This window comes from Liolophura sinensis, chromosome 8 (assembly GCF_032854445.1).
Source record: "Liolophura sinensis isolate JHLJ2023 chromosome 8, CUHK_Ljap_v2, whole genome shotgun sequence".
In the NCBI taxonomy this organism is placed as follows: Eukaryota; Metazoa; Mollusca; class Polyplacophora; order Chitonida; family Chitonidae; genus Liolophura; species Liolophura sinensis.
Window position 1 is genome coordinate 9,218,287 of NC_088302.1, and position 66,335 is coordinate 9,284,621.

The following is a 66,335-nucleotide window of genomic DNA, read 5'->3' on the forward strand; positions in this document are numbered from 1 at the left end:
GCGATAATTGTTGAAAAACATAAATACTTCATGCCCAGTGAGGTAACCAGACTGATTTACATTGAAAGCCCATGCCTTGGAGGGGAAGGAGCTAGAAGGTTGTCAATAAGATGAACAAGGTCTTGGCTTGGCCACCAAGCGAGAAAATCACCCCTTATTGTTTTGTTTTTATCCTTTTCGGACATTTAACATAATTGTCTCATTTAACATAATTCCCAAATTGGAGGTTTCTGATTTTGTTCTGTTTCTGTTTGAGCGGCATTGTTGTGTAATTAAAATTGAAGTGACAAAAATATTACCGACGAAAAGATAAAATTTAGGCATTTATCATGTGACAAAAAATTTAAGTTTTGGGGCCGAAAAAGTCAAAGGTGTAAACTGTATGATTAGTCATAACTGGATCGTTTCTGTATTAGCTCAGTCATTAATTATTTTTCTCACATATTACACACAAAGGGAATTTTGAAAATTTTATACATGCTCTTAGCACTCAAACATATCAGTCAGCTGTTATAACCCATTGAAGCATCACTGTAAATCTTTCGACATGAGAGAAACTGTCGTGATATCACCGACAGAATGTTGATAATGTCTATAAACCCCATGCAATCTACAAGCAAACGAATTCGTCAATTTGACACCCAAGAGTTTTTAAGCAGAGTGAAATCAGTGAGCACCGGTATGCAATAAAACTAGATTCAGGTTATCCTGGATCACACTTCATATTGATGGAAGACGAAAATTCTAGCAATTCAAACACACAGAAAATCCTAGCCATTCAAATAGAGAAAATCCTAGCCATTCAAATAGAGAAAATCCTAGCCATTCAAACACAGAAAATCCTAGCAATTCCAACATAGAAAAATGTAGCTATTCAAACACGGAAAATCCTAGCATATCAAATAAAATAAAATTCTAGCAATTCAAACACAGAAAACCTTAGCAATTCAAATAGAGAAAATCCTTGCGATTCAAATACAGAAAACCCTAGCAATTCAAATAGAGAAAATCCTGGCAATTCAAACAGAGAAAACCCTAGCGATTCAAATAGAGAAAATCCTAGCCATTCAAACACAGAAAACCCTAGCAATTCAAATAGAGAAAATCCTAGCCATTCAAATACTGAATATCCTAGCCATTCAAAGACAGAAAACCCTAGCAATTCAAATAGAGAAAATCCTAGCAATTCAAACAGAAAAAGTCCTAGCCATTCAAACACAGAAAACCCTAGCAATTCAAATAGAGAAAATCCTAGCCATTCAAACACAGAAAACCCTAACAATTCAAGTAGAGAAAATCCTAGCCATTCAAATAGAGAAAATCCTAGCCATTCAAACACAGAAAACCTTAGCAATTCAAACACAGAAAACCTTAGCAATTCAAACACAAAAATTCCTAGCAATTCATATAGAGAAAATCCTAGCCACTCAAACACAGAAAACCCTAGCAATTCAAACACAGAAAATCCTAGCCATTCAAACACAGAAAATCCTAGCAATTCAAACAGAGAAAATTCTAGCCATTCAAATACTGAAAATCCTAGCCATTCAAACACAGAAAACCCTAGCAATTCAAATAGAGAAAATCCTGGCAATTCAAACAGAGAAAACCCTAGCGATTCAAATAGAGAAAATCCTAGCCATTCAAACACAGAAAACCCTAGCAATTCAAATAGAGAAAATCCTAGCAATTCAAATACTGAATATCCTAGCCATTCAAAGACAGAAAACCCTAGCAATTCAAGTAGAGAAAATCCTAGCAATTCAAACAGAAAAAGTCCTAGCCATTCAAACACAGAAAACCCTAGCAATTCAAATAAAATAAAATTCTAGCCATTCAAACACAGAAAACCCTAGCAATTCAAATAGACAAAATCCTAGCCATTCAAACACAGAAAACTCTAGCAATTCAAATAGTAATCTTAGCCATTCAAACACAGAAAACCTTAGCAATTCAAATAGAGAAAATCCTAGCCATTCAAACACAGAAAATCCTAGCAATTCAAATAGAGAAAATCCTAGCCATTCAAACACAGAAAACCCTAGCAATTCAAATAGAGAAAATCCTAGCCATTCTAGCGTTTGGAACACAGAACAGATATGAGGATCATTCTTCCGAGTTCCTTCACGACTAATCGTCACATTGCTTGATGCTGGATCATCAAAACGACCACTTACTAGAATTGTCACATGTTGTCACCAAAGCATTGAGAATCAGAAATTAGGAAAATTCACGTCATGAGGGAGGGGGGGGGGAGAGGAGAAGTAACACCTCCTGTTTCCATGCAATGTCGATTCGGGTCCAAGTTGAATTAGCCATTCTCTCAACAAAAAAAAAAGATAATCTGTTAAATTTAACAGGATGTTGCAGAAGATTATTCTGTTAAATATAACACACATATCTGTTAAATCGACATAAAGATACTATTAGGCTAACAGAATATTCAGTTCAGTATAACACACTATTATGATATAATAACAGAATACATTCTAGCATCACTCAGACAACAGACCTTCTGTTAAAATTAAGAGATTCATTTTTGGTGTTGTTCTCTTGCATTGCATAAGTAATAAGTTACCAGTTCAAAAAACGTAATCATGAAGGCCGCAGTAAACAACACAATATATACGCAGATTGGGAGGTGGGAGTGGAGAAGCAACACCTCCTGTGTCCAAGTAACAGTGTACCTTACCGTGCAAAAGCGACTCAGGCCCAAGCTGGATTGATTTTATTTATTTGATTGGTGTTTTACGCCAACCTGAATTGACCACAGTTCTCTTTCAATACATAAGTAATACGCCACCAGTTTGCTCACAGAACGTCATCATGAAGGCAGAAATTACCAAATTTCTTTAGGCTGATAAAATTTCACCTTAAGAAACAAGCAAAATAACAGCCGGGTAATGCCTGTAAAGAATACTTAACGACAGAGATTTTGATGTTATTGGCATAATCATAATGAAGACGAATCGATGCCGGTTTGATACATCATACCGTTAGCGTTTAAATGTGAATCGAAAACACGTCACCGGTTGTCAACAAACAATAGTCTTGTACAAAGGTCTTGTGCACTGACGTAAAGTGGCCAGACATTTCCTTCAAACTAAATACATCCAAGGGAAGTAATTTCGTCAACCCGGGATAAATGCGCGAAGGCCAGAGAGTTGTTTGCCTTGTGAGGTTTAGATCAGTTTTCTCCAGTCATTGAAAAATCACCTGATGCTTGAACAGCCTAACGACCATGGTACATAGAAGGAGTTACTACAATACTGCTATTCATAAAGCTTTCCTGTGTCTCACCTGGATCTCGCAATATGGCATACGCGTCACGCTCAGTTTGAGTAGCGGGTAGAATGTAAAATGTATTGACATTTGGAATCAATTAATAATTGATTCTAATTAATTAATTAATTTTAACCTGCAAATGATAGTAGCAACGTGTCGAAAATTTACTGAACACGTTAATGTTCATTAAGTGTGATAATTAACAACACAACCTTTTGAGAAAATGGCAAAAAATTGTGCTAGGGGATGTATAACTTGCTACCGTATAAGCATTTGCATTAACAGTTAGAAAGTCGACAAGAGACTCCAGAATCCAAGAGACTCAGAATCTGTGGCGATTTGCTTCATGATTGTGTCTTAAGCAGATACTGGTTGGATATATGAACAGTTGTAATCAAAGCGCAAATGAGATACATATTTTGTATCGTCAACTGATGTTCTAGCATCGTGAGCTATTTGAATGCTGAATACTGAACACTAGTAAGTGATGTTCTAGCATTGTACATGATTTGAACAACTATAAAGTATCCAGGCGTTAAAGCACACATTCGTATTCCTGTCGTCAACCCAAATGAACGTTGCAGATATGTGATGCCATGCGTCATCCTCATCGACTTCACTTTCTCAGCGTCAGCAAGCGTTACTTCTTGAGCACGGCGTAAAACGCAAATCAGACAAATCAATAAATATAAAGCAATAACAGTGTCCAAGTTAGCTTCCACTGCAATTATTCGTATAAGCACAGCGGTGATATTAAAACCGCACCACGGTCCTATAGCCTCGGATTAAGCGATATCAGATACATATAAAATTAAAGCATAGCGCCATATATCTCCCATTCTATGACCCTAATTTCTAATTGTAAAATTTTTCCACTCTAAAACGTGATACTGTTAGATAAAAACCAAATTAGGGTAGACTTGACACGTTTGGTAACAACAACAACAACTTGGCGAGTAGCCTTTTTCTGGCTGTTAATATTACGGTACTAGGCTCTAAATTGTAATCGAGGATATGTTGAAGTTGGCTTTTTGGTGTTGTGAATTTCTCATATCTGTCGATACATAGTGGCAGTAAAGTTACATGTAGTAGCTGGATAAATATTCGGAACTGATCATTATGGCTTTCAGTTTACAATAAGGCATGATAGGAAAATATGTAATACATCATGTGCCGGTAGTCTTTCGCGCAGGCCCATGCCCACGGGCAATGACGCCAAACTGGAGGCACGAGTAAACTTTTGAAAATGGCATTGACATGCAGCGTAATCGGTTGTTCCAAAGAGACATATTGGTTGAACAAAAGGAAACAAACAGCTGTTGAGAAATGCGGATGCCTCCACCAGAATCAGTTTGCCAGTGTCAACCACCATGTAGGTAATTATACAATTTATAATTTATGAAAATGCTTGAAACTAATGAAAGACACCGCTCTAAAAGAACAACAACAACGTCTCCAGAATTAAGTTGCAAATATCGATTTAAAAGTTAATATCTCATTCAAGGCAATACATGTTAAACCATTTCTAAAAACTTTGACTGTTACAAGCCTTGCAGTATTTTAAATAAAACCAATCTGAAATGTTAAAAATTATTTTATGGATTATTTTTATATTGAAAACATGGAATAATCCTGCTTTAACCTCTTCAAAAAGTTTGCGATTGGATAAACTTTTTAAGATTTTGAATTAATAATCCGTTATTTTTCAAAACGGGCCCATCATCACCACTTTTTCCTTGGTTAAGGCAGTTTATTTTCATTCATTCATTTCTCATTTAAACTGGTTTTAAAGGAATCTGTCATGAATTCATACTTGTAACATACATGTATACGTGTCCACAGTTTTCAGGACTGCTTACCAAAAACATTTTAATCTGATCAGAGATTTTTTTATTTTGAAAATGAAGCCCTAACATAATTTTGGCTATTGTTAAGCTGTTATGATAATGAAATACTACACATGCTTCAGAGAGAGAGCTTGGATGAATGATTTAAACTGTCAAAGTGTTTAATTGAAGTAATTCTGTTGACATTCTGTAGTCATTAACTTTAGTTTGCCGTCTTAGTTTAAACTATTATTATACATATAGATGTTTTATGGCTATCATTAATGATATCTTAATTCTTAGGCGTATGCCTTGCCCAAAAGCAAGGGTTTATGATCAGTTCTAACTCATTTATTATTATTTTCACAGGTTATATACATTCCCTATAAGGAAAAAGGTTGAAAAAAGATTGTATAAGGATGCAGAAAATCGAGTGAGACGGATTTTGTCTTTCAATTGTAATGCTGAGACTTGCATGGAATCTGAAGATAAAATTTAGATGAAATTTCCAGAACCAACAACCGACAACCCTGCAGTTTAAGAGCTTTCAGCTACTACCAGCTCAGTGCCATACTTTTTCTGTTGGTTGCTGAGTTGCATTTGTGTGATCCTTGTGTTGCTAAAGAGTCTGATGACTGAAAGGAAGATGGTTGCCCAGTTGAGAAACAGAGAGGCTAAGTTAGCAAAGCAGGTGGGGAAATTAAAGTTGTAGATTGCAGAGCTGAAAAAGAGGAGATATGTTGACAATATTTTGGACAGCGACCAAGGTGTCAATTTTTTTACTGGCCTATGCTCAAGATCAGTGTTTGAAAAACTGCACACTTACATCTCCCCATTTGTAAACAGAGAATGGACAGGTGTTCTCTCAATGGCTAAACACATCAGACAGTTTGTGGGTAAAGCTCGTTATGGTCCACAGAGAAAGATGACGTCCAGAAGTGAACTTTTGCTTACACTCATGAAACTACGTTTAGGATTGTTGAATCATAATTTGGCTAACCGTTTCAATATTTCACCTGCCCTGACTTCAAGGATTTTCTTTGCTTGGTTGAGGACTTACAGCTTGATTCTTAAAAGTCTGGTTTTTATCCCAGATCGTGAAACTGTTCTTGTCGCAAAACCTGACAGATTCAAACACCTCCCAGATTTATACTTTATTATTGACTGTACTGAAGTTTTTATTGAAACACCAAAGAATTTATATTTGCAGAGTGCTACATGGAATGATTATAAACATCACAATACCGTTAAACTACTGGTTGTATGTGCCCCAAACAGTGCAATAACATATGTTCTCCAGCTAACATGGGTCGCATTTCCCACAAAGCTCTAACCTTACACAGTGGATTCCTTGATCTAGTACCACCATATTCAATGATCTTGGCAGACATTTAACTTTGCTGAAGAATGTGCAGAGCGCAGTATTTCTCTTCATGTACCACCAGACAGGAGAGGACACTCACAGATGATAGCAGCAGCCGTGACGAAAACCAAGCGTATTGCAAATGCTCGCATAATTATTGAACAGGTCATTGGACGCCTAAAAGACTTTAGAATATTGAAGTGAGAACTTCCCATATCACTTGTTGACCTTATTGATGACATTGTGGAAGTCTGTTGTGCTCTGAGCAGTTTAAAGTGTCATTTTAACAAGTAAAGCAAAACAGTTTTGTTTGTCCTGCTTTACTATTATAAGAGTGGGGGAAAAGCTAAATCTTTTGTGATATTCAACAAATTGTACATGATATTCCAAGGACTTCCAAAGTTATTATATACATGTCAGTGTTTTGTAACATACATACACAGATAAAGAAAAAGTGCATGTATAAAGAAAGGCTTTTGTAAGATGCATTATTTTCAAAAAGCACAGCGCACAAGAAAGCCTCGACGTAGATGTATTTTATTTTATTTAAATATATGTATACACAAGGGCAAAACTTTATGGCCAACCTGTCACAATAAAATTAAAAAAATATTTTCATGATCCATCTGTCCTGTATTTTTAGTTTTTCATACTGACTGAAGGGAGCGAAAAAACTTATGAACCCTAGGGGCGTGTATGGGAAGGTCTGCCAGCAACCTGCGGATGGTCGTAGATTTCCTCCACGCTCTGCCGTATTTCCTCCCACCATAATGCTAGCTTTCGTCGTATAAGTGAAATACATAGAATGCTATAATTCTGGACCCTTCTTGCTAAACTATGGTTCATCACTTGTGGGCTGCTTGCCTAGGGAAATGCCCCCACAAACAAAATGTACCCATACATTACAACTGTCACACTGTGCAGATTCCTCATTAAAAACGTGAAGGGGGGGGGGGGGGGGGGTCGTTGATGTCCTTGTCACATTCGCCACACATGTAAATTGGAGTTCGTTTTATTCCACATCTCCGTCTCTGTGGAAGCAGTGGTGTTGAAGTATGTGAACATGTGCTTACAGGGACAGATGCAGATGGTAGTACTACAGCACTTGTACAGCTGGTTGACTCAACAGCCGGTGTGTTGGGAATAGGTTGTTTAAGAAGCTCTCGGAAAACGTAATTGTTTCAAAACCAAACTAGTTCTGTTAGAATGTACTCACAAAACTCCTGATCAAACTTTACTCTCACAGTAAGATTACCATGAAATTTAAAAATAAACAGATCACCATATGTCATTCGATTCATCACACCCATCTGCCCTTGAATTCGAAAATAAGATGTCATTTCTTCACAGATAAGCAACCCTCAGAATTTGTTTCAATGTAAGGCACATTTTATTTCACACAACCCACCTCCACAACGCTTAAACTTAACAATCAAATCAGCACTTGCTGAGAAAAATGGATATGTTCAGAGATCATTTCAGAGATCTTAATGTCGATGATTAGGTCTCACTGCCTTCCGATACATTTTTTGCATGAATCTCCATGAAAATACCATGCTTCATGGCCTCTGTTTGGGTACTTCAGTATTACCCATTACTGTGTTAATGAGTGATAATGCATCAGCAGTCTGGTCTGATTTCAATGTCTTAACACGACTGCAAATTCGGTGGAACATACTTGCTGTTCACCTGCCTTTCCGCTGCTCTTTCCATTCTTGGAATTTTTCAAATTCTCCAACCTTTCTCCATACTGCATTGGCTTAACGAATGTCTTGTCTGATCGAACATTCCAGGTGCATGATCTGCTTGTGTTTTTTTTGTTTTTTTTTTTTGTTTTTTTTGTGATTGGTGTTTTACGAAGTACTCATGAATATTTCACTTATACGACGGCGGCCAGCATTATGGTGGGTGGAAACCGGGCACAGCTCGGGGGAAACCCACGACCATCCGCAGGTTGCTGGAGACCTTCCCATTTGATCTGCTTGTAGATGTTAGGTTTGTTAATCCGCTTTTCACTGCATGCCCCACTCTGAACAAGACACCTGCAGTGTGATTGCAGCACCCTAACATATCTGCCGTGCGACTGCAGTAACCTGTCAAGATCTCACCCTGTGGCTCATTGTCTGTGCCTTTCCTCATAATAACCCAAACATCATAGGGTTTGCTGTTAACAGCTTGTGATGGAGTGACTTTGGTTTTCAGAATACAAAATGGGCTTGTTTTCCTGATTCTATGATAAAAAATCTCCTTTACCCAATCACCACAAAAGTATCGATATGCTTTTCCCTCCTTGTATTCATTCATCAATCTGTGCACTATGTCTTTCGTGGTTCTGTTGTTCAGGCATGTTGAAATATCAGTTATATACACTGAAGGCCACTCTGACAATGCAGTTTCGTCATTTCTCCATCCGTTTGGTTGTGAAAATGGATCCGGAGTTGCATGTCCTGACAGAAGCAGTTTCGGCTTATACTCCTGGAGCAGTTACTGTTCAGGTCATCCCGCTTGGTAGTCTACAGGAATATCCTCCTCCCGTGCACAAAATGCTCTGTGAGTGTAGGGAAATAACCAAAAAACATTTAGTTCCATCAACTCAGAAGGAAATGCTTGAAACATAATTTAATTAACAAAAGACACTTTATCTCATAGTGAATCGGTGTTTTTTTTTTCGTTCAAAAATTGTCGGATGATATGCATTTTTTTATACTGACACTTTAAATCTGTTGCCAACAGTGTAATGTAGAATTTTCATATAACTTACTTTGTTTGTCCGAAGTTTTCACAATACCATCAACTGATGGATATAAACTTTAATGAAATCACTTTACTGTTAAAAAATACCTATTTTTATAATACCACAGTGTGTAAAATGCCAGAAAACTAACTTTCACAGTTTTAATGTTCATGTTCTTAATCATAGTAATGTACTTATCTCGCCGAAAGTTCATCCTAGTCCCCGCTTACTGATTTATTTCGAAGAGATCAAAACTTTTAAGGCATGAATAGACCACAACCTGAACTTGTCTAAGGTCATGTCACTTAAAGAGTCCATAACTGTTAGTTTATACGGGCAAAAGGTATGCAGAAGCGCTCAGGAAAATCGGCATCCAAACATGGTATCTAAGGACGCTCACAACTTTTTACTCGTATATCAGGGCACTTGGCCCTTTCTGTTGTGGCAACACGCACATTTAGGAGGCATGGAGTGATCTACATATATATGGTAGTCTATATTAAATTCCCTTATTCCAATTATTAATAAAATTATTCCTTTTATTGGTGCATTAATCCACATTAGTGCCACATTTAACTTTCAAAGTTTTGTTGAACTTGAAATCTTAGGTAGGCCTAACAGCTGGTGCACCTTATATTTTGGTTTAGTGTAGTCTGTGTTAATAAAATCGAACAGGCAATGTTGTGTATTTCTTTGATACATCTGTTAACAATAACCTGCAATATGTCAAAGTTTCCATGCAACAGCTGTAGTTTTAGTACTCAGCATTTTGCTCTTTTGCTTCGGCATTATCGTATTACACATTTCAACATGGTTTTCGTTTGTCTTGTGGAGTTGATCAATGCCAGAAAATGTTCTCAATAATTGATTCCTATACAAAACATATTAAAAACCAACACTCTCATTTTTATGAACTGCACATGTCTACTCGATATGCAGTATATAGACACAGCACAAGGGAGAACAAATCAATAGCTGAGGAAAATGATTTTAACTTGGCTTCGGGCACACCAGAGGTAAACACCGACCATATGAATGAAGAATTAGGGTTTGAATCATTTCAAAGCCATGATTATAAAACAAAAATTGTCCTTCTTTTTCAGTCCTGTAGAAATGAAATTTTCGTAAGACTTCATTCTGTCCTGAATAGAAATCAGATTGATGTAGAACAAACTGATGGTCTCAGTGACATTTTAAATGGATTTGCGTCGGTGGAGCCCAGCTGTGAGGCATTGTCATCTGTTTCAAGCAAAATATTTCAAGCAATATGTCCATGCAACAGCTGTAATTTTTAGTACTCGGCATTTTTTTCTCTTTTGCTTCTTTTTCAAAACATATTAAAAACCAACACTCTCATTTTTATGAACTGCACATGTCTACTCGATATGCAGTATGTAGGCGCAGCACAAAGGTGAACAAATCAGTAGCTGAGGACAATGATTTAACTTGGCTTTGAGCACACCAGAGGTAAACACCGACTATATGAATGAAGAATTAGGGTTTGAATCATTTCAAAGCCATGATTACAAGAGAGAAATTGCCCGTTTTATTCTTATTCTCAGAGAAATCAGGAAACTACCTGTTAGTACATGTCTAGACATTGTAAAGGAAATTCAAGAACTATTTCAGTTCTGTAGAAATGAAACTTTCGTAAGACTTCATTCTGTCCTGAATAAAAATCAGATTGATGTAGAACAAATTGATGGTCTCAGTGACATTTTCAATGGATTTGCTTCGGTGGAGTCCTGTTCAGAAGCATTGCCATCTATTTCCAAGAAAAATAGTTACTTTGCTCAGGATTTGATTTCACTGAGACAGTTGAAATTATCCTAAGCAGACATAACCCGTAAAAAACCTGAAACCTTTATGTATGTACCCATTATATAGCTACACTGATTGCCTTACTTAAGTATGAAGATGTTTTAGCTTAAGTTTTGAATGGACATTCATATGCAGATGGTTTACTGGGAGACTTCTCTGATGACAGAATTTTCAAAAGTCATCCATTGTTCAAAGAGGATTCTAAACATTTACAGATTCAGTTATACGCTGATGAATTTCAAGTGGTTATCCCTTTAGGTACAAAGATTAAGAAATATCAGATTATGGCAGTGTGTTTTACACTGGGGAATCTAAAACCCAAACAGAAGTTTGCAGTTCAGCTTGCTCTACTTTGCCCAGCGCATCTTATAAATAAATGGGTGGAATGTTGTCTTACAACCTCTTATCGCAAATGTTCTGGCTTTGGAAATTTCAATGGTTCTTTCAGATAACCTAACTGCTCACTCATTGTCTGGTCTAACTGAGGGCTTTTCGGCTCTGCGAAACTGTCGTTTCTGTAATGTCACTTGAGAAACATGAAGAGTTTGTAGCTTTAAAGTTAACACTCAGAACACCACTGACATATAATATACAGATAGATCTTGTGGAACAAAATCCAGAGCTGGCATCGGTATATGGTATCAAGGAAAGGTCTCCCCTTAACATTCTAAAATAGTTTTATGCAATAGGAAGCATGCCCTCAGATATATCGCATGATATCTTTGAAGGGTTTGAATCAGATGTAATGCAGATAGTGATAGTGAAATCAGGAAGGATTGTTCACCTGGCAAGATTTGAATGAACAAATCTGAATGTTCCCTAATCAAGAAAGTGATGAGGTTAACAAACCCTCGGTCATGGCAGAAGAGATGTCAAAGTTTAAAACAGCTTCTCAGACATGGTGTCTTCTACAGCTTCTCCCTTTCAGTGAGTGAGTCAGTGCTTAACAATTGTTCAGTCTTATGACGACGAAGGAATCCTTAGAGTGCATGGGATGTGCCTCATTGTTGCAGGACGGATTTCCACCGCTCTTTTATCTAGTGCTGCTTTACCGAAGCCAAGTAAGGCGCCCCGCCCGAGTCATTAAACTTATACGAGTCAACCAGTCGTTACACTATCCCATTCATGCTGAACGCCAAGCGAGAAAGTTACAACTTCCTCTTTTAAGGTCTTAGGTGTGACTCGACCCAGGATTGATCCTGGATCCTGGATCGCTCCCGAAGCGGACGTTCTACCAACTGTGCTATCGGGGCCGGTCTCCCTTTGATGATAGGCCAATATGTTCCTGAAGAGAATGTATATTTTTCATTTCTTACTATTAGATTTTGGACATCGATGACTTGATTTATGGTCTCGCTTTAGCAGTCGGGGACACAGCTTATCTAGGGGATCTTGTAGAACAGTTTTTGTCCCAGTTTTTTTAGAGTGTTGACGATATATATATAACTGTTAAACCAAAAGCTCACTATTTACTGCATTATGCATATTTGACAAATTGTGGCTGTTTTATAGTTTATAAGCAATTTGATACTTATTTATTATAGGTGGAAACTAAAAAGTGCCCTAACATGGAAAGCGAAAAGCCATGCTCAGCCATTACACAGTGGTGAACTGATCATTATAAATGGTGTAAATAGATTTTAACTTGAGACAACAAAGGCGAACGGGCCATATTATCTGTACATTACTGCATATACATGTATGTTGATTTAAGCAGACATAAGCCATTCACCTGACATTTAGGCTTTGGCAATTTAAATACTTTAACCAGCGAATAAACAAAAAACTGTCACTTTATTATAACTGGGTGATAATTGATGCAAGTTAATGTACACTAGTATTTAAAGTATGACTTCACAGTACAAATACAGTATATTTCAAAACAACCATTCTGTCAACCCGAGCTCCAAGGATATTGGTCAAATAAATGCCTTGGCTGACAGTACCTCCTGATCACTTTCTTCCAAACATAGGCGTGGACATAAACACTAAACTTCTGTGTGTTTAGACGTCTCAGCATGTATACCTCAGCAGTCACACACAGTTCAACAAATTTTGTGTGATTTACGTGAATTTTTCAGACATTTCTACATGTACATGGGTATAGTTTCAAGTCGAAAACGTAGAAAAGTACAGTGCAGATGAAAAACTAGAGCTGCCAAATGCTGCAGTGCAACCGAAGTCCTCAGTGTTGAAGCATAGGCATACAGTCCATGTGCTTTTATTTATGACGGATATGACATGTTTTATGCATATGTACGATGCTGCAGCTTTAGCCCATAATGTTATCTTTAGGCTACTGTTAATTATACGTTAGTTTCGCTTGACTCTTTCTGTCATATGATGTATTTCAGGAAAAATTTAAAATATATGTGGGATTGGTGTTTTAAAACAAATTTTTGCTCAAAATCTCATTGTGAATTAACCATAAAGAATTACCACGATATGAAGAAAATGTATTATTTTTCATTAATATAGGTTTGTTGCATCTTAAATTTCTGGCACTGATATAGCGATCTCAAGACCAGTGAAAATAGTGGCTCGAGTGAGACTCTAACTCACGACGGCGGGACTAGACACCACTCGAGCCACTATTTTCACTGATCTCAAGATAGTTATTTCAGTGTCGCAAATTCAACATTGGTTTGTTGTCTTTAGCAGAAATGAATAAAATTTACTAGTAAATGGCGGAATATGACACACTATACACTGTGCCACATAAGTCTGTCTGGATCATGGGTGTAACTTCCTTACCCGTAACAAGAGGGAAACTGTTTGGGTGCCTCTTATTTATTTGTCTCATATTGTTTATTATTTTCGAAAAGATCGAGCTGTTCCAGAGGTGGCTCTCAAGAAAAGGGGTCCAGAAGTACGTGCAAACAGTGACGAGCCTACATGTAGATCTTCAAAGCCAAAACACTGAGGTGTATAAAAAACTTCCTCCCTGACCGACCTCTGACTGAAGAGAACAAGTCAATCACTAGAGCCAAACAATGGTTACAATGTGAAGCTATGAAGAGACGAAAGAATTTGTCAGGTATTCATTTCCGTATGGAACTGACATTTCCATGCCGAAAGAAAATGATCATTACAGATCAGATCTCAATCCATGAAATCGAAGAAAGCCATTCCTGTCTGTTTACAGAAGATGAAGTGAGGTGTTATTCCATGGATAATCGAAAATAGTGTTTTCATGTACTGAAACATGTATGTTCCCGCACTGTTTCTGTTTTATCATTTGTATCTACATAAATTCACCAGTTCATAACTTTACCACATCACTTGGTTATTTGTATTGTTCTTGTAAGTGATTGTCATATTAAAAAGGAAAGGACATAAGAACAATAAGTGAAACTGAAAAAATGTTTTCTTTTTACAGAAAATTTAAAGGACAATGAATAAAACTTAATTAATATTTCTTGCAGTTATTAAAAGAATTCGAGAGGCTAACAGAAATTGACCTGGATAAACAGTTCATGGCCGGATAGAATACTTACGGCAAAAGGATATTGGATGTGACCCAGTCAACAAATTCTGGGAAAGAAAAGATCCTAAATGCTATGGAAACATCTAAAATAGAAGCTGATAAAAACCGTGAGTTGTGCAATTTATTTTAAAGCAATTGAAAGACACATAGTAGCTAGATAATGCATGAGAGATATGTCGTGCTTGTAGGAAAAATTTTATTGCTTGTCTGCAATCCTGTCGGTGCTGGCCCAACCAGCCTAGTAAAAAGAGACGAAAACATGAAAATATTAACATAGTCATTTTTTAAAAAAAAATGCTTTGTTGGACATAACCCAGAGCTGTCAAAAAAAGTGGGTAGGTCCTTATGAAAATCTTTTTTCCTTATTCTGGTTAATAATAAAAAGATCTTAAAGAATTTGACATTGAAAGAAAAGTAAGAAACTCCACCAAAAGCCCAATAAAACTTTTAATGCCAGGTACCTGGCAAAGGTTTACACTAGTTTTCATAAGTGAAAAACACCTCAAGCAGGGCATTAAACACCAATCAATGAATCATACAAGACAAGGTCAGTGGAGACCTTTATCTGTTTTGTATATAGTATCTTGACTTCAGCGCTTTTCATTTTCTGTTTTCTCGATTTTATAACATGGCTGGTTGGTTACGGCTGTCTGCTTGTCTTGCCAAGTGTCTTGAAGGAGTGTCTGCAAGATATACTGTGTGAGGAAAGATATGTAAGTTTACATTTTACAACTATTTTTATGAGTACGTTGGTGAGAATGCCTCTATACTATAGAGCCATGAAAAAAGGTGGAGAAATTTCCGAATGTAGTTTACCCAAGTACTCAGTGTCAGTGTGCTTAACGAAATAGACCATGTGTTTATGGTCGAATATTAGCTTCCTTTCGTGATGTGTTATTCAATGTTTCACTGTTGACGTTACCACAGCAGGCTACATGTACATAATTTGAACTGACTGCTGAAGCCTAACGAAAACTGTAGGTTTTAGCAATTGTTATGCCTCAAGAAGAAAGCTGAGAAACTTTTTTGTATTTTTATATATTAGGCCACATCATATACTAGGTATTAAGAAATAAAAATGGCTTGTGTTCAAGGAGCGCAATACACCCATTAGAGCAATAATCTATATTTAAGATGTCACTCTAAACTTAACATATTTTCTCCATATAAATGGATATATATGCATCTATTGATTCTTCATTGTGAACTACTTTTCTATTATTCTTAGTCATGTAGTCTTTGTCACAATACTTTGTTAGCTGCATTGATTAGATGATGTGTCTGTTATACGTTTCAGGAGCCAGAACATGTGAGATCACCATTGCTGGTATACAGTGGTGACCATCTCGGAAATTATGGTGCAGCAGAGTATACCTTATTTGTGGACAAAGAAGCAATTGCTCATTCCTTGGATCTGATCCAGGGATTTGAGTGCTTGTTGGCAGTTTATTATGTTTTTAATTTGGCATACCTACCAACTGTTTATAGTAGTAACTTTTCTTCAGAAGATTGCCAAGAAAAGTCATTAGCCAGATTACTAAACTTTCCAAGCATGCAAAATGACACAAATGGCTTTCAGACATGTCAGTTGCACTTGCTGACCAAGTTTAAATAGAATGAAGACATCTTGATGTACAAGGCAGATCTTTATTACTATTCACCTGACGTTTTCCAAATTCAGCATCGCTTGTCTGGTTTACTATTCCATGATGTTGAATGTTTGGTATGAATTTCTGAATAATGTTTTATTCTAGTGAGATACAATAATTGTAAAACCTTCATTGTTTTTGAGTTAGAGTATGGTTGTAATACAGTAGTTGATTTTAAAGCAATTGAAGCAAGTGGTGGGAAAATTTTGCAAACGTTTTATATTGACTCTCTAGTATTTTTGAGGGCTGACAACACTAATGTGTATCATATGAATCTCCAAGGAACATGCCCAAGTCTTGTTTAATATTTTGAAATCTCTCTCTTACATTGTTCAGATATGATGTATCATGGTCATTTTAATGACATAGTTAATTTTAAAGCCATTGTTTTTTTAAAGAGGACTGATGACATTTTCGGGATTTTTGTATAGACTTCATTCTTCAGCTGCTTTTTTCAGGACTCACAACATTAATGTAAATACAAGTCCTGCTTAATCTAAGTATGTTTAATATTTTGAACATTTTATATATTTTTTCTCTGAACGTACACGAGAGATCAAGTATGGTTGCAGTTAAATAGTTGATTTGGAAGCCCCTTGGATTTTTAAAGTATAGGGATGAAGACTACCACCTTTTCCTTCTTTTCCAAGGACTGACAATAAATACTTAACTATCTTAGAACAATCATCGTGTATGATCTTAAATTCCAAAGCATGTGTATCCTGGTGATCTTAAATATTTTTAAACTTTTAGTGGAAATACATGTGGTGGGCAGTTAAAAATAGTTGGTATTTTTTTTTGTTTTTTGCTTTTCATAAATATAAAATCACTGAAATGAAACCCAACAACGGAAACCATACTGTTTATTAGCAAATTAAACAAAAGGTTATGAAACTGGTTTTTCAAATAAGGTGATTTATATTTGGTTCAGTGTATTAAATGGTGTGGTTATTTCCGATGACAAAAACAGTACCTGTTTCCATTATTCTTGTTGTCTTTGGTGGCAGTAAGTGGATGAAGGTGCTGTTTCATGTAGTGTTGAATGAAATTCACAGAAGACCAAAGATTTTTCAACAATATGTCATGTGACCAGTGGAAAAGTATGGTATAACGTGCCAGTATAATAAAGTTTGTCAGTTACCCTGGGCACTCCGGTTTCCCCCTCCCATTAAATAATGTCTGCCATCGTAAGAGTAAAAAAATTCTTGAGTAAGTGTTAAAGAACAATCCTTTTAAAAAAAGACATAAATATGATTGTTTATTAACCACTGTGGGTTTATGATATGTGTGTGTCTCACGTGCAGCTTTTGTACGTATACTTGCCATGCAGATTTATCAAAGACTCAAGTGACTCATTTGTTTTTCTGAGTGTATTGTCGAATTCATACGTGAATAAATAAAGATATGCTAATAAGGAAGCTCTATTAGTAGCAACTGGGATACCTATAAGTTTTGTTACATCGCGTTGTCGAATTTCACGTATATGTTAATATTCAGAAATTGGAGTATAAATCTATAAACCGAGTAACATCATAAGAGTGGTAACCGGAATTTGGTTTCGAACTATCAAAAATGATTTTTGAGCCCTGAACTGATGGCACTCCTTTGAAACAAGCAACTTACTATTAAAGGCGCTGAAGTACATTTTGATGACGGATTGTGGTGTAGAGAGACGAAAAATCTAGTGGAAATATATACACAGTGCAGTAAACAATTTAAATAAACCATAAATTCATTGTTCAACGTCTTTGACTTGTTTAGTATCCACATGAACTGTGCAAAGGAGTCTTTTCACATAACTGAATAAAAAGTTTCCCAATATGTAGAAATTTACGTGCCAACGTAGACAGGAGTGTGGAAGGGCATTTTGTGGATCCAGATATAATAGTATAGTATAACTATCACAGGAACAGTATAGAAATAATCAGCAAGTTTCACTGATGTCGGAAAGACACATCTGAAACACCAGATGAGTCAAATCCAGTTTGTATAGTTCAAATCACTTCATTTTTTAAACATAGACAACACATTTGTTTCATTCAAAATTACGTCAAATATACTATGAAGCAGGAAAAATTATAAAAGCATCTCAGATACTGTCTTCTTGCAGCACGATACAAAGCGTTGATATTAAATTTGCCATGTGTTTATAATGTCCCCATAGGCCCAAGTTGAGCAGAATTAGATGAAGGGGATAGCATGAAGGGGATAGTGCAACGACTGGTTGACGCGTATGAGTATAATGACTCGGGCGGGGGCACCTTACTTGATAAAAGAGCGGTGGAAATTCGTCCTGCAACAAGGAGGCACATTACATACACTCTAAGGATTCCTTCGTCGTCATATGACTGAAAAATTAACCCCCAAGCACTCACTCACTCACTCTACGCTATGATTATTTGTCTATTTTTGCATTTGTACATTTTAAGGGACATTGCATTACATAAGTCAGGCAATATCCGGTGACCAGCCAAATATTGTCGTGTTATTTGGTAAGTTAACAATTCTTAGTGCTCATTTATATAGATACAATTTCCACAGGCACTGTCACAGTTTCAAGAGAGATTCCATTATTATTTTCTTGTTACAAGCAAACTCAGCGGATCTAAACACAACAGGAAGGAGAAAGGAGCATGCTGTATGCGGTGATGCGTTAACATTCGCGTGGTACTGGCATGGCGAGATGTTTTAGCTATCATTACGTGGACATATTCTGTGTCCTAGGATTGGAGAGCTTGCTTATATTTTAAAAACACAGTTTTGCTACGTACTGCTACATTACCTGATATGCATATAGGCTATATGGAGAATACAACAGCTAGGCGAGGCATCCCAGATGTCTTTCGTATGATAAATCCTCGATATTTCGATATGTTCATATACCATGTACCATCCTAAACTTAAATAACTGCTATTTGATATGGGCTTCTTCATTCGCTGAAGGTTTTATCTGCCTGCCTCATCTTACCCCTTGGGTTTACAAATGAATCAACAACCTCACTACGATTAGTTCTCGTAGGTGTGAAATTGAAAAATCAGTGGAAATTAGTTTTTATTTAGCTAATAATTAAAATTAGTTAAAATTTAGTTTTTATTTCATTCCCATTACTATTATACCTTGTTTACGATTGAGAAACTTGTGCGTCTTCCTTTCCTTTCAAATACAACTTTTTTTGTACTCTGCCAAAAGTTTCAAGATCCATAACCACAAGAGAAATAAAGCATCGAAGAAAACGTTATCAAAATATGTATCGTCCTGTTACTAACAAAGCAATTTTTCCCTTTCATTATACATGATATTGATACATGATATTCAAGCAACCTTTTTGTAAGATTACCTTACAGGCCACACCAGTGCTTGTACAAGCACGTTACCATACTCTACATTGAGATACATCACTGCCACCAGGAGCATATTTTGTACAGAGATCCTCAACTGGAGATCACTAGAGTCACAGTGATGAGGCACAAAGTGATGTCATGAAACACAAAAGCTTTGACCCAAACTTTGTTTCTAATAATGCTTTATATACATTCATTCTCTTCATCTGAGGTAGGCCCCCTATGCATATGATTCTAGCCTGAGACTAATACAACAGTTATATCTATTATATTAGTCCCAGTTGTAACCAACATCTGAAACAATTTTATTGATGAATTTTGATTAAATGGTTTTGGCGCAAGAACTCTTCTGTCCGACGACTTAAAAGACACTTATCTAGGGTGCAGGGCCACGACCCTCCCATCGGGGAAAATGCCAGTAAATTTTTCTTGTTTCTTGCCTACTTCTAAACTCAAACAGAATACGAGCTCGGCTACGTCAAATGATACAAAGGAATTTATGACAGGCTTTACTGTGCTGTAGCCAATACAGCGTTCACAGAATTTATGACAGGCGATCAACTTTATAGAAATCTTTGCCGTTCACAGAATCCATTATACACTTTTCACTATCGCATCTACTCTTCACATCTGTTTATCTTAACGATCTCAAATTCCAATGCTGACGCAATTTTCGCGTATGCACACGAGTAAAGAATAGTATAATCGCATGAATATTATATTTTGCTTTTTTTACTTTTCACCACTTACTGTTCGTCCATATGCGTGTACAAAAAAGCAACAGTGCATGGGATTTTGATATGTTCGTGATGAGGAGTGGCCGCTATCGGTTTCGTACTATCCTATGTATCTACATACAGGTACTGAATATAAGTCACCGTTCTTTATCCATGCACCAAAGCCAACAATCTGCACTGACTGACTAAGAAATGGTACTTGTCAATGATAAACTGCAATGAGAACGCCATGCGTCCAATTTACTGACCTCCGTCCAGTTTTGACCGTAGTGTTGTTTGAAAATATGTGTGTCAATAAATGCGTTCAAGAAAAGTGTATTGATACCCTTGCTGTTCAAGTTCTACTATTTGTCAGACAATTTGAGGCTTTACTTTATCGTCATTTACAGAATTTCGCTTGGAATGTTAATAACCTCGTGATCCTTTGACCTCAAATATGATTCGCGCTTCCTATCTTCCAATCAGATTATCCCGTTTGAATTAACTTTAGTGTAACCACGTCCTACTGCTGGTAACAAACCCGCTCATATTGATGGTTTTGAAGGGTTGATTTATTACTTATTGTGATAAAGGGCTATTGAGCACAGATCTATGCAAATATGAGAGTCAGCGGTCTGCAGCAGTTTTACCTTACTGCCTTATTCACCATAGATCTTAAACAGAAACATAGTCTTTTACATATGACTGCGTAAATGCAAACAGGTACTTATCTAGGTGAAGAGGAAATTCACAACAAAAACTTTTGCGACACAAAATATGTTTCTGCAAAATTGCCACTTGAAAACTGAAATGATTTATGTTCGTCTGGATGTTATCCTGACACAGAATATATTTTCATACAGTTACTGGGAGCGTTTGTGTGTCAAATAATGTTATACACATTTGGTCAACAACCATTGAGTACAGGTGAAAGACCTTGACGCTTTATATTTCTGACGCTGCACTGGCGGATGTTTATCTGGTTATTAGAATCCTGCTGATTTAATAAGAGTCTTGTCTCTCTATACATTTATAAACGTGGATTTTCCGCACAGACGTCACACACATATATCCACTTTTATCTTACTTACAATGCGTTAAGATTCGTGCATAATAATTTGTTTGCAGTTGCAGTAAGTTGACGTCGGGCTTCATGAAAATGGTGTACCAATTATCGCATCAGTCCAGAAGTTCACAGAGGTCATATATACAACGACTTACACATATATACAACGTTGTCCTTGACAACGCTCTGAGCACGTGCCGGCATGTGATATGAGGCGTGAAGTAGAACTTTCGGTTCACTATTTTATGAAGTCGTATACAGGTCATTAGATGTTTTGTTCCATGATTTATGCGAGTTAGTGAACTCTGGGTGCACGCGCACCCATCGAGGCATTCGCATAACAGAAATGACACGGAAATGAGTACCGTGAATTTAGAAAGTTACAAAACCTTCCCACATTAGCCCATAAAGAATAAAGTGTTCATCATAGAATTAAATTAACTATCCCATGTTACCGCCGTGTAAAATATAGATGGTGGGAGAAACCTTAAAATACTGCCCATATACATTTGAGGTGAACAAAGCATGCCCATGCAGACCTGCTGGAAATGAAGGACTCAATTGTGGGAGATCGTAACGAGAAAAACTCCATGTCCAGAAACTAGTGCGAATATTTTATCATTTAAATAAATTTATAAAAATGCTATGCAGGTGTTTCATAATTTACAACCATGTTAGAAGTATTGGTTAATATATCAGCAGGTAGGAGCCGATGTCAGAGATTAGGCTTGTATGCTAAATTATACCGTCATCTTTCTAAGCTATTGATTATACTTTAATCACAAAAGAAATGTTTCATATTCAGTTTCTATTCAGGACATTAAGTAATTTTCAATCTTGAAGCTTAATACGGAAATAAAAGAAACAGTGCGCAAGAATATTTACTCTTCGTTAATTATTAAGGTCACTGACCGTGCCCTTAATTCAGAAGTTATTCATTTTATTTATTTGATCAGTGTTTTACGCCGTACTCAAGAATGGCACTTATACGGCGGCCAGCATTGTGGTGAGAGGGAAGTGGACAAAGGTTTAATTTAAAATGAGATGCATCAGCTAATAAACAAACTTAGGTCATAATACGATTCACGGACGTGTGAGATCATTTCATTGATGTACTTACCATCTGACACATATGAGAACGACAGCTTTGTTGCTATTATCGATTTGGAACACCCCTTCATAGTTCACGAGTGGTTTGTGAATGTTGGACATGACGCTTAAATTATATTCATAATTATATTTTCATGAGGCTTGTGTTCTACCATTTTAGACAAGAGTTGCAATAGATTTTAGGGATCTCTTTTCATTTCTTTTGACTAAATTTGCACTCTCGCACTCTCTTACCGCTCTAGTTTTAAAGCACGTGTCGAGCAAGAACTTAAGAGGCACTTCTCTACTTTCATAGAAAACTTGTACCACTCCTGAAGTATACTGATTGTAACGTGAGCTTGTATGATAGACATAAATCTATCTGATATTGCATCGGACTGGTCGTAGATATAACTGTATAACTCAGAAATGATCATGTGCACCAGGTTTGTGATGGCTTAAAGAGCATTGTCCTATTCAGGCCTGGGGGTAAATAATGTTGGAAATGACCATGGCTAGAAGGAAGATGACGTTTATGGTACAATTCCGCTGTGTTTAACATCAACAGCCATGACTTGGCCTTGTACGTAGTTTTTGTGAGTATATCGACGTGACTCAAACTGCATAGACCGTAGTTCACCCGTGACGCTTGTCAGCAATCGCACTGTCGTCGTTTCTGTGGTTTTTCTCTCTATGTTCTAGGTCTTTTATTATATTAAACAAATATGCATATGACGGGATATGGTAAGCAATTGTCTCCCCCATCATTGTAGCTTTTCCTATATACCTTATATTCTTGACTTACATGTATATGTACAGTTGTGCTCTCCACATAGTCTGACCACGGCATATGAATTAAAATGGTTAACCTTGGCAATCGATTAAATATGTGTGGATTTGTTAGTCAGCTGTTTCTTGGCACCTTTTGTATCGAAAGTCAAACAATACTGATTAGACAGATTGGTCGAAATGATTTCAACAGAGATAAACTTAAATGAAGATTGCCATTGTTGTCTAGTTGACGGCTTTAGCGAAGATATAAACAGCTTTTAAAACTCCACTATTGAAATGCATGGCACGCGGAGAGTTCATGTCAACAGTGGAGTTATTGAAATCACGTATTTAATCCGGTTGAATTAAACCTTAATAAAATAGGCCAACCGAGGTCGTCAAGGACACATGTACACCGTGAGTTGAGAGAATTTCAATCATAACAAGGTCAGTATTTTATGTGTGGGGTCAGACTTTTTCATTCATAACCCCACCTTGGTGTGACAAAGCTTTGTCATAGGACAGTTCACTCTGTAATATATTCCTACGTCATAGATATTGATGTATAGGTTCCAGATGCTACCATACACAAGTTAAACGAATAACAAACGAACCCTACCAAGGAACTTATCTATAAACAAACCTAAACTATAAAAACCTCATCCAAGTCCGTAATATGTATTATAACTCTTCGAGCTCCGCTTAACCGGTGCGGCATATTGAGGTACCACATCAGCAAATCAAACAAAAACTCTAGTATCATATCGGGGCCAGTCAGAAGTTAAGGTACGCAACAGTTGTTTTGTTTCTTTCCGTTGCAGTTTTACCTTTTTTGTTTAGTCTGTCGTTAATTTGTTTTCCTATTTATCTACTTTTTCAAATTTCTGTTTTTGTCCTTTTTTATTTTATACAGTATGGAACGCTTGACGCTTTTCTTTCCGGATTGTCTTTATTTCAATTTGAATCATATTTTATGCCGTACATCCAAAACTTTCTTCCATTGTAATCCATTGCCTGTTGTCAACTGTTAGCTTTACTCTTCATATTATTACTGATATGTTGGACTCTTTTTCAGCTGGTAATGTAGTTTTCATCAACGTACGCTTCACTTTGTTTCCAAAGTGGAAACCATGTTCTTGTTCAGAATCTAACGTTCATCTCATGTAGCTATATGGAGTATTACTGGTAATTTTAAACATAACTTTTACATTGATTATTCTAACAGTCTATTCTCGTCGAATGGAATAATGTTTCGTATTGCGCATCAACATTTGTATGCTTTATTAACAGTTACTCAGAAATTTCAAATCCATATTTTCTATGATTTACCAATTTGAATAAAAGAATGTATCTATGGTGGGTTTAGCTTGCAGCTGAAATAAAATATCTACTATCAAGAAAGCTGAATTCGAATTGTGCCTAATATTATACATTTTTGTTAAACCTCTTTGGCCTTCAATTAAACAATCATGTCGCCTATGACTTCACAATTTTGGACAGAAAATATTTCACAAAACTTGTATGAGGTAACATATTCATAAACTATTTATGTCTGACTAATATCTAACCACTTGGTATAGGTCGCTAGAATTGAATTATATTAATTTATATTACAAATGCACGTCAAAATTGAAATTCGTGCTGTATGCTAAGATGTTCTTGATACCGGATGCAGACGCGGTACAAATGAAAACTGTTCAATTTACCGAGGAGTAACAGATGGCATTTGACTTATTGATCAGTTTAATTCAATTCTACAGGTTTGCATAGCTGAAAGTGGTAATAAAAGCAGATAAGACTTTCTGCGCTGAAATATAACCAACTGCTTAATACAAAAGAAATGGAAGAATGATAGAAATTCATTTACATAGACATTCTTTAATCCCAATACTTTTGCCCCATTAGCCATTGAAGAGAACATGCCCCGTGTTCTGCCCGGTTTTCTCCCACCATAATACTGACCACAGTCGTATAAGTGACATATTCTTGACTACTGAGTGAAACCTCAATCAAATAAATAGTTAAATAAATTGAAGAGATCATGATGTGGGGCTGTTTTTAAAAATATAATCTTTTATATGCTGATGATCAACATCAAGAAATAAATGGAAAAGACGTCATTTGCGGAAATATTTATTTTGCTTATAGGGACCAATGACACTTTTCACTTTTAACAAATACCTATTTTTCTGTTCCTGCAGATGGCGCTGATGCGCGTTGTCGCCATGCTGACGCTGTGCTTGACATCAGCCTGGTCCAGCAGCGTGTAAGTGTTTTCTCTTACAGTTACTTAAGTTAAAACAGGTGAGGTCGCGCGTTCGAATCTAGCTGTTGCCGAACTGGTCGCTTGTTTAAGTCAAGATTCGTGTCAGATATCACGGCGGTCCGTGATTTACCACAGTTTCCGCCACAAATAAATCTATCCCAAAACTATCATAACTCTTGAGCATAGCTTTAAATACCAATCAAGTACAGGTATATTAAAAAGGCTATATTGACTTTGAGAGAAAAACTTTAGCTAGTTACATCGCCTTCCTTTGTTTGAAACCTATCTGCACTATTACACACACCATGTTAATTTGTCAACTATTAATACATTTACTGTAGGCACAAGTAAACAGCAGTTCATAGTTTTTGCGTCTCTCGATGTTTGTTTTAAAAATTCTTTAAAACATTTAACGAGCTAGATATATCTTATTTGGTTGTAGAGTTTTGTCCCCCGTAAAACCGGAAAAGGAACCCAAACCACTTCCGCCCGAACCCAAACCGGAAGACCTATACCTAGTGTCTGTTCCCAGAGTAGTTCGTCCTGGTCAGTTCTTGGACGTTTTTATCAGCGTTTTTACGAGACAACGTGGTTTTTTGAAACCAACGGTTGAACTTAAAGGCACTGGGTCCGACTACAACGTAACACACGTCACGAGGTCGAGGTATCTGTACTCAAGTAAGCTGAAAAATGGAAATCAAATATATAAGTATATAAAACATGTTAATACTTTATACCTTTCCATCTTCAATTATTCTACATTAATAAGGTCAAGACATCGTTAATACGGACCAAAACAAGACTTAAAACTAGACTCGAAGTTCGATCATAAAATTATACTTGGTCAATATCTTATATATGATTTCTCGTTATTTTAATTAATTAGAATTAATAAGCGGAAATAAAAATCTTCCTTTAACCCGAAGAAATTATCGAATTAAATATATTTTCGTAAATGGTAGTGTATCACAGGTTGCGTTATGTAAAACAATTACACGAAAACCAGTTTGTTTTAAAAATACATAATCTATACGTAAGTATATACACTGCATTGTGTATTTTTGTGCACAGGAAATGATAATAAAACGTGTTAAAACTGTTCACTTGCAGCTATTGGAAACGTAATATCACTCAAGGTACGTTATGCTTAATTCTTAAATAACTGACTGATCTCTGATGTCAATCAAAGCAGATGTAATCTAACCGACTACTCCAGCAAATGAAAAGACTACATCAGCCAATTAGATAATTTTAACACAGTAGGTGGGTCGGTTGATCGATTGGTCAAGCCTTTACCCTTTTTACAGTCTTATATGCAGTGATTAAGTGCTGATTGTATGCGAGATATTCCAATATAACTAGAATCTTTGAAGATGATTATACATTTACATGCCTGAATTTCTCAATTTTTTGAGAACACAGCCTACACGACATTTACCACCTCGACGTTGTCGATCAACTGAACATTGTATTTTTTTATTAACAAATTGCTTAACATAGTTCAAAGGTAGGACGGTCAAAATTGAATTCTGAAATAGATTGTGGCCTTCTCTAAATGTGTCTGATGCTAGATAAGGTTCCCTTTTTTAGATATGTTTGATAGACGACTGTCCCTTAAAATGTAGTCTTTATTGTACTACTTTCACAAAAAATTGTGATTTCGTTTGGTTGCTTTCTTCGTAGTTCACACTTCCCTATAGACTTACAACCAACAGACGAAGTTTCTAAGGGGAAAAGTTGGGAGAAATCTGAGTTACGGATTTTGTGAAAGTGGTCGTATTTGTATAAAACTGTGCAAAATCTTTATCCTGGGAATCTGCCTTACAGGTCCCTCTCACTGTGAACGCCCGCACATACCGTGTTGTGGTCACCAACGAATTGTTATTCAGCTTTGAACACGAGACCACCGTAACACTGGATTCCAACACTATCAATGGCTTCGTTCAGACAGACAAGGGCATGTACAACCCTGGCAGCACAGGTAAGTCCCATTTGTAACCACTCCACATGTTGCGCCCTGATCAGACTGAGGTGTCCCTGGGCTTGTGGGCAAGAACTGTCCGCAATTGTGCACTTCTAGCATAGAGGATAGGCTGATGATTTGAGATAGGAGATGCACATTTTCTTAGACAGGAAACAGCTGCGCTAATAAATCTTTTGAACAGGGAATGCAGCGTGTTTTTCAGACCGAGTTAATGTCACAGATGGAAGTAAAGTTATGCACAATATACATGATTATATGGAAAGCGAGATCGGCCACTAGCGCTCTTCTGACAGGTTTTGTGTTTAAATGACGGCGCACGAAAACACTTATTCTCGAGCCTCACTCAGTTCAAGCCATAAGGGGCTGAACAGCACAAGATTTGTCGCAACGACACGAGAACTTTTTGATACAGTTTACACTCAATTTTCTTCGATGTTTTGCATAAACCTATATTAATTGAGCAAATAAAGAAAATGTTTTGCCAAAGTTTAATAATTCAAAAGATATAAATACAAATCCATTGAGCTAGAGTACGAAAGAAATGACGGGTAAAAGGTGCATTTACCAACAGTCAAAAAAAAGTCCGTACAGGTTTTGAAAAAATAAATAGAAATTATTAGGTTTGTAAAATTCAAACTTTTCTTATTTTCCATTCATTTTTATAGTTCGCTACAGGATTCTTTCACTGGATCAGAATCTTCAGACCTTCAAAGGCAAATACGACGTGATTATTTATGTAAGTGCAACGGTTTACAGCTCTGTTGTTATACGGGACTCGGCTTACTCTTGATTAAGATTTCCTGATCCTCAGACTACATCATTCACGGAAAAGACTTCTTCGTCCTTAGTTAAGACTTCGTCCTTGCTTTCTTCCTTCACCCATTGTACAAACCGTGGATTATAAACCTTCACACGTATATGCTGCTAGTTTTTCATCATGGGGGGCCTCCGTGGCTCAGTTGGTTAGCGCCCTAGCGCAGCGTAATGACCCAGACGCCTCTCACCAATGCGGTCGCTGTGAGTTCACGTCCAAATAATGCTGGCTCCCTCTTCGGTCGTAAGTGAGAAGGTATTCCAGTAACCTGTGGATGGTCGTGTGTTTCCCCGGGCTCTGTCCGGTTTCCTCCCACCATAATGCTGGCCGCCGTCGTATAAGTGAAATATTCTTGAGTACGGCGTAAAACACCAATCAAATAAATAAATAAATAAATTTTTCATAATGTCTGATTATTATGAGTGTCAGTAATTTCATTATTATTATACTAAGTTTTTAGCTTTTTTTTTTTGCTATATAACTGTAAACAGGCAATATTAAGGTGTGCACATTTATTTTGCACGAAATGCTGTTTTGAAAAAAAAAGAGATATTCAGGGTTAAATTAGAATCTTTTTGATGCCATGTTTACCATTATCACATGCATGTGTTTTATCCCAACAATATAGGCCCTTGCAGAATATTGTCTTCCAGTAACTCTTGAAGTTATTGCTGAGATATATGTGCCTTTGCTTGTAATTTGTATTGGATACAAATTTCCAGGACGCAGGAAGAAACCGTATTAAGCAAGACAATGGACTTTCTGACAGCACCGGTCTAATAGAAGGGGAACTGAAACTTTCTGAAGAACCCGTTCTTGGAGAGTGGCAAATCCACGTGTCTACAGACGTATGTACTGTCTATATCTCTTAATTATTCTATATGCTGCCAGCAGGTCAATGAGAACAGTAACAGATATCTTTAGATGTATTTATCACTTTTATAAGGACACATATTTACATTAGTCAGATCTTAAAATAGTATTCACACCATCATATTTACTGAAGGACTCAATGGCACGTTTTCTCCATTATTCCCATTATATAGATCTGTTAACTACAGTTATCACGTCTCTCCTTACGATAATTGATTTACCTGAAATCTCTAAACCTGAAAATATGAAGACGGTTAGTTTTTACAGCTTTATACCTATGTAATTCCATGGAAATCAAATGTTCAAGTTCATTCACTTCAAATCCTTTCTGTGATTTGTGTATGTGTGGTTCTCGGAATATAATGTAAATTTAAATGTTTCGAACACATGTTATGTGTATGATGTATCTTTTGTTGCAGCTTATATCCTTTTCGAAGCAGTTTGAAGTCAAAAAGTACGGTAAGTGAACATTATTATGCAGATATATAGGTTACCTGAGAGGGCATATTAGACTGTGAATTTACATCCAACAGTCAAAATAGTTAGTTCCAAGATGATGCTTTGGTATTCCTCAGATATCTAGCTCAGTAAAGGCCTATAAAGCCTAAACATGGACCTCCATCAGATCTGTCAAGCCACCGAATTAACACGTTCTTATTCTCATAGCACATTAACTATTAAAATAGTCTTTGACATAAACCCTGGAAGTCTTATTAATAAATGGAGCAATGCTTTTTGTAATATGACTTTCGTTACGTATTTGTTCATGCCTTGTCACTGGTGAAATAAGAATGTCCTTTTTATGTTTCACTGGAGACATACACACATACTTCTGTAAACATGATAAATGCAATAATTGTAATTGTAATAATACTAGGCAATAAAGTACAAGCCATAAAACCCAGGTCAGAAACCTTTGATAAACGCTACTATAGTCACAATTACGACTAGTGGCTGCACGTTTTATGCGCGTAATTCATCTCTCCTGGTTCATTTTCTTCAGTTCTTCCCCGTTTTGGAGTTACCGTTTCCCCAGCCAGATCATTCGTCGTCTCCTCAGACGAGAGAGTGGTCGGCACAATTTCCGCCACGTAAGTAAAAAAAAAACCAGAATTTCAGAACAAAAACAGCAAGAAGCCAAATGCAGTTTGTTGATTTTTTTTGTGTATTTGATTGGCTATACTTGGATGACAGCTGTCGGACTTATTGGTGGTTGAAACCACTGGAATGAAAGATGGAAACACAGCAACGGGAAAATTTATATTTACAGATACACGTCAGGAAAACCAATCCAGGGTCGCGTGAAGGTCACGGCCAAGGTTGACCCATGGTACTCTTGGTATAACCGGGACGTGAAGGAGCAACCCACACTTAGCCTTGACCTGAAGGTAGGAAGGAGGCAGAAAATCTCTGAAGAAAACACAGAAAACAGTTTGAATTTTTATGACCCTGGGGCCAATTTCCCCATTTCATTAATCAGTTTTATCTTACTGAAAGTTTGTTCCTAAATGTTGTCTGGCTATAGTGTTTAGTTATTTACATTAAAAATTATTAAATGTACTTGGATTTAAGACGTTTTGTAACGTTTTTTGACGAGCCCTGTTATGGTATTTAACAATATCACTTTATCATTTAAGGCCCTCAAAAAGTCCCAAGTGAGATTCACACTGTATAATCATATGTGAACAAAAACTTCTTTCCTGCACGTTTTAGAAATTTCTCAGAAACATCTGAAAGTTGAAAATCTGTCTTCAAAAATCTCAAAGGTTCCTCTCTGGTTCGCATTTGCTCCAGCAAATTATTGTTGATCTCATAGTGCAACGTTACAATTGCATCCATGTTATTTAAACTACTGCTTTTCTACACAGATTGATGGCGACGTTGGGTACAGCTTTTCTGTGGAAGAGTTGAAGAACATAAGTCGGTACCTTGATTATAGAGACATAACTATCGTAGCTGAAGTGACAGAAGATTTGACTGGAGAGGTAGCGACCTCCTCCGCCAAAACCAAGGTGTATCCACGAGCAGAGAAGATAGAGTTTGCAAGTTCCAACCCATCCACCTTCAAACCCACCCTTGAGTACACAGGCTATGTAAGTGGAACTGTTTTCGCTTGAACTAAGACAAAAACGTTGCATTATTTGGGAAATATTTTTGAATGTCCCAAAACACGTCACCCCTGGAACTGCTCCCCCTTTCTTGTTGAGCTGAACACTAGTGCAATTTGAAATTCAGTCAAGTGTCTACGTACAAACATTTTAGTAAAATCACTGAAAGCTTGAGAGAAGGTCAAAGTAAACGGAAAAAAAACACATTTTCTTTTCCATTCTCAATACCCACTAAGAAAAGCAAAGCAATGCGATGGACAAAATGCTTTAGGTCTGTAACTTGAAATGAATCATGCTCCAATGACCAATGGGTCACTGACACGAGTGGCTCAGTCTGAAGTGTTGTGCTGGATGTTTTCAACCTAGATTTTAAGCAAAATCTAGCTAGACTTAATCTTAATTCTGTGCTAGGATAAACTTTATGGGCAACTTCATTATCTGTCCAACAGGTAAAGGTGCTTCAACAAGACGACAGACCTTTAGCAAAGGCAACGGAGAAACTGGTTATTGAGGCGCAGATAGAAGTCCCTTTGCCAACCACCACTACAACAACTACCACCACGACAACAACAACAAAACCAAAAATGCCAGCCGACGGCATAGATATAGCAGAACCGATCCTCATTGAGGATGTATTTTTTCCACGTCCATACTGGCCATACCAGCCCACGACCAAGTGGATCAGTCTGGACAACCAGGCATTTGACGTCCCAGCCAACGGACTTGTGGAGTTCGCCATGAACGTGCCTGAGGAGGCCAAGAATCTACGTGTTACGGTAACAGTTAACTCCCTTGCAAGACCATATTCTCGATTTTCTCCTTTTTTCTGGTCAAGGTTGCTACAATGTGTATTACGGTCCCACCCGTCATAATAAGTTATAATAAGCATAATAACGACTATTCGGGTTTCAGTAACTTCTATTTTCGAGCACTTGTAAACTCCTCATATGCAGTGCATTTTTGGACCATTTTTGATACTCCTCAAAGTGCGGATCCAAAACCCTCAGTGACCATGTCCACAGTAATGAGGAAAGTCACTTGTTTAAAATTCATCAACATCGAATATTGAAACGAAGAGTATTTAATCATTACTTCAGACAGAGACAATGCGGGCACCTTAACGGACATCGGAACAATGGGCCCTAACCAGGATATTTTCGTTTTCAAAACAACGTTCAATTCAAGTTTCAAATTGTCTTTTTAAATAGATATGTTTGGCGCCTAGCTTTTACGTGGTTGACCTCTTGTTAAGATACAGCGACTTTAGCGAAAGCTCATGTACCAGTGGCATTTTAAGGAATCATTCTTTTACATTTTGGTAATTATGTAAACGTTTCAAGGATCTTTTCGATCAAGAACAAACTGGTTATCTAAGAACATTTACCTTCCTATAATTATCTATTCAAACTTTTATTTTCACAGGCTCGGTACGGAAAGTTGACTTCTAGTTCAAGCACAGCAAAAAGGTTCCAGTCTCCTAGTGAGACCTTCTTGCAAGCATCCCTGAACAACGACCTTCCAAAGGTACGTAACTTAAAACTGAAATGTTATTTATAGCTTTCGTAATGTTACATCCAAGTTTTTGGCATTGGTGAAGGAGAAAAACATTTATAATGATAGGTTAGCATTTGTTAGAAATTAACACTTCACTAATTGCTTCGAAAATGTTGTAATCTAACATTGTTAATACCAGTTTAACATAATTAGGTGTTGTGTTTGCAATATTATTCATAAAATCTTGTAATCTGTGTATGTATGATACATGATGTAACATTATGAAACAAATTGCAAAGAGCCATCGCGCGGTGAAATATTTGAAAATTTTTGCAGCATTTAACACGTATCAATGTAACATTGACAATTTAACAATTTTAAATGCTCTACAGTCTACGTATCCATTTTATATAATTATTATCAAATATGAAATTTTTACAAGGCTTTTGAGTACATAAACAAAGACATTCATATATATCCCGGCAATCCAAACAAGCGAGATTTATCAGCTTCACTGGAAATGTATTAGAAATGTGATGATATGAACCTGTATTCAGTCCAGATAATCGTCTGGTAATATCCAAAGTATGTTAATTTTGTGTAGTTATTTGTTTTGTTTGTTTGTTTTTGTTTTTTTTTTTCATATATTTGAAGAATAGCCTGAACTTATGTCTTACATATGTTGTAGGCAGGTGAGAGGGTAATCGTCAATCTGAAGTCCAATCGAGAGTTTAAGTATTTTACCTACGTGGTAAGTAATCAAATCGGTAAATATTGTTGAAATATGAGAGTATGCTTTTAGGTGTGATAATATGCACTCCGTTCGATAGTAATATCCTTCAGTGCTACTCGATTTCTGTCAAAGTATACCTCCCCTGTCACGGAAGTCTTGCATTTTTACGAAAAGGTTGCCGTGTGCCTGAGGGCGTAACAGATCGGTTTTATAAAAAACAATAGTGAAATATGTCTTTAAAATTACTTTTATTGAAATAGAAATATTGACCAAATTACAATCATTATTTAGCTACATTATTGCTAAATGAAAGAACAGGTCAGTGCTATCATCGTAACATTTATGTCTAAATATGGGTAACAACTATTTGAAAAAGTCAAGGTGTTATAGATGTAGGCCCTACATATAAAGTAGCACAAAATTTTCGTTGTCACCATACAGCTCACTGATGCTGAGTAGCTAAAAACGTATCACGCTGTTATTGTTATATTCGTATAAAATATTGCTTGTTCCAGCGCTTAGCTGTAATAGTCAAATATTTTGTAAATGCACTGAAATTATTCCGTACACTGGTATATGAGTGGAAATCAACCAAGTACTCTATTAAGCAGACATATCTGTTAACAGTCGCTAACTTTTGTAGGTTTTATCCCGAGGAAGAATTGTGAGGGCACGAAAAGTGAGTCGCCGGTATAGCAGGAAAAGGGCAAGGTTTGCAATCCGCGTGAAACCAGAAATGGCGCCAACGTCACGTCTGGTTGTCTATTACGTGAAAGATGACAATGAGGTTGTGGCTGATGGCCTTACTTTCAACGTCATTGGGGCATTCAAAAATAAAGTAAGTAACTGACTGACGTTGATTTATTTATTTGATTGGTGTTTTACGCCGTACTCAGAAATATTTAACTTCTATAACGGCGGCCAGCATTATTGTGGGAGGAAACCGAGCAGAGCCTGGGGGAAACCTAGCATGAGCTGGACTTGAACTCACAGCGAACGGCATTGGTGAGGGCTCCTGGCTCCTGGCTCTAAATAAATTTCTTTGCAATTAGTTCTCGTTCTTGTAATGGTATGAAGGTGACTTTCGAATACATGTGTAATGAAACAAAGTAATTTTAAATTCGACACTTTGTTTTAGGTTTCTTTGGAGTTTAACACCAAAGAAGTCAAGCCGGGTGAGGACGTCAGTCTTCAGTTACGTGCCGATCCTGGTTCCCTTGCCGCTACTCTTGTGGTGGATAAAAGTGTGATCCTCCTCAAGTCTGGCTTCGATTTATCCTATACAGAGGTACGTCAGTCCAAATCGCTACTATCACCTCGAGTTTGAACATGCAGAATGGTTATACGAATGTTAAAGACCTTACTTGTTGCCTCTGTAAAGACAGTCTTTGTATAGGATTATTTATGTATATGAGATTGCTTTTGCATAAGATTGTCTTTGTATGAGACTGCATTTGTATGACACTGTCTTTATATAAAAATTGCATTGTCTTGAACCATTGTCACTTTTAAATTCGAAGCCCTCCATAGATTGTAAAGAAACGATACATGAGGCCGCATATAATTTTGGTCACCAAGGACGGTTTAAAAAATAAATTCTTTCCGTTTTTAATGTGACCCCGTGCACATCCACCTATATGTATCTAACATGAACATTATAAATATTTTCTTTCCAATAATGTAAATATTTCCTTTTCCCCACTGTCTGGTATCGTTAGGTTTTGGACACCCTGAGCAAGTATGACGTCGGCCAGAACAGCTTCCCGACGTTCTTGTGGAAGAAGAAGCGCAGGAGGAAGAGACTGTCCATCTGGCCTTACCCGACGTACGGCGGCGCTGATGACGTTACTGCTGTATTCGCCGTGAGTTACTTTTCTTCATGCGGAGATATCTCATCAATGATGTAAACAGTCAGTAGTTGAAGATCCAATATAAACGGTAACCGAGATCCTAGGTAAACGGTAGTTGGAGATCCCTTGTAAACGGTAGCCGGAGATCCGATGTAAACGTAGACAGTGATCCAACATAAACGGCAGCAGGAGATACGATATAAACAGTTCCCAGAGATGTAAGGTAAACGGCAGCCGGTAATCTCATATAAACGGTAGCCGGAGATCCTATCTAAAAACGAAACCCGGAGATCCAACGTAAACGGCATATCTTTCTTTAGGGGCCTATGCGCAGATTTCATACAGATAGATTGAACAAAATTGAAACTTTTAAAACGTGCTTAAGATCACATAAAACGTGTTATGAATACAGACACACTTCAATTTGAAGTTTTGAGACTAAAACGCAGTTTTACAATGAAGTTAAAGATTGTAAGCAGTTGGACCTTTTTGTGAATTAACAGGAAGTATTTGGAAAGATATAGACCTAGAGGTCATACGCAGCCTTTATGGTTATCATCAGTTATGAGAGGTATGGTAATTGGTGATGAAATTATTCACAACATATTTCTATCAAATATATGCATCTATAATCCAAACCTGGTCTTCTGACAGCAGATTGTAGTAATATACACGAGACCAGTGGAAACAATGTATTTGCTATGCAAAAAGACAATGGACTCCAACTACAAGTTACTAATAAAACTTGTCAAGTTGACGTTATTCATTTGCCCTTTTTACTGTCGTGGTCTCTCTTATTTAACTATTGGTCAGTCACAAGCCTTATTTAAACCTACCATACATTGGCTAAGTCTGGTAGGGATCGAAATCTTGTATTGTGATGAATCAGAATGATTATTTTAATGCCAGATATTTGATCCATCTTTATACTAATATTAAAACTCTCCATGTTTTGCTACAGGAAGCTGGTATTAAGGTCATGTCCAACGCTGAAATCTATGACTATGTGGAACCTGTACAATATTATTGTAAGTATTCTCACTGATCGACGTATAGTCTGGCTCAATGTTTTTTCACATATCTCTTCTTAGTCATGTCGATCAAACGACGGTTGTTCGACACAGATCGAAATTGATTGACCCACTATCAGATTGATACATAGAGTGTGATGTATTCCATATGACGTGAACGAAATAACATGGCATTAGGTTGAGAATGAAGGACACAAAAGGCCATCGTATAAGTAAAACAAACATTCGATATGTTGTTCAAAACCAATCAATCAGTCAATCAATCCATCAGTGAGTTAATCATTTATCCCTATCCTTCCAGATCCTACCATGTCAAGGAGAACATGGAAATGGTAATCATCAATCAAACTTTCGGTTAAACATTTATCCTCACTCTTTTTTAGATCGTACCTTTGCCATGGAGGACATGCAAGTGATGGCAGCGCCTATGGAAGCGTCAATTGGCGGTCTGGCACAAGTAGAGAGGATCAGGACACGCTTCATAGAGACATGGCTATGGAGCCTGGAAAAAGTCGGGTGAGCACGTCAGCGATTACACCAGTAAACTCAGAAATTAATCTGTTAATTTTAACAGAAGGTCTATTGTTTGAGTGTTAGAATGTATTTTGTGAGTGTAAAATAATACGGTCGTCATAGTCAATACAATATCCCGTCAGTCTAATACAGTACCTATGTTGAATTAACCGAGTATGTGTTTGAGAGAACAATCTGCTGCAATAGCAAAATATATACTAGCATCACTTAAACAACAGAATTTCTATGGTATTTAACAGATTATTTTTTGAGAGTACCGGGTTACACACCAACCAGTAAACTCTTCTTCGATGAATACGCTCGAATGTTTTGGCTTAACATGCACCTTTTCTCTCTTCATTTTGTTTTTTGCTTATTTGACTGACAGCGATTCAGGCGTGGTCAACATAGATTTGGTCGCTCCGGATACCATGACAACGTGGGTGGGGACAGCCTTTGCCGTTGATACCTCTGCGGGATTTGGCATGACGGAGGAACCCGCCACGGTAAATAGACGTGTCATTCTCAGAAGGGGGTGGTGGGATGGGGTAGGGGGGGGGGGGGGGGGGGCTGGTGATAGGGGAGGCTTTTCCAGGAGCCTACAGTACGAAGGTTGAAGCCGTGTACTTGTGTTCTTTTCTGTAATACGTCACATATTCTCTATATATTTGTGCGGATAAAACAAAGTAAATCACAAGGTTCTTCATATTACTGTAGCCGATCAGTACAGAATGATGTGTTTTCACATAACTTTTGACAGATATGTTTAGACAGGCTGTTCCACACTGTATGACCTCAGAATCCTTTTACGTGTCAATGCTAACGTTTAGTGCTGTAACTCAGCGCCTAACGTACCATGGCCAATATACGTTAGTACTGACCATGTTCAGCCTGTGAGAAAGCAGCAATAAAATTGTTGACCATCAAAATTTTGACTTATCTATGCCAGCTGCTGAAAGGGGTGAAGCGTCAAGGAAACGTCACTCAGCTCCTCATCACCAACTTACCCTTTCACCATTTCAAGAAGAATTTCAAACTTCCATCGATAAATCTCATACCTGTCCAAAATTTCGACAATTTTCACTATTTTCTCGCCAAACATGGAATTGAACTTCAAGATTTATAATACACAGAATTACATTCGTAAGTGGAAGCGGAAGTCATAATATTGGCTTTATTCCGTATTTCCGGATTGCTCAGCATTGTGCACGAACGATTACAGTAAGGGACATTGGTTTTCACCCCAGATCGGGTCATATTTAAGAGTGTGGAATTTTTCATTATTAGGGGTAGATTATTTCGTTTGCTAGGTGTCTAGGTGGGCCGTAATGTCACATGTTTTCCCCATGATCATCCAGTGAGACAGACTGCAATAAAATGGTACATTTATGTCAGCATTTGGATGTGTCTCCTGTCTTGATTTGGACGATATAATGTTGAATACAAACTGAATCACCAGAAAAGAAACCAGTAAAGCAAAAAATGAGATGCCTTGACAACCGTTTCGTATCACAGTGCTAACTGATTCGATTATTTCATCGTATCATCAACTTTTCAATCGAAGGTTAAGGATATTTGTGCCATTATGTCTACTGAAAAGTTTCACACTGCATATATGCTTTTAATTTTATGAATTAATGAATCGCTGTTGTTTGAGCAAAGGACCTATCCATTATGCCGCTCTTGATTTCCTATATGTTCGGGAAAGAGTGGCAGAGATTTTCAGCTTGACACTTTGTGCTGTTGTATAAAAAAGACGAATATTTCATCTGTTTTTTTTTTCTCAGATTGTGGTGCTAAACAAGTTTTTCGTGAACGTGGTGTTGCCTTACTCTGTGATCAGAGGAGAGCAGGTCGTCCTGCAGGCGAATGTCTTCAATTACTTGGATACTGACCAGAAGGTGCGTATTACATACGCACTGTGGGTGCTTCCATAAATGGCATTGTCTATTTGATTGGCGTTTTGTCTTGCGCTCAGATTTTTCCCATTTGTGCCATGGTGGCAGACATTGCATGTTTTGATTGAAGTGGAAAGTGCAGACTTCTGTTCATCATCAAGCAGCCATGGCTTGTTCACCTTCTTAAATCGAAACCAAGCTGGTTTGTTAGTCGAATCAGTAACTACTTATCACTACCTGATGATAAGTCATTTTACAGAAAAAAAACCGTTTAACTCATCTTTGTGTGAAAACATTCAAAACGATTAAGAAGTATCAAACGTTTATACTTCACTGTTCATTTGACTGCTCTCTTTCGATAAATCGTCACGAATATGGTTACAGTTTTGCCGAAGTGGTGTTAATGTTATCCATCCATTCATTCTTTGATAAAATGGCTTTGCACTAGCTGTACCTTGGCACACTCAATCCACCTTGATGATTTAACATTAGGTTAAGTTCAGTGCAATTTTACAAAAAGTCAATTGTGATAAGCCAAGTTAGATACACCTTGCGATCTACAGATGTTGTCTCTGTTTGCCATCTAGTTTATACAACATTGTGTTGGTGCTTATTCATAGGTTGTTGTTGAACTTCAAAACTCTGACGGCTTCCGGTGTCTAGGAGTTGGAGATGGTGGAGAAATTGTGGAGGGCGACTGTGAAAAGCAGACTATTAAGGTGAGTAGAGTTATCGTAAAAGCACAATCTAGAGTTATCTATTTTCATTTGCATTTTCACATATATACATTTTTCCCAGTATAACCCAAGGCTTACATTTTTTATAGTAAATCTGTTGTTGTCACTATTCAATATTAAACCTAAATGTTAACTGTTCGTTGCAGGTTACCGCAGATAGTGTTGTTTCTGTGTTTTTCCCAATTGTGCCCAAATCCCTGGGTGAGGTGGCCATTACTTTGACAGCCAGATCTACTGACCATGCTGACGGGCTGACTAAACAGCTGAGGGTTGAGGTACGACCATATAGATCTATGTAATAGACAATAATTTGCTAGTGTACCACTTATCATCAATGTCAACGCTATCTCTTTGAGTCTTGCAAGTTATGAAGTGGCCGTTGAAGGTTGTATGCTTGGAATTAGGTGAAATTATTTGGTGTTTAAGAAAACAAACTGTGAATGATCTCTATTCGAATACACTTATTCAAGCTAGCTTTCCTATTGCCGTATAGATGTAATGATTCATTTGTATTAACAAATATATCAGTTAATATGCATCCACTGTGTGGGATTTAAAAGTTATAAATATTTCATTCTAAGACTGAGAAAAACATGAAAACAAGACAGTGTTTGATATGTGGAATCATAAATTGGCACTTAACTTCCTGTGGAGCACTAAAGGCAGATGATTTGTGTAGTAAACCATGTATCTCATTCATTTGTACTTTAATTATTTGCATTTATGAAAATATGTTGTTGACTGACCAATGAAATCTGTTTTTTTTTTTCAGCCGGAAGGAATTCCCCAGGAGTATAACCAAGCAGTTATTGTGGATCTCACCGATTCTGCCGTCACACAGTTCCAGGAATCGGTTAAAGTTGACTTCCCTCCAAATGTCGTTGAGGGTTCCCAGCGCGTACTCGTCAAAGTTTTGGGTAAATATTTCACTTAGAGGGTTGGGCTAAAACATGTATTGGATTTATCTAATAATGATAAGATGAAGATGAATCGAAATGACTTCCTTGGGAAATCCAATGTCTTTGTTTGCAAGGTACCAAACAAAAGATACTGATAGATAAAAGCAACCCATGAGTATGACAGCACCTTGCTTAACTGCTCAAATAATGTAAATATATCACAAAATACCAAATACTAATGATTTATTATTGCTAGGTATGTGAACTGTTTAGACTTTGCTTATTTATTTTTACGCATTTTCTTAGGCGATCTTTTGTCCAGCACATTGAACAGTCTTTCAAACTTGTTGAAAATGTCTTATGGCTGCGGTGAACAGAACATGATCAACTTTGCCCCCAGCGTCTTCGTGGCCAATTATCTGGACAGCGTCGGACAACTGACTGGGGAAAGGCGATCAACTGCTCTGGATATTATACTCTCTGGTAAGGAAATACCAGCAACCCATGTGTTCAGGTAACGTTTAACCAAAACAGGACCATCCCTGCAACACATCTTTACCACAAACACTCTACAACCATAGTTTAGGGGAGTCTAAAACGCAGATCTGGAAATCTAAAGCATACTTCAGGGTAAAGGTAATACGTAAACAAAGCCCTTTATACCTTTCATGTGCTAAACGTTTTCTAGTACTGATACATCGACTAAACCAGTTTCTACAAAACCTGTTGCTTTTTTTCGCGATAGTTTTCAGCTCACGTTGATTTTTCAAGCTTGCAGGAGAACGGTAAATCTTGCAGTAGCATAACCATTGCTTTCCTTTTATTTCAGGCTATCAAAGGCAAATGAACTACATGAGGTATGACGGTTCCTTCAGCGCGTTTGGTGACAGGGACCCGCAAGGAAGTACCTGGTAAGTCCTCTTTCTAATGAACCATTTGAACACTATTTGTGATGTACTTTTTATCTAAAACTCTGGAGTGGTATATTATTGTGGACGTACTTTTTATAAAATTATCATAAATTACAAAATTGATTATGTAGTAAAATTTTTCATAAACACAAGTCCTAAATTATGGGCTATTCCCCTGCAAGCTCTTCAAACAAACAAAAGACCTTGTGTTTTTACCTACATATGGCGTGCAAATAGGGCAAGTGTACACGCGGCTTATTCAGTTCAGTAGGTCTTGCCACCTTCACTGTCCTCTTACAGATGGAATCTACCAGTGATCTCTGTCTTATTATTAGTTTCATTGTAATCAAATTGCTTTAGAGATGTAAACGTTTTAGAGCCCTGCTACATTGATGAAATGTAAAGTAAAGCATACCAAGCCCTTGTATACCAGAACGATGCATACTTACAACGAGGATTCCGGGTTCTTGCTTAAGTTACAACTGTGGTTTATCAGAGAATAACGTATCAGTTAATTGTAACACAGGTCCATTAATCCCTTAATCGTGTACCACTAATGTGACTGTTAATCCTTTTCCTACAATCCCCGTACAGGTTATCCTTGTTTGTATGGAAATCTTTTGGTCAAGCTCGGAAGTTTATCCAGCTCGATGAACTGAGACTGGCGTCAACGTTAAGATTTATCCAAAACCAACAAAACGACGATGGATCTTTCAACGAACCTGGCCGAGTCATCCACAAAGATATGCAGGTACGTGTATTTTTGGTTTCAAAAAAGGAACAGCATACAAGAAATTGACACAGTCTGACGGCCTTTCATCAGTGATGTCACAAGGTCGAATCTAACACTCGAAGGTTTAGCTATGGATTCAAATTACGCTCGTGGGTACATGCCTGGCGAAGGGAGTTAACTCTGCATTGAACCTATTTCACTAATTCACTTCTGAGTAGGGTCAAAGTTTGAATTTAATTTTAGAGCTTATTTGTAGACCCTGTAGGTATTAAAATTTTGATCACCTTATCAATGATATCCTCTAGACACATATATGGAAATGTCAACTTCAACTACTAAAATCTAATAATTGTAACGAGATTGAGATTTTGAGGTAAGTCACAAATGACTTGGTGCAGTCTGCTGTTGGACACTTTGGTTTTCTACATCTATAAACATGACCCCAAAAAATTTTGCCTGAGTACAAAATTGGAATGTCTTGAGAAACTTCGTAGCTTAAACGGCCGACGATTTATGTTGTGTTACATCAGATGTTGTTGAGGGGGGGGGGGGGCACAAATAATTAACCAAATCAAACAATATTAAAGACATTTGCTTTTAAGAGGTAGACGAAAATATTTGAGTAATCAATTTATTATTATTTCGCTATGTTACACATTGCAGGGATGAAACGTTTTCATTGATGTTTCGGTTCTCCTTGGTTTTCTAGGGCGGTTCCGCAAATGGTATCGCGCTTACAGCTTATGCTTTATCAGCCATTTTGGAGAACGACCACGACGACAGCTTAAATGTAAGTCATGAAAATTCTCAACCGGAACGGAAATGTAACATGGCTGAATTTTGTACGGTCTGAGTAGAACGCTTTCTCAACCATACAGTTTCAGATTCTTTTCTCGCTGTTCATGAATGATGCAAAGACTATATGTAAGCTGTCTTCAAAAATACATGTAAGATGAAACATCTGTGTTATAAGCCGTTTTAACAAAATACATGCTTTCAAGGTATGGCTAGCTTCTAGAATATATCCTGTACTCAAATTAATTGTAAAGGTGTAAAATCGCAAAAAAGACGAGTTTTTAGGACAGCGAAGATAACACTGGTATTTTTAATGCGGAGCCCTGAGATGTGTTCCTATGTGATTGACAGACAACCATTGCGCGTGCTCAGAAGTATGTGGAGGATAGAATTCTGGACGAGGAGGACCCGTATGTGTTGACCATCTGTGCCTACGCTCTGGAATTGGCCGAGAGTTCCTTACTACCCCAGGTCCGACAAAAGGTCAAGGATGCCGCCATGAACGAAAGTGCGTATAGAAAATTGTTTGGGTGTAAATGGACCTGGTATGGTAAGGCGGGGAATCCGCCTTTTTGCAAGACTTGTAAGGCTACTTCTTTTTTCAGTTCTGTTTTACTCTTATTTCCTTGTTACATGGCAAGCAAGCTCCAAACATACACTGAAGCAATGCATAGGTCATAAAATCGAAAACTGGTAGACTGCTCCTGTCGCACTGAAATATCCTTTTGTTTGCATTAGACACTGTAGAGTGGGGAAAATCACTCTAAAAACTATTAAGCACGCAGTTATGCGCCAATCAGTTAAATACATATATAACAAATGTTCAGCTTTATACTTCTACTACGCATAACATGTTGATGTTAATGATAGCGAGAGGACCACATGTGCTCTCAGCCAGGATTCACGTATAATTTCGCTATACTTGCTACACGTTACGTAATACCGTAGCTTATCCATTCTAATTCATGATATTTAATGCAAGACGGCCTATATCTTTAATCACACAAAAGTATGCTTCCAAAGGAAAACAAAGAACAACAAAGAATCGAACCCTTCCTTGAGGTGAAACCTGTTCTCCACCGTGACTTCGTCAGTTCAGTGTGCATTGAAGAATACCTGAAAGAAATACAGATTTTAAACTTGCTAAAACCTGACAAAACTGACCACACAATAAATTTATGTTTTACATATGAAGAGAAACGTAAATGAAAACGAAACTTTGACAGCACGTAGAAATACACAGATAAATGTTAAGGTAAAGATATTCTTCTGTTTAGGATTCATCTCCATAACGTAAATTAAAGACACAGTACCTCGTATAAACGAAAAATTGGCGTTTTTGATCGAGGGTGTATCTTTGGCGAGTTATTATTAAGCAACCGTGTCTTTTATAGCCATATAACTTTTATGGGTGATTCGACCAAGTTTTATACTTCTGATTTGGGAATTTACAGAACTGTGCTGTGATTTCTCAAATTAGCACTTTCTCATCGCACTTCTAAGGGGCCGATTCTCCGCCTTACCGTACCGGGCTTTTTAAATACTCGATCTCACTGTTCGTTGAGTCTTCGTGACAATAAACGGTCGATGACGCTTGTGTGGCAGTTTGCGCAGCCTAAAGTTCACTGAAGATCACTTGTTTTCCGCCGATATGGTAGTGCGCATATCGGTACGTCACATGTGGGCAAGTTCGTCAGTTACTTGCCAAAGACCACTGATTTAGTCTGGCACTCCGGTTTCCTCCACTAATAAAATTCCTTCTTCGTGAAATAAAATTTATGTTTATTAGTACAAGGTTGAAGACTATAGTTAAGAAATACAGCTTTCACTCATGAAAATTGTCTTCTGGTATTGTCTACAATGAGAACGTGGCTGTCATTCACCTAGTTATTGCGAGTAATACAAATTATGATATCTGAGTAGTAACCATGGATATTACTTTAAACCTCCATGTTTTACAAATTTGCTTCTTTAAACATGCCATTTGTAGATGGACAAGTTTACTGGAAAACCGCAAGCACGTTTGAACCGCACTACACCTGGCGATCTCCAAACAACGTTCTAATGCTGCTGACGTCGAGGCACGGCCTACGGTCTCCTGGCATGCGCAGAAGAGCCAGACCTTGGGCGTTGTCTGACGATCATACCATGGTTGGTCGGCCAGCAGAACTCTAACGGAGGGTTTGTCTCAACACAGGTAAGATTCTCGGCTATCAAAGTTGGAATACTTTCTTTGAGTTGTAAAACAAAAGATTCTTACAGGAGAACCAGTTTTGTATCAACTCTCAAAAAGATTCGCAAGCCTATTGACTTTTTTGCGGAAATGACATTTTCTTGGTTATAGTACCGTAAGGTTGTATGTTTTACAAGAAACGATAACCATTTGAGAGACCATTTGACAAAGTTGATAAAATTGACTAATTTTGAAATTTGGGGCAAGAGGATGTATATGCATCGTATTGAGTAAAATCGCCGCGATGGATATGTGAACAGTTGCAATCAAAGCGCAACTGAAATATATGACTTATTAAAGACAGCTTATCCATAATAATAGTTAAACTTACATAACTAGAATATCCATTGTGTCCAGCGTCATAACTGTAACATGCAAAGGGACAAGGCCTCGGGAATGCTTAGTTCAACAGCAGAATCCTGGTGTGTGCAGGAATACAATATAACTAAAGACGTACAGCATAGAGAGTAAGACCAGAGCAGAGACGACAGTGTGATAGCTGGCAAATGGTCACACGTAATCAGTGAAATAAGTCCTCTTGTCATTTACCTCGTTTAGGGTTTTATTCTAGGCGTTCATGTAAATGCATAAACAGAAGTATTTTACACGCCTCCTAGCACCATGGCTTAAGCGGAATTAGGTGAAAAAGAAATATTTCAGCTATGTTAAATGCAATTTGTTAAATTTCTGAAATTACTCAAAATGCTGTGTTGTCATCACATTTAGTAAACAATCACATTAAAACAACGCAAAGAGACTCCATCCCTTTGCATGAATACATCCGATTTGCTTACCTTATATACCTTTTTAGTTCTTTAATAGTTTGTGTTGAACATTGTTTTGAGAATTGGTCTTGCTTTTATTGACTTGTAAGGTTTATTAATACTAGATGATTGGTATACGAATGTCTGTTTCGACGCCTGGATTGAGTCAATGGATTTGATTACGCCTGAACCTTGTAGAATATTTGCCTCTATAGACTTCAGACGAAAATGGTACCTGACTAAACTTCTCCAGGATTTTCTCCAAACCCCTGTTCAAATGTTAATAATTTTCTCTCCGAATACAACCATGACCAGTCTCGACCATGAGTACAGGCAACGAGTTTCTATATTCTTCTAGGACACTGTGGTCGCTGTCCATGCCCTCAGTTCATTGGCTAAGCTCATCTACTCTGAGGACAATTCTGTCAATATCGACGTCATTTCCGGTGATATCACCAAGAGTTTTACGGTTGACGATAGCAATCGTTTCATTCTACAGACGGCTTTGGTAAGACAACACACCTGCCTTGCATTTAAAAATACTGTTAAACATCGGCGAGAGAAACATTAATTACAACGGAATGTAAAGATTTCTGTATATCCCCACACATGCATGATCGCATGAATCAAACGATACACTGATTTGATCATGGAAGATGGAAAATATGTTATTGTCACTTGTGCGTTCGGTGTGTGTAAGGAATTTTAAATAAATTTTAAACAAATGTATGGATCTATTAATCATACCCTGGAACTTTCCATTGACCTTGCATGGTAAATCCACATCTGTGCAAATGTTTTTGTAGCTAATTTTACTCATTGCTAAATGTTGTTTACCTTATAGTTAAAGGGCAGCCCTGGTGACGTCTCTATCCACGGTACTGGGACTGGACGGGCGGTTGTACAGGTATGTCTCTTCACATCGTTTTCTAGGTATGTTTGTGGTGGTGCGGAGAGGATCCGTGTCTAGCGAGTCATGACCCAGGAGTCTTTCACCAAGTCCAGCTCATGCTAGCGTCCTCTCCGGTCGTACATGAGAAGGTTTTCTAGCAACTTGCGGATAGTCGTCGGTTTCCCCCAGGCTCTTTCCGGTTTCAACCCACCATAATCCTGGCGGCCAATGAAAATCAAGTCCGTCATATCTGTGTTGAGTTGGTGTATTTTTCACATCAGTAAATAAATAATACTGCTATCACTCAGCATTGATACTCTGTGTCAATACTTTTTAAATGTATTTTGTACTATTGGGCGCTTTCGAACATCTGACAACATACAAAGTAGTCCTAATTAAAATTACACGTTATAAGTAAACTACAGAAGCAGAAGGATACGTTAACTTAAATTTAGTATAATACCTTTACGTTCCTCTTCATAGGCACACGCATGATACAACTGAGATATCTTTAAGCTGAAATAGAGAAGTCACTCCTCAGCGATACTTCCTCTGTGAACAATAAAATCATTTTTTTTTTATTTATGTATATGAATGCCGTACGATAAATATTCCTTCATCAATGTTCAGAAAAGTAAAATTGTAGTACCGGTATGTTACATTTGAAAAACAGTTCAACTTTAGGTTTTACAGGAGGAGACATCCACTCCATATCGTGCTTATTTTTATCATATTCCACTTATTAAAATGTTGATTTTAATTTCTTAACTACAAGGTATCAGTCAGATTCAACATTGCGGATGAATTCATCGAGCCTGCCTTCTCTGCAAATGTGACAGTAACCAAACAAAGCTCCTCTGCCTTTGATATTGAAGTTTGCGCCGCGTAAGTAACTAGATCCTTCACGGTCGCTACGAGTTCAAATCCAGCTCATGCTGACTTCCTCTCCGGCCGCACGTGGAAATGTCTGAGAGCAACCTGCGTATGGTCGTGTGTTTTATCAGGGCTCTGCCCGGTTTCCTCCCACCATAATGCTGGCCACCCTCGTATAAGTGAAATATTTTTGAGTACGACGTAAAACACGATTCAAAAAAATAAATAAATAACTTGATTCGTCACAAAAATTGCCAGCCTCTTTTGTCTTTTGCGTTTGACGTCTTATCGGCTTCTCTGGTACATTGTGTGCGAAGTTGTCACTCTGTTTTATTTTGAACACATTCTCTTATATTTTTTCCTATACACAAATATTTTCTGGGAGGAAAGCTTAGGATAACATTTCCGTGTTGTTACGCATGGCAGGTCGAAATCATGGTCGTGTTCAATTCTGAGAGAGTTGATGTACAGCAGAGCTTGTGTTTTAATCTCTTCTATAATGAAATGATGTGTCATTTCATGTATTGGCTTAGCGGCATGGCATACATACAAACTGGATATATACACGTACAGGTTAAACACTACTGCTTACCTTTATATCATTATATCATATATTGAGTTGTGTATTCGTGATTTGTGTTCCCTTGGTCCGTCTTTTAGCTGCCACAAGCGGTTCAATAACTGCATTTCTGTCGGTCAGTTGGTCGGTCTGTCAGTCAAATGACAAACATTTCTTTCCTCGAGTAATTACGCATACTCCTTACAACGCGCATGCGTCATCACTGCCACCACTAGACAAACTTGACTTTAGGAACCGGTGAGAGGCAGGTAATCTTGTTTATGCTTAGCCTTATCACCTGTGCCCTCCTGCGGAACTATTTAATCAGCATTCATCAATAAAATTGCTTTAGGTTTTGATTAGAAACATGTATATACTCTAGTAAAGAGAATAAAGCACTATTAGGGACAAAGGTTGAGACGGATTGTTTGTATTTTCTGACATCACCTTCTGCATCATCACCGTGATCCCAGTGACCTCAATGTTGTTCAAAATGTCTGTACAAAATTTGCTGCTGATGGCAGTGATGTAAGGCAAGAGATAGAAAGAGGTGCAAGCGCTGTAAGGAGTGTGGTAATTCTTTCCAAAGCTGCGCAGTCTGTTGTTCATTCCTGCGATTGTGATGACGATTTGTGACCAAATTGGTGACGTATTACTCATGTACTGCACAAGAGCAATGGTTAGTCCTGGACCCGAGTTTTAAATAAATTCTTGACATCCCAGTTTTTGACAACAGTCATTCAAATACGAGGGGATTGAGTGCAAGACGGTATCGACCTTTTATAGGATGTCGCAGCTATTAGATGTTTGCGTTGATTTCAGTCTAAATTTATTTTCGATACTTTCTTTCAGATATTTGTTGAAGGGAGCATCTGGAATGACCTACATCGAAGTGTTAACCCCGACTGGCTTCTCCCCTGTCCCGGAAACAGAGCTTAAACTGCAACTCTACGGCAAAAGAGTTGAAACGACAGACAAATCTGTGATTCTATACCTTGATGAGGTACTTGCCTTTTTTTAGTGTTATTGTTTACTATAAATGTGTTGTTTCAACACACCATTTGAGCAGTTCTACATCAGTGGCGTCTAATGATTGCTGTTAATATCACCGCAATTTTTTACTCACTTCTGATTTAGCCATGGTACTAAGTAGGGTGGGTGAGTTAAGTTGCTATTAAGTATTTACGTGAACGGTTAGAATAAAACTCTGAAGTAAACTGACAAAGGTCGGATTTCGCAAGTTACGTATGACCACTTCTGGTTTTATTCGGTATGCTGTGGTCTTGCTTTAATTAAATAAACAAGGTCTCATTCCTTGAACAAAATCCTTCTGGCTTCCTCTGCGGCCGTACGTGGGAAGGTCTGTCAGCAACCTGCGGATGGTGGTGGGTTTCCCCCGGGCGGTTTCCACCCACCCTAATGCTGGCCGCCGTCGTATAAGTGAAATATTCTTGAGTACGGCGTAAAACACCAATCAAATAAATAAATAAATAAATAATAAAACCCCTACGGTAACATAGCAACACAGACCTTCCGTTTAAGTAGGCTTATATTTACGATTTTTACCGTGATTGTGGCTACGCTTTCTTTTAACTGTCGATGTGGTCGATGTTTGCCTTTCTGATCCATATCACACCCGCTTCTGAAGCACGATAGAACTAATTAATGCTTTTAATAACAGTAAAAAGAAAGTCCATGCGTGCATTTACCGTGCGCTGGGGAACTACATGTATATTATAAATGTATTATGTTTCCCGGATTAACAACATCAGGGCGCGCTTCATTCTTTACGTTGTAATCATTGGACATGTATTCATGTTTTCAGTTAACAGCGGACGATTTCTGTTTCCCGGTATCGGCGATCAGAACCGCCCTTGTGGCCAAAGTCCAACCCGTCACAGTCACCGTATTTGACTACTACGAACCAGGTAAGCTGACCTTAATCACATCGAGTTATAGGCCCGTACAACACAAGTGAACGTTTCTGTATTGCCGACTTCCAGATGCCAATGGCAAGTAACGCAATAGACAATTATGTTCTGGATTATCCTTACAAATGAAAGGAAAAGCGTGGAACTCGATCTGAATAACGATTTCATTCATTCGCCAAGGCCACTCATGGCGTTTTTCCAACACAACTGAGTACTGCCGACTGCTTTTCTTCCTTGATACCGTCCTAATTTTGTACGTTATATACTTCATTACAGCCAAAGCACGCCGGTGATTTACTTGCCTTTTTCCATAATTCATCAGTTTAACTCATGTTCCTACTTCTTTTACAGATCAGAAAGTTGTGACCTTCTATCTACCGGAGGTGTTGCAGGACAATGATTTCTGTGACGTCTGCGATGGTGATCACTGTCAGATGTGCCAGGTACGATGTTAACCTTTAATACATGTTTAACAGAAATGGACGGTGTCCACTCTATATAAGCAAACGGCGTGGGGTTGTGTCGCTTTTTTACGGCTGTTGGATTTTTAACGTTAAATCTGATTGATAGAGACTGGGTGATATATGGCAACCGATGCGTATGTCTTTACGAGGTATCTTTAAATTACAATTTTGATAACTATATTATGGCAAAGGCCTTATCGGAAGACATTTACTAACTTCAGGATTTTTTGTCGCGACATTCCTTAATGTGAAAACTATTTTGACGATGACTGCAACAGTGGGTCAGGTACTACCAGACCAACAGGTCTGTGTTCTAAGCGGAATCGCTTCATGTATAACTTTATCTGCCCGCAAGCATGATGTTAACTATTCTCACATGTCAGATTCTTTGATTGTTGTGTCCATTTCTTTTCAGGCAAGACGGAAGTAACCAAAAACTATCCTGAAGACAACTGATTTTTCAGGCATTTAAGTTATAAATCTTATCCCTACTATCGGGTTTTACATTCATGACACTGAATGACTTATGTAGTCATTAACTAAGTCAATTATTGTTATGCACACGTATCTACACAATCATGTACTCTACGACAAACAATAAAGGGCTACTTTAGGGGTATCAACAAGTGTTCTGTGTTTGGTTTGAAAGCTTTGATATTACTGGTATTAGCTTCAGAATGAACGGAGGAACCTCGTGCAGTTATAAAGCCAAAGCCAGTTCCTCACTGACTCATCGTTTAAAGTGTCTCTCTGCACGCGCCCTGCGTGGAGGCCTGAGACTGCCGGGCTAACATTACCGTACCGGTACTATGCAGCGCCGTGAAGCAGACGGGCTTCATTGTTTGACTGATATCTTTTCCGTGAAGAGTATTCCCGGGAGGCTTTATCTCCGATGTATGCACAGAGCTGTTTGACCTCACATTTCTCTCTCAGCTTCTATACGAATTTATTTAATTTAGTGTTTAGTGATTAACATTTTACCGCTTGGTTAATCATGAATATTAATGAAGACACACCACCTCTACCAGCGGAAATTTCTGGTCTTTCGCAAAGGCTTTCAGCTTGTACGAAGTGCTAATTGGCCAACAGTGATTATGTAAATCACCACTTCTACCAGAAAAAAACTGATGGCTTTCGACAGGGCCTGACACCATCAGGTTATAGGGGTCTGTCGTAGAGAGAGAGTATACTATATAGCACAACTCAGCGCGATCCTTACGACTACGCACGCGATACATGTGCAGTGAGCCCATATCAAGTGGCCTGTCTAACAGATCACCGCAAGCCATAAATTATTACGTCATACACACGATTAATGTTTCACACTGTCGTCAAGGACGCTTCACTTATACATGCATTTGCCCGATTTATGCATGGGTCAGCTTTAATAATGGCGGAAACATTGTTTGCGGTATACAGTAGTACAGCATAGAGGATAACCAGACTTGTGTGGGAACCACTACACCCTGCGAGGTACCCAACAATTTAAAAACTGTTGATACGAAGAAGCAGTCAAATAAGAAAAGCTGACTTTGAAATTGGTACCTGACTGGCCAGAAAAATGTAGACTGCTGACAGGGAGACTGTGCGTATGGGCAGACAAGCCATCAGTCAAGGTCTACAGTTAGTTGTCGTCACATGCAACTGTCAAGGAGACAAACCAACTGGCAATAGCTATCTCAGCCTGGGTACATGAATGCAAAAGTTCACTTTAATGCACTTAAACATTTACTTTAACATGGATTGTATTAAATACACAAACGAGATTTGTAATTTACAATAATTAAAACGAGACAAATGTTCCACTCTAATTGTTGTGCTTTACATACATGCAGTCGGTTACTTTCTGATATACCACCCTTGGCATTTACCAAATTTGTAATTTTGTAATTTGCAATAATTAATATGCAAAAAGGACCTCAATGATAACACATTAGCTTCGGGCTAGTGTGCTACACATGTATACAAAACCTGAGTACTTTTTGAGATACCACACCTAACCTTTATCTTAGCATTCCTTTTACTGTTATTGGACGTTGACGTCAACGCTTGGGTTAGACCATTCTAAAACAGAAGCGAAACTACTGCCCCCGTTGAGATTACATTGCTAATATACTTGGGGAGGTACAGTTTGACTGGGTGTGGCGTCAGTGTACAGTACATTACTGGTTAGTCAGTATACCTGTCTCGTCATGTACAGTTTCACTGTGTGTGGCGACATTATACAGTACATTACTGGTTAGTCAGTGTACCAATCTCAGCATGCACAGTTTCACTGTGTGTGGCGACATTTTACAGTACGTTACTGGTTAGTCAGTATACCGATCTCTGCATGTATAGTGTAACTGCGTGTGGCATCATTATACAGTACATTAGTGATTAGCCACTATACCGGTCTCTGCATGCACAGTGTGACTGCGTGTGTCACTAATTTGCTTAGTCAGTATACCGATATCAGCATGTACAGTTTGACTGAACATACCCAATGCTGTCAGACCCCGGTATCTGGTCGGGTCATACCAAAGACTTTGGTACTTGTTTGGCGCTCAGCACAAACAGGTTAGAGCAAGTAAACCTTGCTGCTTGACCTGACGTCAGTATAATTTGACTGAGTGGGGTCTCATGTCTGGTGTCTTCGGCATCATGTTTCAGTGGTGGCAGCACATTGTTGACCTGGACTCGCCCTGCCGGAAGAAGACACAGCATGTATGCAACCACCGAGTCCGAGTCGCCTCATTGCTGAAAAATTATGTACGACATCAACCCCCAAGCATACATACATACACACATACATACATGATTGGTTGTTCATAGCAAAAAGACCACATTTTTTTTATTCAACAGCATGAAAAGAATAACCAAGCTTTTCTTTAACGAACCTAAAGTGTAAACTTTAAATAGCTTGGCTTATTATAGTAACATTAAAAAACTAACATATTTTGTTGGAATTTCATTCATATGAAATGATGACCCACGAGAGGAAGAAATTATCACTGTCTCTGGTCAAATTATATATGGGATGATTTAAGTACAGGGATATAAAACACCCATGGCTATTACATGTCTGTATAGCGATATAAAACACGTGTGACTATCACATGTCTATATAGCGATACAAAACGTCGATGATGCCGCCAAGTAGCTGTTTCATGCAACGTGTCTTACTCTCACTTGTTCTTTCATGAGGAACTTTTGTTTTTCATTTGAAATACACCTGATAATTTTTTTATTTTGCATTTCATTAAATTTCATGAAATTTCATTTCAAATGTTTGGGTTATAGAATGGAGCAAGCAGAAAGTACTGGCGAGTTTGAATCTGTCTGGAGCGAAACAGGCGGTGCACATGTACCACAGCGAGCCGACTCCCTATATATGCGTCCCTGGAAAAACTGGTAATAGTCCCAGTTAATGGATGGTTAAATGAAAATTGGGATGATATACCACTGGCAACTGAACATCTTAGTGATAAAAGTAATACTTTATAACATTTATTTGTTTTTAAGTATAAGAAATGAAGCTTACAATCTCGCACCAACTCGCGTAACCAGCAAGAAAAACACGATAAACTCAAAGATGTAAGTGGGTGGGGACTTCCGTGCTTTTGCTGATTAGCCAGTCAAACAGATTGAGCCCGTATTTGATAAATGAAAATACTGACAAGTAGTATCGTGACTGAAAAGTAGGGCAAAATGATTGGCAAGGAATAATATCAAAAATAGGATATCAACTGAGATATGACCGTCTAAACGCGACTCTTGGATATTCACATTTCAGAAAATCATTACGAATTGTTAACTGCTGATCCCACGCGGAATCTGTTTTCCATAGCATCGAAAACAATATAATATTATAATTGTACATTGAATAGTGCATAGGCGAAACAGTTTAGCTATCTTTTCATTTAAAGCTGATGCTTCTTCCAGGTTTTTCAGGATGGCCATAGCCATCTTGCCCCTTTAATGTAGTATTTTGCGCATTGGCCTCTTGCATATTTGTAGTAGCTCTGTATATTTTCCTGCTACCAACTGTCCCTGCGCACCAGTTTACCCTATAACCTGCATTTGAGCATACATTAAACACCAACAAAATCAATGTATAAGAACGCACACTCGAATGGAATATTTTTGGAACGGTTCGTCGCATGCACGTGGTCATATAAGTAAATAAAATTACCTGAATATCTGAATATTCAAAATTACTATTTACGTTTCTTGCCCTTTTTTGTGCATTTTCAAAAGAAATAATTGAATGTTTTACGTCATGCATTTACTAAGGTTGAAACATGTGCCTGGAGTCAGCCGGGGAACGTGTGTTTATGAGATCAAAAGCGGGCTATCATGAATGGAAAGAGGAAGTGCTTTATAGGGATCCCTATATTGTCTCATTTCATAATGTCATAAGTGAAGAAGAAGGGCAACATTTGATGGATTTGTCCCAGAATCTGGTGAGGATAGGCCTAAGTGTTTGGCAAACTAATGAAACTAATGCTGTCTTTGTTGTTCATCTGAAACTAAAACCATCTTATGTTTGTTGAAGAAAATATATAAAGATATTACTGATAAATGTGAAAGCGTCAAAACTGCCTTCAATGAGAACACCCGATATATTTATTTGATTGCTGTTAAACAAGAATTGTTCTTTATATCACGTTGAACCGATTTATAGGTAAAGAAAACCTGAGTGCCTAGCCTGAACCATCGCTATTCGTTAGTTACCTGACAAACTCGCAGCCGCAGCAGCGATAGCCGGATTCGAACGAACGACCCCATTGGCTAAGGGTCTGATAGTTGCAGCAAGAAAGCCTTTCAACCTTGTTCAGAGAAGTAGTACATTCCTCAGAGGAGTAGTGCATGGTTCAGAGAAGCAATTCATTGTTTCAAGGGAGCAGTATATTGCTCAGAGGAGCAGTACCTCGTTCAGAAGCAGTACCTCGTCCAGAGGAGCACTACCTTGTTCAGAAAAGCAGTCCCTTGTTCACAGGAGCAGTACACTGTTCAGAGGAGCAGTACACTGTTCAGAGGAGCAGTACCTCGTTCAGAAGAGCAGTACCTCGTCCAGAGGAGCACTACCTTGTTCAGAAAAGCAGTCCCTTGTTCAGAGGAGCAGTACACTGTTCAGAGGAGCGGTACCTTGTTCAGAGGAGTAGTATTTTACTCAGAGGAACACTTAATTGTTCAGAGGAGCAGTACATTGTTTAGAGGAGCACTACTTTGCACACAGGAGGTGTACAATATTCAGAGGACAGGTACATTGCTCAGAGTAACAGTTCATTGTTTAGAGGAGCAGTACATTGTTCAGACCGAACAGTGTATTGTAACAGACGAGCACTACATTGCTCAGAGGGGCAGTACCTTGTTAAGGGGAGTAGTACATTGCTCAGAGCAGTGCCTTGTTCAGAGGAACAGTACATTGTTGAGAGGCGCAATACATTGCTCAGAGGAACAGTTCATTGTTCAAAGTAGTAGTACATTGTTGAGAGGAGCAGTGCAAATCCAGCTTGTGTCCTATTTCCGAAAATTTAACATCTGTTATATGCATGACTTCAAGCTTTTCCAGTGGTTAAACTGGCTTTGAAGTTAATAGAAATATGCCCTCGTTCATTTTTGTTAAAAAAAGACGTCTTCATTTGTCCGGGACACCGTGGATAGGCTAGCCACATGGATGTTTTACGTGAGAGCCAGTAGACACTCTTCTTAGATTTGTACCGTTACAGTAGCGGTCATCTGACCTTGACACTCTCAGTATTAAAAAAAAGTACTAGTCAGTCATATTGTTACGGGAGATCGTGTCTGATATATTCAACATGGTGTTCCAGTGAGGCAGCATTATCAATATCTTGGCAGTGAAAATGGTTAAATAGAAAAGAATGTGGTACTTCCTAGCTATCCAGCGATTGAGAGCACATCGCATCGCGTCGTACCATGCCTTCATGTTGTAACACCGTCACGTCATACTACAATGAATTGATGGTATGAAGACGACCCTAACCGGTTCCCCTTAATTCCTATAACACCCGTATGGCGGGCACCAACTGGGGGGTTGGGGGGGGGGGGGGGGTACTTGTACGAAATTAACATTGGCAGGATGACTATCATGCAGTCCTACTATCGCGTCGTTATCATGCGACATCGCCTCGTACCATGCCTTCATGTTGTAACACCGTCATGTCATACTACAATGAATTGATGGTATGAAGACGACCCTAACCGGTTCCCCTTAACTCCTATAACACCCGTATGGCGGGGGCCAACTGGGGGGGGGGGGTCAATTGTACGAAACGATGGAACGAAATTAACATTGGCAGGATGACTATCATGCAATCCTACTATCGCGTCGTTATCATGCGACATCGCGTCGTACCATGCCTTCATGTTGTAACACCGTCACGTCATACTACAATGAATTGATGGTATGAAGACGACCCTAACCGGTTCACCTTAACTCCTAGAACACCCGTATGGCGAGCACCAACTCGGGGGGAGGGGGGAATTGTACGAAACGATGGAACGAAATTAACATTGGCAGGATGACTATCATACAATCCTACTATCGCGTCGTTATCATGCGACATCGCGTCGTTCCATGCCTTCATGTTGTAACACCGTCACGTTATACTACAATGAATTGATGGTATGAAGACGACCCTAACCTTTTCCCCCTTAACTCCTATAACACCCGTATGGCGGAAAGGCTTTCTTTAGTCAGTTCTAAGCAACAATCACCACGTCAAGTTCAGTAAAACGTATGGTTTGTCTTCTTATAGGTGGTTACATTTCATTAACACAAAGCAAAACATGCATAAAAAATCAGCATTCTTGTGAATTTTTTACTGCGATGGATAGATACAAATCCTTTTAAATTAGACCCAAATTGGACATCTGTAACGCTCCTTGTCATGTTTCATATTTTTGGTTTTAAATGATATCTAAATTGAACATCGACCTTCAAACATATATGATAAAATTACCATAGGGATATGCTATAACTTAAGCCTTAGCCTAACAAGAAATGGTTTCTGGAAAGATATCACAGGAAGCTTTTAACCCTTTTCTCCTCTGAAATTTCCAGCTAAGTGACGGTGGTGCAACGGTGTTCCCAAAAGTTGATGTTGGGATAGCACCTGTGAAGGTGAGAAGAGTGTAGTTGCGGAATGTAACTCTGAAATCGAGCAACACCAAGTGTTGCATGAGTTACAAGGCATAACTATTCCTTATGTGTCGGACCGATGGTAAGCCACATTTACCGCATCTTCACATTCGCATTAAATCTTTGCTAGCGTAAACCGATGTCAACCGAGTGGTCTCCATAATCAACTAACCTGTTCAGAGTCTCGCCGAACCAAAACCGACCCATGACAACCGCACAATTTCATAAAATAAATGCATTTTCAGACACTACACCCACTGTTGCCGTAAGCCGTCTGTCACCATTTTGATCACTTGCGAGATTGAAGCGATTAGCGCAGTCTGAAGACTGGGGGAGTGAACCAGCCAAATGGGATGATGTATTATCTCCTTTGAACTACCTTATTTTTTTCTGCACTCACATCGATCACGTGACTTGTATGTACGCCTGTCAGAACGAGACGGTCGATTTTAGAGTTACATTCCGCAATTAAGACAAGCGAAAAGGCGGATTTTATCAGGATTACATCACCGAAACAGTACTCAGCCAAAATGAACCGTTTCCACATCGTTGGAAATATTGTGGCTTTTAGTTGTTATCAACGGGCCAGTATTATAGGCGTAAACAGCCAAGTCCAATATATTTTAAAGCGCTTACTGCGCACTAATACATATATGTTAAAAAGACATGTTTGCCCATATTCTTCCGCCAGGTACCGGTACTACAAAAGACAACTCTGGTACCGAAATGAAGATTTTTCGATAAAGATAGGAGCTTTCCTGACAAGAGTTGAACATTGCTAGAACTGAAGCCGCTATATTTTAGAAAATTACTCCAAACTTATACTCAGAGAACTGGACAGTTGTTGTAGGTGATAATTCTATGCAACTTTACACAATTGTTATTTAGTAAAAGCAATTTATACACTAGACACGTTTGACCTTTGAATCCAAGCGACACAACTGTACCTTTTTACACTTGATAGCCGCCTTACCACTAATGTCGTCGCGCGGAACTGTAAATATCCTTGTCTATAAAACTGCGCCTACTGCAGTCATGGAATGCACACTATAAATACAGTATCAAGTATCAGCAGAGACAAAGGTTGCGACAGAGTTTTTATTTATTCTGACATCATCTTCTCAAAGTGATCCCAGTGACCTTTTGTCTTTCTTTCCCTTGAGATGATTGGTTCTCCGCAAACATGTGATGGTACACACAAACAATCCAGTAAAACAGTCTGCACATTTGTACAACAGTTTGACTTCACTAGTTGGATTCAGAGTGATATGATCCCATGATCCCAAACAGTATGGCGCCAATATGGTCAGGCAGTCTGCTTAAGGGATATACCCTGGTGGTGGGTACATTTCCTGGGGTTGGTTGTAGCCGGGCTGGTTGTTGCCGGGATGGACAGTCACCGTTGCTGGCGCGGGATATACAGGTTGCGGGGCGCCAGGGTACTGCTGCTGGTTACCACCGGGATATTGCTGAGAAGTCGCTGTACACATAAAACAGTACTGAATTAGGAGCTATGTCGAAGACAATATACAGTCTTGCATATTGCCCAAAAGCATATAAAATCAGTAGCGAGAAAAGCATGAAGCTTTACGTGTTTTGCATGTAGAATACCTCTCCCGGAAGCTTGTTTTTGAGGTTCATCTGATGAAAAGGTCGGTGGTTTCACTCCAGGCTCCTTGGTTTCCTCCACTCACATAACTGAGCGCCGACATATACCTTTGAGCATGACGTCAACATCAATCAAATAAATAAATAAATACACTGATACTTCACCACTTTTGGTTCGACGTTATAGACGACGACAGTGGCTGACTAAAAACAGAATCAATGCGTCGATACAGACGTATGGCAAGGTCGATTAAGCACGAACCAAACGACAAAACAAAGAAGCTGTTGTTGTTTGTATGTACAGCAGGTGCTTATAATGAATAACTATGTTTCCCTTTAGGTGAGACTGCAAATGGCTGCGTTCAAACATTGCCTTGGTCTTTGGCCAGGGGCTGTATACCCATCCACTTGAATTAGATATGAACAATGGCAATCAAAGCGCAACTTAGATACATATTTTGTTTCTGACAGCTGATACATGTATTCTAGCATTGTACACGATTTAAATACTGATTTCACTCAGTCGCGTAGAACATACATTGCTGAAAACTACTGACTGCTTCTCTTTGCATGATTCCATCCTATTTTCGTACTTTATAGACTTTCTTAGTTCTTCGGTGGAATGTGTTATACGTCGTTTTGGCAATTGGCCTTGCGATTATTGACCTGGATCCGTCCTTAATGGTTGACGGCAGGTATACGAATGTCTCTTTCGACGCATAGACTCACACCATCTATGAGGTATGGCGAACTATCCACAATAACTGCAGAGGACAAACAATCCGTACATATTTTCACTTACTTGTGGTCACCACAGTTACTGACGAAGGCTGCACTTTCTTCGCTGCTTTTGGGGCGGTTCTGCTCTTGGGACCGCTTCCTGTCAGGCACGTGATCCCGAGTTTCTCCGCGAAGTACCATAGGAGGGCGAAAGCAATGAGTCCCACGAGGAACAGAGACGCCCCAACAGCTATGCCTATAATCGCTTCCGTCCTGCGAACGAAGTAGTTTAACATCGGTATAACATCACATACCAAGTTGGTCTCAATGTATACTTTCTTGTATACAGTGATGAAGACACCAAGGAGCGAACCAACCACTCGGCTTACTTCTTAATGCTGAGAGCCACGACATAGTAATGGGACTGCATCGCCCTCCCAAATCCCCGAAGAAATCAGTCTAAGTGGGGTATACATTGTTCTCTTATCTTCTAAATTTATTTATTTATTTATTTATTTGATTGGTGTTTTGCGCCGTACTCAAAGCGTGTTTCACTTATAGCACGGCGGACAGCATTATGGTGGGAGGAAACCGCGCACAGCCCGGGGGAAACTCCTGGCCATCCGCAGGATGCGGCAAGACCGTTCTCTTCTATAATACGTCACTGTATTTACATAGTTCACGGTATTTATATAGTTCTGTAATACTTCATTGTATTTATATAGTTCTGTAATACGTCTCTGTATTTATATAGTTCTGTAATACGTCTCTGTATTTATATAGTTCTGTAATACGTCACTGTATTTGTTTAGTTCTGTAGTACATCACGGTATTTATATAGTTCTGTAATACTTCACTGTATTTATATAGTTTTCTAATACGTCTCTGTATTTATGTAGTTCTGTTATATGTCACTGTATTTGTTTAGTTGAGCTGATAAAGCTAAGAATTAGTACACCAGCACTGTAGCATACAACAAAAAAGGATGTGTTTTTCACAGATTGAAACCTATAAGTCTACTTGTTTAGACAGGGAATGGTTCACCTGTTGAAGTAGTATGCTCATGATTAGCTCTGAGATCGGTTGGCCATTTTCCCAGCATAGCTTTGTGATAAGACTTTAGATGTATTAATCGCCTGACTGTACCGTTTCGAATGCTTTTCCTGGAGGCTATATGCTCATTCATGCGCCAGTATGTATAAAAAAGTTCATATTCTTACGTTTCATACGCATGTCGTGGAAGGGTAAAAGTTGTGTTTTGGATAACAATGAGACAGCTGCTCATGTTATAATGTGAGTCATATTGATATGGAGCAGTCAAGTCCAGGGAATGTTAATTTTAAAGTTATCAGAGAAAGTTTTGTATGAATCACTATACAGCTGAATTAGGAACTATTTTATATCTGAGGCAGAAAAAGTGAGCGACCTAAACCGGCCAAAGTGACTATATTTTGATATTGTCATTGTAATTTTAGCTGTATACAAGAAGGGAATGGGGGGAAACACACACACACACACACACACACACACACACACACACACACACACACTCACACACGCACATTAACTCGTAATGATATATACAAACGTACTGTAATCACATAAACGAGGGAAATGATACTCACGATAGGGTTGACAGAGAGTTAACGGCTTGATTATATTGATGGGTAAACCCAAACACACCTGAAAGGTAAGACAGTTTTAGCATCATTTTGTACATTTCAATATTAAACAGTCGGTGTGATATAATGGGTTGGAACTGTTCGCGTTCGTAGAAAGGATACATGTTAGGATTTTGTTCGCGTTTATTTTACGAAGGTTTTAAATGATTAAGTGACAAATGAGGAGTCCGCTGCTAGTAATTGATATTAGGTCCACTATTATGCAGATGTAGCTTAACTTCAAATTACACCAATACATCTACAAATAGCGTTAACTGTATATCTTATATTTGTGCACGTCATACATGAAATGATAAATTTGAATAAAAATACACTTTACTTATTCAAGTACTAGAGTATAGAAGTAACTCCGATAGAAGCCAATGGTTTCATGTTGGTAAATCTATATTTTGACATACATTCATGCCATCCTTGAAATATAGATTTACCAAAATGAAAGCCTCGACTTTCCTCAACAGCAGTCTTATACCTAAGACTACCTAAGACAAAATACTATAACATTGTTTTTATTCCAATTTTGTACATAACTAAACTAAACTAAACAGAACCAAGATCTCTACAAGTATACGACAATGAAGAGAACGAGAATTTACACCAAAATAAAATAAAGTACCGGTGTAAACATTCACACATATGTAATCAATGTGGTTTCAGTTGAACTGACCTTGTACCAAGGCAAGCACAGTGATAATCTGGCTAGAAAGTGCACGTATACAGAACATGGTGGGCAGTGGGCACTCTTAGATAAGGGAGTAAGATCCGATCCTGTGGAATGCTATACTGACAGAATTACTCCTTCACGATGTATATTTATATACATACAAATAGACACACCGTGTGCACACGCTAGTTGTGGTAACTGGCGCTTACGTTTCTGTTATACAGTGTTGTCTTGGATGACCGCACTATTTGTAGTGGTTACCGACAGTGACCGCTCTGGTCAACGTGTTGATATTGGCATGCCTGAACTCGGTCATGCTGTTCTAAGGTGAGGCAATCTCGTAAGACTTACGGTCACTGTATTACTAATCAATAAAATCATTGTCCGCAGAATCTTCTGACCAGTGGTCAAGCACGAACATGTTCTGACCACACCAATTACTCAATTACATAATTGAAGAACAATTCCCAATTAACACGAGTACCTTTTTGTACTCTTTACGTCAAAGCGATATATATATGGACGGCAATTGTGTGAATACAGTTTTGTAAACGAGTTCTGGGAATAAGGGAAAGGAACAGAAATGAAATCTAGGAAGTCTAGGCCAATATCTAAACTTTGCATACGTCTGCTTAACGCATGTAGAATTCTCCCATCAAAAGGGTGCCAATATTTAATGCTGACAATATTTACAGAAGGTTTACTACAGATCACACTAAGCAGACAGATTGAACACCATGCAGACAGCCTGACGGTGGGTCTGCAATCTGGAATGTTGCATCTTACTTGCAATCCCATAAACATTTCGTAAGCTCAAATTTCAGTCCTAACTCACACAGTAGTGCTTGGTGAAATATATCTTGTGAAGTTAATTATTAACTGATTGATTGATTCGATTTTTCTTTAAAAAGACACTTAGCATCATTCAACGATATTTTCAAATAGCCTAATCTCCTGAAATCAAAAATCGAAAAAAAGAAATCAAAGATCATTGTTGCAAAGATCTTCCCACGCTCTCTCATCTGATTTTAGAATTTTCTGTGTCCATTAAATTTCCAGACCTAGACAAAATGAAAATAATACACATATGCTGGAGCAAGTCTTCAAAAGTGGTATACACCGAATGTATAGCGGGATATTTGCCAAATGTAACCAGTAACCATTATCACGAATGTTACTCCTAGGCTTACTTTCGTCCCTTAGCATTGTTTTAATGTTGCTGTGTGTTAAATGGGATGACAATGCAGCATTCTGAGTAATTCTAGACCAGTGACACCTACTATATTGCAATTACCGCATGTTTTTAACTTAATTCTGCTAAAGATATGGCTCTAGGGAGCGTGTAATTCGCTACTATTCATCCATTTACATAAAGAGTCAGAATAAACCCAAACTGAGGTAAACTGAAGAGGCCGTATTTCACCAGTTACGTATGACCATTTGTCACGTATCACACTCCTGTCGCTGCTCTGGATTTACCCTCTATGCTGTAAGTCTTTAATTATATTATATTATATTATAAAGACATATTAGCAAACCTAAAAAAATACCTTAAAGCATTTAGAAGAACCTCTGGATAAAAGTATTCCAGTGTTCAAAAAAATTAAACACAAAAAAATCAAACAAACAAAAAGTCATCTCTTGTTGTTTGTTAGTAAGTTGGTATAGTCTCTCAAAGACAAGCAAAACTGAGAATTTAAAAATCATGACACAGTGAGTTTGACGATAGCCTAAAGATAACTGGAATTTAAACTTCGAATATCTGATGCAACACTGGATCACAAGAGCCCGGGCAGCTCTATGAATAACCAGAGATTGATTTATTTATTTATTTTATTCATTTGATTGGTGTTTTACACCGTGCTCAGGAATATTTCACTTATATGATGAAAGCCAGCATTATGGGGGAGGAAACCCGGCATTGCCCGGGAGAAACCCACAGCCATCGGCAGGTTCCTTACAGACCTACCCACATACAGCCAGAGAGGTAGAACCAGAGATTGCAATATTACAAGTAACAAACTTTACATTTGTGGGAATCTTAGAAAACTGGATACACGTATGTCTAGATTATATGTAAACTTGAAAACAATGTAGATTAATGGTCCATATGGCAGTGTGAATGCCGGGTACACTGTCTCTCATATGGTCAATATGGCAGTATGAATGCCGGGTACACGGTCTCCCATACGGCCCATATGGCAGTGTGAATGCCAGTACAATGACTCTCATATGGTCCATATGGCAGTGTGAATGCCAGTACAATGACTCTCATATGGTCCATATGGCAGTGTGAATGCCAGGTACAATGTCTCCTACACGAACCATATGACAGTTTGAATGTCGGGTACAATGTTTCCCATATGGTCCATATGGCAGTGTGAATGCCAGTACAATGTCTCTCATATGGTCCATATGGCAGTGTGAATGCCAGGTACAATGTCTCCTACACGAATCGTATGACAGTTTGAATGTCGGGTACAATGTCTCCGATATGGTCCATATGGCAGTGTGAATGCCAGTACAATGTCTCCCATATGGCCCATATGGCAGTGTGAATGCCAGGTACAATGTCTCCTACACGAACCGTATGACAGTTTGAATGTAGGGTACAATGTCTCCCATATGGTCCATATGGCAGTGTGAATGCCAGTACAATGTCTCTCATATGGTCCATATGGCAGTCTGAATGCCAGTACAATGTCTCCTACATGAACCATATGACAGTTTGAATGTCGGGTACAATGTCTCCCATATGGTCCATATGGCAGTGTGAATGCCGGTACAATGTCTCTCATATGGTCCATATGGCAGCCTGAATGCCAGTACAATGTCTCTCATATGGTCAATATGGCAGTGTGAATGCCAGGTACAATGTCTCCTACACGAACCATATGACAGTTTGAATGTAGGGTACAATGTCTCCCATACGGTCCATATGGCAGACTGAATGCCGGGTACACGGTCTCCCATATGGTCCATATGGCAGTGTGAATGCCAGTTACACTGTCTCCTACACGAACCATATGACAGTTTGAATGTCGGGTACAATGTCTCCCATACAGTCCATATGGCAGACTGAATGCTGTGTACACGGTCTCCCATATGGTCCATATGGCAGTGTGAATGCCAGTACAATGTCTCTCACATGGAACATATCACAGTTTGAATGCCAGGTTCAATGTCCACATCTGAATGCCGGGTACATGGTCTCCCATATAGTCCATATGGCAGTGTGAATGCCAGTACAATGTCTCTCATATGGTCCATATGGCAGTGTGAATGCCAGGTACAATGTCTCCTACACGAACCATATGACAGTTTGAATGTCAGTACAATGTCTCTCATATGGTCCATATGGCAGTGTGAATGCCAGTTACAATGTCTCCTACACGAACCATATGACAGTCTGAATGTAGGGTACAATGTCTCCCATACGATCCATATGGCAGACTGAATGCCGGGTACACGGTCTCCCATATGGTCCATATGGCAGTGTGAATGCCAGGTACAATGTCTCCTACACGAACCATATGACAGTTTGAATGTCGGGTACAATGTCTCCCATACAGTCCATATGGCAGACTGAATGCTGGGTACACGGTCTCCAATATAGTCCATATGACAGCCTAAATGCTGGGTAAAATGTCTCCTATATGGTCTATATGGCAGTGTGAACGCCGGGTACACTGTCTCTCATATGGTCTATATGGCAGACCGAATGCCAGGTACACAGTCTCCAATATAGTCCATATGACAGCCTAAATGCTGGGTAAAATGTCTCCCATATGGTCTATATGGCAGTGTGAACGCCGGGTACACTGTCTCTCATATGGTCTATATGGCAGTCTGAATGCTGGGCACACTGTCTCCCAAATGGTCCATATGGTAGTCTGAATGTCTCCCATATGGTCTATATGATATAGTTGGTCACCCTATAGACAAATAAGCTTACATTTTAACTGAGCTAATAAGCCTCAAGTAGAGTAATATGTTGGTACTAGATTTTATGT

The 66,335-nt window shown here is 38.3% G+C and overlaps 2 protein-coding genes across 2 annotated transcripts; both read left to right on the top strand.

Moving 5' to 3' along the window:
• The first annotated feature begins 23,850 nt into the window (after window positions 1-23,850).
• LOC135472561 (CD109 antigen-like) lies at window positions 23,851-46,282 on the top strand. Its single transcript, XM_064752116.1, has 31 exons — window positions 23,851-23,935; window positions 25,351-25,415; window positions 25,858-26,093; window positions 26,526-26,551; window positions 27,243-27,396; window positions 28,065-28,135; window positions 28,936-29,061; window positions 29,506-29,545; window positions 30,090-30,177; window positions 30,357-30,474; window positions 30,955-31,179; window positions 31,644-31,970; window positions 32,617-32,718; window positions 33,377-33,439; window positions 34,065-34,259; window positions 34,560-34,709; window positions 35,140-35,283; window positions 36,233-36,299; window positions 36,686-36,818; window positions 37,204-37,321; window positions 38,603-38,716; window positions 39,334-39,432; window positions 39,597-39,725; window positions 40,223-40,367; window positions 40,656-40,832; window positions 41,179-41,260; window positions 41,855-42,011; window positions 42,703-42,783; window positions 43,140-43,296; window positions 44,779-44,985; window positions 46,144-46,282. Exons 2-30 carry the CDS (start codon window positions 25,351-25,353, stop codon window positions 44,961-44,963), a joined length of 3,774 nt encoding a protein of 1,257 aa, XP_064608186.1. The 5' UTR covers window positions 23,851-23,935; the 3' UTR covers window positions 44,964-44,985; window positions 46,144-46,282.
• LOC135472546 (CD109 antigen-like) lies at window positions 45,394-51,123 on the top strand. Its single transcript, XM_064752096.1, has 8 exons — window positions 45,394-45,474; window positions 46,144-46,293; window positions 46,630-46,692; window positions 47,453-47,562; window positions 48,962-49,112; window positions 49,935-50,037; window positions 50,392-50,483; window positions 50,920-51,123. Exons 1-8 carry the CDS (start codon window positions 45,394-45,396, stop codon window positions 50,932-50,934), a joined length of 765 nt encoding a protein of 254 aa, XP_064608166.1. The 3' UTR covers window positions 50,935-51,123.
• Window positions 51,124-66,335: the final 15,212 nt, after the last annotated feature.

Coding starts and splice junctions, on each gene's coding strand:
- LOC135472546 (XM_064752096.1), top strand. CDS start 45,394: ATGCAAAGGGACAAGGCCTCGGGAATGCTTAGTTCAACAGCAGAATCC. Junction 46,693..47,452: donor CTGGACGGGCGGTTGTACAG/GTATGTCTCTTC, acceptor CTTAACTACAAG/GTATCAGTCAGATTCAACAT. Junction 49,113..49,934: donor TGATTCTATACCTTGATGAG/GTACTTGCCTTT, acceptor TCATGTTTTCAG/TTAACAGCGGACGATTTCTG.
- LOC135472561 (XM_064752116.1), top strand. CDS start 25,351: ATGGCGCTGATGCGCGTTGTCGCCATGCTGACGCTGTGCTTGACATCA. Junction 29,062..29,505: donor AAATCCACGTGTCTACAGAC/GTATGTACTGTC, acceptor CTTTTGTTGCAG/CTTATATCCTTTTCGAAGCA. Junction 34,260..34,559: donor TTGGGGCATTCAAAAATAAA/GTAAGTAACTGA, acceptor ACTTTGTTTTAG/GTTTCTTTGGAGTTTAACAC.